The 72,089-nt window shown below is 40.7% G+C and overlaps 1 protein-coding gene and 1 long non-coding RNA gene across 2 annotated transcripts; one reads left to right on the forward strand and one right to left on the reverse strand.

Moving 5' to 3' along the window:
- Positions 1-14,848: 14,848 nt before the first annotated feature.
- On the reverse strand, positions 14,849-25,008 carry slc35b3 (solute carrier family 35 member B3). The gene is made up of 10 exons (XM_022198940.2): positions 24,762-25,008; positions 22,139-22,375; positions 21,814-21,935; positions 21,503-21,657; positions 19,271-19,378; positions 18,366-18,463; positions 18,050-18,142; positions 17,581-17,692; positions 16,933-17,002; positions 14,849-15,853 (listed from the first exon to the last, which is right to left on the reverse strand). The coding sequence occupies exons 2-10, from the start codon at positions 22,352-22,354 to the stop codon at positions 15,703-15,705; spliced, it is 1,125 nt and encodes a 374-aa protein (XP_022054632.1). The 5' UTR covers positions 22,355-22,375; positions 24,762-25,008; the 3' UTR covers positions 14,849-15,702.
- LOC127531330 (uncharacterized) lies at positions 24,153-38,072 on the forward strand. Its single transcript, XR_007938397.1, has 3 exons — positions 24,153-24,431; positions 36,548-36,651; positions 37,562-38,072. It is a non-coding gene; the product is annotated as an uncharacterized LOC127531330 (long non-coding RNA).
- Positions 38,073-72,089: the final 34,017 nt, after the last annotated feature.

Genomic DNA, 72,089 nt, shown 5'->3' on the forward strand with positions numbered 1-72,089 from the left:
CACGTACTTTCCCCCTTTCTCTCCATCTTCATTCTGTTCGCTCTCATCCTCCCTCTCCTTCTTTCCTCTATTCATCTCTGCCTCCCTCTCCCTTTTCCTCTCCCTGCAATCCTTCACTTTTTGCTGCTCAGCACAGCAATTATCGCCCCACCTCGCTTTGCGGTGACCTCTGAGATGATTAAGTGAGATTACCTGTACAGTACTTGTGTGAGAAGCATGCTGTGAGACAGTTTGTCCGTGTGTGTGTGTGTGTGTGTGTGTGATACAGTAGCTACAGTCGTCTTTAGCCACAGGGCAGGTGAGCCCCTACAGTGTCTGTATGGCTGGCTGCTTACGGTATGTAACAGTGATTTGTAGCCTGCCACACAAACGCAGCGCTTATCATCTCGGGTCTTAATGAATAAATTAGAGAGAAAGCAACAACAAAGAATGACAAAGTAGAATAGAATCGTGTCTTGTGTTCAGCTAGCCCACACAGCTCATCATACAACACAGTCTGGATGCACTGAGATGCTCCAAAATGTGCTTAAAGTCTTGTAGAGTGTTGCCAGAAATGAATATGACACTTTAGACCTTCTCCATGTACAGACACAAATTATATACACTAAGAATAATTCAAAAGTCCTTCCACACACCCCAATTTAAAGGCCCATGCCTGCGCTTGGGCGATTGTTGGTTCCCCGCTTTCATTACAATATGCGTCTCATTAGGTGTCCGTTGCTCAGCACCACCTCCGGGTGGAACTTACACTAATGAGGACACTACATCTAACGAACATCCTCCTCCCTCTGTCCTTAATTACAGCGCCGTGCCTCTCCCCGAGCCAACACGGCACCCAGAATTGCAGCGAAGCCCCCGCTGAAACACAAGCGCCACAAAGCCTCTTCGTCCCCGAGAGCCGAAACAGAAGACACATGTCCGTGTCCGCTGTGCCGCCACGCCATGTTTGGAGGGTGTAGCAGCGAGGCTTTGCATGCGTGTCTTTGTGTAGGGAAGCGGGTGTTTGTTCATTACACGGTGAGCTGTGCCATTATTTGATATTAGTTGAAACAAGCTGTAGGCTCCTGGGTAGATTGGTGATTAAACATGCAGTTACAAGTCCATGTGTGACATGTGGTGCGTCACTGGATAATAGCTTAACAAGGAATATAATGACTGATACACTTTCTATTTACATACTGATGCAACCACTATGGGAAGGCATGTTTTTACTGTACAGTAAACCACATTTTCCTGTCTTTTTTTTTTTTTGTATTTTCAGGTTTGCACTTGAAGTTGAGCTCACAGCTGGCCTTCGAAAAGTAAAAAAGACGGTGTGGTAATCAATAAGTCTTTCCGCTGTGCATTGAAATGTTGTGACAACTGACAATAGCTTATGTAATGTGACACATCTGATCTTAGCAGGGATAAAACATGCCTTTGTAGAATGGCATAACTTTAGACAGAGCTTCATCACCCAGAGCTCCTGCTTTCTGTTTAATTTAAGAAAGAACACTGTCAATCAAATGCATACTGACACTTATATGACAGTGAAGGAGGTCGACTCAGAACAATATACCACGATGCTTAATAATACCTCCAGTAGAGACGTGACGATTCTGTCACTTTTTTCCCACCTTAACTTGATTTCTAGACGTGAGCTTTGATTTATTAAAATCAAAGTGTAATGCATGCCCGTTGACCTATATGCCGCACAAAAGCGCATTCACAGCTCCACTTTTCGTGACATTTCCCCGTATTTCTCCACAAATCAATGCAGTAATTTCAATTCTAGCCTTGCGATTTAATGAATCATTTAACTGTTTGCAGCTGCAAAGCCCTTGAAAGGATCAGATGCGGCTAATCCTCAGTAATAGGCATGAATTATGAACAGAGGATGTCCGACAGCAGCGTTATCTGTGGCCAAAATAACACGGCCTAATTGGTCATTTTGAGCACCTGAAGACTTCTAGGATCATTCCAAGTGGACATGCTTTGGGGCCTACATTTCCCACAAGCACCCAGGGCTATTATGTGCAGATTCACAACAATTTCTAAAGATTTGACCCATGGTCGTGGCTGTTGGCTCTTTCTCCCTCTCAGGCTTAGCGAAGATGTGAGGCCACTAATTAGGGCAAAGTGGAGATCCAAGTACGCCTCAAACTTTTGGACCCATTTTCATTTTCCTCTTTCTCTTCTTCCTCTCTGGGGACGTTCTCTCATGGCTGAATTAAGCCGGGCTGAGTTCAGCCGGCCATGTACAGTTAAATCCTTTCTGTGTCTTCATATCCCCCTCCGTTTATTGGTTTGTGGGCATAAAGCAGCCTGGGTTATTAAAGCATCCTTTTATTCCTTCTTCCATCCCTCCATCCTTGACTTCACTCTTCTCTCTCTCTCTCTCTATCTGGCTTTATTTCCTCTTCCTCACTCTCCTTTATTCCCTTTCTCTCACTTGGTTTCTGGTACCAAGGGCGCCCACAGCTTATAATAAAAGGCATAGGATTTTAAATTAGAAATTAATTTGGATAATTTGTCTCCAACGAGCACCCTCCTCCTGCCGCTCCTGCCAGAAATATGTTAATATATCATATTAAGTAATTTCTGGGCCCAGATACACATGCTTATGGAGAGAGAGAGTGAGAGCAAGAGAGAAAAAGAGAGAGAGAGAGCACTCATCAAGGTTGGATCTCTAATTAGTTAGGTTGGCTCTCTGAGCATGCTCAGTGCCGACCTTGCTAGAACCCTGCTGTCACCTTAGCACTGCTGCCACTTAGAGCACCTTGGAACCAGAGATGACAAGCTTAATATAGGAGAGGGAGGTAAGAGAGGAGGGGGAGAAAGAACTGGGAATAAAAAAAAGAGAGAAGAGTGAGGAGGGAAAATCGGTGTAGGAGGAGATTAGGAAACAGCATAACACATTTTAGTGACAGATCTCTACCTCAATAAGCAGAGAAGTCACTTTTAAGCATCATGTAGTGAGTTTTTGCTGTAGCTGGTTTTTAATTTGCCTCCTTCCTCATGTATGCACTGGCCCTCTGGTTGATCTATCCAAAGCAGCTAGGAGGGATCAGACTGACATATTAAGTGCATTCTGTAGGTTTGTGTATTTTTAACAACTGACATCAACTGTTGTCTCTTATAATGTGGGCCATAAAACAGAAACAATCAGCTAAACGACACCGCAGAGGTGAAAGGAACCGCAGCAACTTTACTTTACTGCAAGTGACATGTGATCCAGAGTTAACATAAAAATAATCAATATAGCTGCTACAATCGCAATTATGTGCAAACACAAGACAGTTTTTTTTGCTAAATAACCCAAATGTTTGAATAAAAAATGCCTGGAGAGACGTTTTTCAGTGTGGATGTCTAAGAGAGTTTTGGGTCACACACAAGAGTTGTGTTATCAAGACAATACTCGGTGAAACTTCTGCCTTTGTGAGTGTGCGTGTGTGTGTGTGAATGCTTCTTGTATCATCAAATAGACTCGTGTGTGTTTCAGTCACAAGTATATGAGCGTACTTCTGTGCTCTGGTGAACTGAATCCTTCCGTCGCTATACAGAGTGAGGAAAAAAAAGATGGACGTAATACGCTTTGCGACTGCTGCACACGCTGCGAAGTGAATGGGGAGAAAAATGTCATGGCAGCGACGGGGGTGGGAGTGTGCTGGGTGGAACTGCAGTGTGTGTGTGTGTGCATGTTTAAGCGACTACAACCTGAGATCAACTTCACATTAAGAAGTGCCCTGTGGGTAGTTTAACAATGAGAGAGCGGGCTGGCTGCGAAGAAATATGCATCGCAGTGAGACAGAGAGAGCGCTAAGGTGATAGACGCACATATCATGCTGTGCGTTTTGACCAAACACTGTTTAATCTGTTATGGATTTTCTTGCCCTCTCTCTGTCTCTCTCTATCTCTCACCCTGCATGCTTGACACTCTTTATGTGACTCTCCTCAGGTCTAGCGACTTGCCATGCCTCGTGGCCCGTGATTAAACAGTGTGGCATGATTCAAAGTCAAATCTACCTTCACCGTGCAGCGGGAAGCTGTCATCTCGCATGTTTTAGGAATCAAATTAGTTTCCAGAGGCCTCCCACCTCCCCTCGCCACCAAATCTTTGCACTTAGCGAAATGTTTTCAAGAGGCACCCAGAGGACTCTTACTGAAGAGCGAGAAATACGGCGTTCCCAATTACAAATTTTCTTTGAATCCTGAATTGTGGAAAGACAAACTGCAGTTAAAAGGGACTCCAAAGCATCTTTTGCATTATTAACAACCATGATGTAACCACAAAACAACTTTTAGAAGGGGGAGGGGGGCACACATAGACAATTAGGCAACCGTGGCTCATCATAAGAAAAAAAAGAAGAAAAAACAGTGCAGATAATGCATTTCACAAATGTTTAATTAGACCGTATTAATTAAAGGCTTTCCTCTTCCCTTTTCTCTTTCTTTTCTATCTTTTCCTCTCCCTTTCTTTCTCTCTTCCCTTCCCTCTTTCTTTTTGTGATAGATCTGCAGCGTGACCCCCAGTTAATTGAAACCCAGGAGACTCTTCTTGCATAAAATCAGATTTATCTATCCATAAAAGGATTTCGTTAAAAATAGTCCAAATCCAGTGGCTCACAACTAAAAGCCTGCAGCTACCGAGGCGAGCCTGGCTCCAACCCCTTTCGCCCTCTCTCAGTCGCCACGGTAAAACAAGTGCTGCCTACTGCTAACTAGCTGGGGACCCATTAATTAATTGCAGGAAAACACAGACATTATGTCTGTGGGGCACATTTTTTTTCTCCCCCAAAAGAAAGAAATGACTGTGTGTGTGTGTGTGTGTGTTGTCCCTCATCCACAGCTCTTCTGAACTGTCTCCAATGTCCCCCAGACTATAATAAGAGGAAAGTAATGATGGGCCATAGTGATAATGAAAAACCATGCATCAAACAAAACACACTGATTCTAGGAGACAGGTCAAATGAATAGGAAACAGAGTGGCAGAAAGATGGTCCAGTATTGCTGTTTTCCACCGAGGATGTGAAATATGTGTGCGACTGACAAACTCAATTTGTTTATTGGCAAATATTTAAAACCTTTAGCGATGATAATTCTTACCATAAGAACCCTAGGATGGAAGTGACAGCGTGTGGAGTGAGGAGCATGAGACGCCTGGCTGTTTATCAAAAGTGAAGAAGTTGTGTTTTAGTTCATGCATTCTGGTTCTCCTGGCTGTGGCCCCTGCATGCTTATTGCCACCGCAGTGGTCGTTTGGGACCAGCGGTGGCCCATGTCCAAATACCTCTGGATTTATAGCACCACGGTCTCCCCTTCTTCCTCCCCCATCGTGAAAGAGGTGCCGTTGCTTGGATCAGCGCCAGATAGAGATATCGGTGCTGCCACGCCCTCTTCAGTTATTTGGGAACCAGGGGAGGGATCAAAAGCCGGGTACCTAATTAAAGCGGACAGGGATTTTCAACAATTGCATAGAAGGAGTGAGGACGGCCTGCCTGGGGGGACTATTATTGATGCAACACCCTCAGGACAAGAGTCACATATGGGCCTCTCTGTCTGTAGGCTCTCCTTATTAATTCACTATCATTAGGCATATAGTGCCACCTCGCTCCTGTGCAACCGCCAACATAGTGGGAAACAGCGGCATGATTACAATCGTGACATGCTTGTGTGGAAAAATGTGTGTCTGCAAGCATGCATTTATGCATTTATTTGCATGCGTGTATCTTGTTTGGCTCCAAAGTGATACATGATGCGGCTGCGTTGTCCCTCCAATCAGTGCTTCCAGGCTCCCCCCTCTCTCCTTCTACAGGAAATTAATAGGCAGCTGCCACTGATGCGTTAAATTGCTTTGCGTTGGGCACTGCAGACAACTGGATTATTTATTCTTTATATTCTCCATATTAGAACAACTGCCTTCTGCTTTGCTATTGTTTTTAAATGAGGTCTTGTTTCCCAGTGTAGCGTTAAAAGATACTGTATGTAATTGTTTCAAAGCGCCACATGGTTGGAGGTTTGGTGTTCTGTTTTATGAGGTTTGATTGGAAATGTTTTATCTGTTTTATGAGTATCCCCTTTGAAATAAAATTTGAACTGAAATACTAGTTAAAACACAAACAAAAATGTGAAATAAAAGGTCAAATTTTGCTTGAAATTGGTGGCATGTCAAAGGTTTAGGGTTTAATCAACGACTGTAACACATCAGATGAACAGAGACAAAGAGCTCAAAAAAGAACATGTTTAAATGGGCTATTTAAATTTCATTGCGGCGTGTGCTGAGTCTGCTGGGTGTGGATTTACTGGCTGTATATTTATGTTCTTGTTGTTAACAAAATCGTTTCTTCTCATTGTCTGTCTGTAGCATCATCTGGAGAACCAACTGGTAAAAGGCGTCCTGCATCCAAACTTAACAATTTGGGGTCTAAAAATAAAGAATCCCATTTTATTCCAGGCCCGCTCTCACATAGCAGTGCTCTGACATGAACACTGATGGTTAAAAACGAGGATGTTTTAGGTACTGGTTGTCATGAAACATCCAACAGTCCTATGAGCCCTTCAACAACACACTGTGACATACACTGAGCAGGAGATCTGAATCTTTTTTTTTTTTTTTTACTGATGTTGACCTCTAATGTTTTGTTAACGGGCCCAAAAGAAGAGAGAACTTCCCTATAGAGACCAATAAACTCACAGCAGTGACTTAAAGCGACCAAAACAGTATTTAATCATATTTGATCCTCATCACACTGGACTAGATTCAAGAGACAAACTTACAGTGATGTTTAATGAGGCTTCAAACTCATTACAACGCTGAATTAGAATTACTGCCTTCTGGTTGTGCAGCATTCCTTCATCAACCAGTCAAATTCCACTTTACATCCATATCTGTCTGACCTTTGACCTTCTGGAAATAAGACGTCATCAATTCCTAATTTTAACCCGTTAAACAGTGGCGTGAAATTTTGTCATAACTAGCATATAAATCAGAGTAATAATTCTTCAATAGCCAGGAACTTTTGTGAGGTCACAGTGACCTTGCCCTTTGACCTTTCATCACCTGAATATAATCAGTATAAGTGAACATTTGTGGCAAATTTGAAGAAATCCCCTCTGGGCGTTCACGAGATATTGCGTTTGTGACAATGGGATGGATGGACTGTGAACATTATGCCTGCGGTCTCAGCTGTCACTGCCCCAAAGGCATGAAACAGGAAGACACATTCGCTAAAAATTGATTCCGTGTGAACAAAAACCATTTTCAAAATTGCTAGAGCTGAAGTGATGATCAAATATGGATAATTTACTCAATTTTTAAAATACTTTTTAAAGTAAAAAATATCAAAAATTCCGTTCAATTTCTCAGTTGTGGGGATGTGCTGCTTTTTTCAGCTGAATATCTTTAGATCTGGAACTGTTGATCCAAAAAATTAACAATTCTAAGATGTCACCTGGGGCTAAAAAAGACTGGGATGATCATATTTTATAGACCAAATGAATTAAAGAGCTGCTGAGGAAACAGATAACATTTGTCAGTGGTGAAAATAACCATAAGCTGCAGTCTCCAAGTCTCTATAAAGGACTATTAGTGTGTTTAAAATATACAATTCTGGGCAAATGTTATGACATTAAGTAGAAATACGCTGATATCACTATTCGTCTTACCACATACAAATACAGTCACATTGTTTACAGAGCACTCTGACATCAGTATTCAATTAAAACATAATTGTTTCATTTTCATCAGCTGTTCTTCGTTTTTGGACTCTAACAAAATAAAATTAGTCTAAAATGTCCCAATATTTCTCATCTGACTGATACTGCTTTGTCAACGCTTCTCTGAGCTAAAACACTCCTGTTACTTGACAGCTGAACAGTGATCTGACGTTTTCAGAAGAGCCCACATCATTAAATGTAGCTGGCCTTGCTGGTGTTCACATCCTGAAACTGTTTTGCATACAGAAAGACGTCCTAAAATCCACTGCAGTTGATGAATCTTGAATTGCCCTTGGAATTAATAAAGTATCTATCTATCTGTCTGTCTGTCTGTCTGTCTGTCTCTGTCTGTCTGTCTGTCTGTCTGTCTGTCTGTCTGTCTATCTATCTATCTATCTATCTATCTATCTATCTATCTATCTATCTATCTATCTATCTATGAGCAGCACTGAGCTGACATACCAGGCCTGAAACTCAGCTGCTCATCCATATGGTTTCTGTGACCTCTGTGAATCTCATATTTGGGCCCCAGTACACTGAGAAGATGACAAAATCTGGTATCATTGATAAGTGACAATGTTCTGGTCATCATGTCCCAAGCACTGGCTGCGAGCCTCCTGTTATATTTGCAGACTGTGGGTCATCTTTTGACATTTTGTCACGCTTCTCTGTTGTTTGCTGCAAATGTTGCTGTTGCTGTTTCCTGCTGTGAGTATGAATAAACTCCTTGACCTCTGCACTGTGTTGGTTTTTCCGATATTTTTTGTCATATTACTTGTATAGCTGGAGCTGTTTTTGAATTCTCTGGTTGGATTTAGAGGAGCATAGCTTGTAGGCTGCTTTATTTTGGCTTCATTCGTCAGCTGTTCAACTAACACTAAACTGCTGTAAAGTGGTGCTTTTGTTGTTGTGTTGGTATCAATGCATCACTAATATGAAGCGCTGTGCATATACATCTTTTAATAGTAATGGTTGAAAAACTAAACGTACTACCAGTATATCTATTACAGAGTTATATGTTTAGTAACAGTCATTAATACAGTCTTTCTCTCATTCTCAGTACCCATGAGGCTGTGCTCCTTTCTTTGTGTTCCTGCCATCTACTGAAGAAGGCCTGCTGTTTTATTTTGCAGTGGGGATCTTCTCTCCCCCCACCGGACCAATGTCAGTGGGAATCTCCTTCAAACCCCTGCTGCTGCCTGGGCTGGCATTGCCTCACGCTGCCTCCGCACATATGCATGTCATGTGGTGTCAGTGCCAAGGTGCGCTCTGACGTTATAGGGCCTGATGGTAGCATATTCCCTGCTGATAGCGATGATTGCTACACTCAGGTATAGCTCTGAGTTTGTGTGTGCGTCCTGTGAGCCCGCCCTTCACGTTATGGGTCCGTGCCCGAGCTGACTGGTTAGCCCCCTGCACCTACGTGAGTCCTCAGTGAGGATTCAGCCTGGCAGCTGCAGGTTTGTGAGGCCGCCGAGCCTCCTCCACTGTTCTCTATGCTCTATTTCACCAGGTTCACCATCCTCTTGCCCCCATTCCTTCCCCTTCTTACACTAACCCTCCTATTTTTCCATGTGGCTGAGCTTGGAACAGAACAGGGTGACTCACATGCTGTGGCTGGTGTACAGAGGATCGTTGCTCCGCTGCTCGATTTTTCATCTTCCAGTTCGATATAAATAAATGCCTGGTGGTTTGGGATGCAAAATGGTATCACTCCATACTCAACAATGCCAACACAAATGTAATGCTTTGGTTCCATCTCCACTTCAGTATCTGTCACTGAACCACAAGGGACATCACTAACTTGCTTTTCTCATTCTTGACTTTTCCTTTTTTGAGTAAAACTCAAATAACTAACTCATAAGATAGGAGGTAAAATGCAAAGATTATCAGTGCAGATGCAAAAAGAAAAAAAAAAATCTACAAAATGTATTCATATAAGGCCTTGGAGGAGTTTTTCCTCTAGTATTAAAAACAGCGCTGAGTAATATTCAAGTTAGCTGTGATTTAATATGACATTTAGTAGATTTTGCTGTAGCACACAGCGCAGGCCAGGCGACACCCATGGGAATCTCCTCTCCTGGTACACAGTTAACATTCTGCATTTGTCCGGCACTCTGTAATTTATTGGATCTCATCTGTCCGGGCTTTGATTTATATATTGATTTGAAAAATAAATAAAAGTGATAGGAACCTGCATTGGGGTGTAATGATGGACTGTGTCGACATGCAGGAGTAGGGATATGAAACATTGGGAGGAAATTAGATATTATGCCCCCAAGACAACTGCAGCCAGCAGCACATTCATTATTGGCTGGATATTTATTATTAAGAATTTCTCTTCATGAGTGACTGCTGCGGAATATTTCGACCCCGCTCGAGCAGCCAAAATGGTGTGTGTGCGAGCGTGTGTGTGTGTACAGTACAGTATGTGTTTGCATATGTGCTCCTGCACAAATGTTTGCTGCCATGTTGTCAGTAGATGATGACAACAAGAAGGCTGGGTTTGTCATGTGTTAAACTCTTTACAGTAACACACACACAGACCACACACACACACCGCACTACAAGCTCCTCAGCTGAAAAATACATGCAGCACATGCATAAAAAAGCCCTGATCTTGGTTATACAAAGCACCATCACACTCTCCAGCTCCATATTTCAACCTGACAGGACCACATTCGAGGAAACAGTGGGCTAGAAAAACACTAGACAGCTGTTAAAAACCAAAACTCCTTGCCAGGACTTCCACCACCGCTCTGCACCAATTTTAATCACAGCACAGTGAATTTCAAACAGCATTATAGAAAAGGGCTGCTGTCCAAGCCTCCAGAATTTTTATTTCATTTTTGTCCCCCCCCCTCCCACCTCTCCGCTCTAATCCACTTCAATTATGTTTCCTCCCATTTCTCCTGATCACTTTACAGCTCAGCAGCACCTGTGCTAATTGTAGCTGCGATGATTGCTGATATGTTTTGCATCCTTAAAGGAGTTTGAGAGGGGGACGACAGATAAACATCTAGCCCCGGGGCTTTTGGGAAGCATGGCTCAGCCTAGCAGATGGCCATCATATTATATGAGGAGAGCTTCGCAGAGGCTGAGGTACGGGTGGGTGGGGTGTAATGAGTCTGAGGTAGGAGGAGGAAGGAGAGAGGGAAGGAAAGGAGGGGAGATGGAGTGAAGGAAGGAAATAAAAGGGAAAAGGACAGATGGAATGAACATAGAAAAGATGGTGGCAGAAGGTAAAGAAGGTGGAAACGAGGAAAATGATATTGTGACCAAACGTCCTGTTTTCCCCAGACGTGTCCTGTTTTTATGCCCTGTCCTGCCTGTCCTGGTTTTTTAAATAAAGTGATGAAAATGTCCTGGTTTTCATTGTTTTTCACTGGGCCACTAAATTGAACTGAAACTAACACTTATTAAAATTAGTTTTTGCAAGTTTGTTAGAGCTATTTTTGTTAAAGGTGAATTGCTAATACGGCAGAGGTATTTTTTAGTTGTTTTTCCCCTAATACAGAAAAGACATTATTTCATTCCTTATTTTTGAAACTTGTCATAATAAAACATGTTGAGTAACCTCTGAGAAGCCTGTCTGAATTTGTGTCTTTGGTTATAGATAGTATTTGGTAATATAACAATTTTCTGTCCATACAGAGGGGGCATACGTTAAATGTACTGAAATTATAAGGCCTATTTGAGTAAACTTTGAGTATATTTGAGTATCTCATTGCTGGCCGAGTGTCCTGGTTTTTGGTAATCAAAACATGGTCTTTCTTGAAAAGGAAGTAAGAAGACATGAAACCCCTGTTGTCCTACTTGCCTTATAGAGATACATTTTTAAATATGAAAGAAAACTATTGAATCTTAGCCTATTTAAAATTGCTACCACAGTTAAATAGTTTGAAAATTAGGGAAATAATTTGCTCTTTTGCAAAGAGTTAGCCTGCACGGAAGGTTAGCTTAGCACAAAGACTGGAAACAGGGAAACAGCTAGCCTGGCTTAGTCCAAAAGTGATAATATAATATCCACCTATTGTATTAGGTGGAAAACTCACTAAATGTGAAAAGGAAACATGCTTTTTCCTGATGCCAAACCTTCAATAAGTTACAGCGCGTATTGAACAAATAGTGACAACAAAACAACTTGAAGGGCTAAACAATTAGTTTATCTGGTCTTTATGCACAGTTGCTAGTTGCCAAAAAAATCGTCACTAGTTAGTCTTCACTTTTTTCCTGAATTTGGGTTCAACATACAAAATATAAAATGTGTATTTGTTAGCTTAAGGTGCTATTTGCTTGATTTTATGCCCTTTAGAGAAAACTAGGTTAGCAGTTTTCTCATTTTCAGTCTTTAACTAGACTAACTAGCTACTGGCTTTAGCTTTATTCATACTACAAACAAAAGACTTGTATGATCTTCTTGTCTGTCTGCAAGAAAGCAAATAAGCATTTTTTCATGTCAAAATGTGACACTTAAAATGTTAAAATGCACACATTTTTTTGAAAAACATTGTTTCAACTCACTCAAATAATTGACTTTTATCATTTTATCTGGGTTAACTGATGATATTTAGCTATATAATTCCATATAACTGTGGTTCCATGCCTATTTGACAGTGATCGTGTGTGTGAAATAGAACCAGTGTGTTGGTACATGTCTCGGTGAGAGCGACTGCATATCCCTCACCTCGCCACCTGGCTGCCCCCACTGAACCGATTGCCCCCATAATGAATGGGCTGCCAGCCCTCCCTGCTGTGGCCGTCCGAGGTCTGACCACATATTATATAGCAACCTATCTGAAGTGGACCGCATATTATATAGCAGCCTATTTGCTGGAATGATGAGCTCCGGACACCTCCCATTATTTATTAGGAAAGGCCGCAGCCGTGAGAGACCTGAGGTTGGATGGCCTAGGTTACCAGGTGTGTGTTGGAAGTGGGGGTTGGATGAAGAAATGAGGGACAGAACAGCAGGAAGAAGCAGAAAAAGGTGAAGTAAAGACAAAGGAACAGCTCCCTAGATGAAGGCCTATTTGAATTTCTTTTAGCATAAATAAATTGTGACTTTGTTTCCTAAATGTTCTTTCATGTTAACGTCATGATTCAATCTTTAAACACATCCTGTTATAACAAATAGGACATTGTATTAATCATTCAAAGAAACATTTGCCATCACACAGCCATGCTAAAGACAAACCCTGTAAAGTCACCTATGATTACGACGCAAGCAAACAACATGTTTATCTAAAACGATAACAAAACAGCTGACTTCAGTGGATGGCAAATTCCTATGTGGCTTTGAAAAATGGCCAAAATCCTCCGTGTTCTAACAGGGGTCAGTCTGCTTTGTTAGGTGTGTTCTCCTGGTGCTAAAAGACAAATGATGTACTTTGCCTTGGGTCAACTGGGCTTTCCCATCCCATAATGACCTTTCAGGGAGCTGGAAGAGAGCAGCAGTTCCCATAGCGATGAAGCAGTACTGTACGCCGCACATCAAATGCGTGTAATGGCAAACTAATATTTTTAACGGTGCAACGCGACCTCTCAACCTCGAATGGACTGCTTCGCTGTTCATCCATCACACAAAAACAGTAAGACTTAAAAAGGCCCCTTGAACAAAATCTTTTCCCCATTTAGTGCCTGTGTGAAACCCAAATCTACAGCCAAACAAAAAAGCAACCAAAGTCAGTTTAGGTTTTCAACTGAGTTACGTGCTCTCAGTCTGTGCAACGCTTGCCATTTTGCTGTGGAATAAAAACTTAGCAGCCCTGTATGTGTGTGTGTGTGTGTGTGTGTGTGTGTGTGTGTGTGTGTGTGTGTGTGTGTGTGTGTGTGTGTGTGTGTGTGTGTGTGTGTGTGTAATGCTGCCAAAGGTTCCCTGGAGGAGAGAAGATCTCTGTCAGTTTGTCATCACACACAAGCTGCCAAATTTTATGAAATACCAAATTACTAATTGGCCCAGCGTTAGGTTTCCCGCCTGGAAGTGAGACTGTAATATCTGGGCCTCTATTAGGATCACAGAGAGAGCCACACTCAGCCCGTCTCCTGCTGAGCTGGCAAGTCTCTGTCATTTCACAGCTTGCCAGTGACACGCACATACAGACACACGAAATGATAATGAAGGACAAAAGACTTCTACTCTAATATTTCCAACATTTTCCTCGGCTACCTAAACGTTTCCTTGATCAGATTTTCGGTTGTGGTTGCGAGTGATGAAATAAAACACTCCATACAGCTTTGTAAGAGAATTCTTTTCTCACAGGGGTGACTCCAGTGAGAGGTGAACCTGCATGGTCAGCAGACACAACATCAGTGCTGGATTCCTGCTCCAAGGTTCTGTAGCATAAAGGATTCAAGATCCAAGCTTTCCAATCATTTCAGTAAATAATACAGCATTTATAGACTTTGCAGCTTTGCTACATTTACTGCAAAAACCACTGATCAGCCATGACTTTAAGATTACACTGTATGAATGGAATAAGAAATATGCATTTTAAGGGTTGTTCTCATCATATCTACTGCTGCACATCAAAGGAGCGTTTGCTAAGTGTACAATAAACAGTGAATAAGACTAGACAAGCACAGATCTCTTGGGAAATGACTATCTCTACGATGGATCGTGCATCCGGATTGAAACCAGATGAACAGTAATATTTATACTAAGAGCAGGGAATCTGTGAGAGGGATGTAATGTGTAAAAGACAGAACGGCAGCGGAATCCAGCATGCAAGCTCCAACTGTAACGCAACAGTGTAAATGCAGCACCGAGGGAAACACTGTCAGCGAGGACAGCGAAAAAACATAAAACTTGAGGAAGCGCTAGTGTGCTTGGAGCGGAACCAGGTGTGAGCATCATCATGTCATTATTTAGGGGGACTGAATTGGCATTTATTTGAGCGACACTCACGCATTCACAGGATGGATCCAAATGAATAGGACGGCCTGGGCACAGTGAAGGCTGCTGTTTATTTTCTGTCTAGCAGTGCTATCTTTTTTTCAGGACACCTAATCAAACACGCCTAAGGCCACTCGATGGATACACACACACACACGTACATTTTGGCAACATTTCAACTCTTCTCTCAAGCGGTGCAAAAGGAGAGGATAAGGGCTGGCTGACAAACCACACTCACACAAACACAAAACGCTGTACTTACTAAATACATACTTTATTGTAAAAAGAGCTGTACCCTTTCTCCCAAACATATGGTTAGCAAATTATGGCAGTTCATGATGTACAGTAGAGCAAATGACTTCGACCAAAATGGTATCATGTGTTCCCATATTTTTCATGAATTAAGATACAGTCAAATGTGAATTACCAATAAACTACGAAAAACACTTTTATAAAGACGATGATTAGGTAAAACAAAGTTTTGTTCCATTTTTCTGGCACATGCGGGGGCAAATATGCTTTTAATCGGTATGTATTTTTCAGTTAGGTTGGGTGACAATCACTTCAGACATGACACACATCAATACGTCTCTCTGTGCTCTCTCCTTCAAAATATTTCATTTTCGTTACAACCACTCAAGGGTTTTAAGTGTTTGCGTCAATTCCAGTGCAAAACTGTGCAATTTGGTTAGCGAAGGAGCTGCTTCCCTTCAGAGTCGTACATGTCCTCAGTGTTGTATTCCACGTTGAGAATGTTTCTGTGGGGCTCTGAGGCATTGCTTTACAAGATCCCACAAGGCTTTGATCCCCTTTTAAAACACAGTTACAGTTCCTTGCTTCAGATAGTGTAATATCAGGTAACCAGTGACATACTGGCAGACAGAGACGGATACGGCGACTCCCTCATTCATGGTTAAAACGTGTCAGCTGTCTGTAAGGCTGATTGGAGGTCAAACCCTGTATACCCATCCTTGGCTGGACGTTGGGAGTGATGTGACCCGGAGCTCAGGCACATGCTTCAGCATATCCCCTGAGAAATGAGGGCCGACACTCCACCTGAAGACTGAAGCAGTCTCCCTGCGCAAGACTTCCGCTACACTTGCGGGCGCGTCCTATACGTTTTGTGAGAGGAATCGGACTTTCTTTCCTGTCAGTAGCCGGCCTTTAAGGTCCTTGATGGAGGGAAGCTTCATTTTGTCTTTGTTTTTACTGTAAACATTCAAAAAGATGCCGAATAGCACCAGAAGGCCACCCCAGATGTACCTGGCAAGGAAAAGACGAAAAGGTTAGATGTTTTAAGGGGAGAAGCTAATTGCTCCTAATGTGAGAAATGGATCCACACAATGAAGAAGAGCAGGGTTGAACAGAGATTTTTCACTTAAAGACACCTAGCAGAGGTCAACATTTAGATGTGTGCCACTGTTTTGTGCATTTTCTGCATGTTTTACACTGTTCCACTGATACACAGGTAGAGTTAAAGCTGCAAGAAATGCAGCGATGTGCTGAAAGCAGCGAAGAAGTAAACTTCTAGCAAAGATAGATGTAAAATAAAAAAAGCTTTTCCAAATGTTATATAAAAAGAGAAGTGTATTTGTTAGACCTCAAGGATACACAGAGTCTGTTTTAATGAGCAACACTGAGTGAAACTTTGTGGACTACAAAATTCCACAGGGCACCTTTAAAAATGATACAACACAACATTTGTTTTTTGACAGTTCAACCGGAGTGTTTTATTGAAACTGTGCAGTTTCCTTCACTGTCAAATATTTTCATTTATGGTAGCATCATATTTTTATACAGTTTAGCACACCACATAATTGTATCGTAATTGATATGGTTAGAATTCATGAATTTGGTTCGTGCAGTCAATTTGGTGTCTGCTAAATCAGGTATTTACTGATTATTATACTACTAATAGAATTTGTTGGTTTAAAATCAGCAAACATGAAAGGGACGGACTCCAGTCACAGTGGAGGGCACACACCACTGGAGGGAGAATGAAGTTGGCCACGATCATACAGAAAAGATTTTTGTATCGAGAGACATCCACACCATGGCCATGTCGAAAGTCACGATGGAGAAACAGAGCAGGAGAGGTGCACAGAAAATGAGACTGTTTGACAGCACAGAGGAATCAGAGGCCAAGTTAGAGGGTGAACAACATGACAAGGAGTTAGAGCAGTGCAACAGTCTTGGTCTGAAAATGGACTGAGGACATGAAAATCAGGGGCAGGGGAGCCAAATCAAGATTTTTTTAGTCAAAGGAGAGGTCAGTGGTCACATTGTAGATTTAATTTAAGCTGGGAGGAAACTGCTTAAAGTCCAAAGGCTACAATACTTACTGAAAAGTGAAAGGTTTTGAGAAGAACATGAAGGAAAGTATGATAGTCATGGCCTTTCTCCCGGTGGTCACTGCAAAGGAATCAACACGTTCATCAGTGACAGGTCTGACAGCGGCATGGCGTCACTGTAACTATGACAACAAGTGAACACTAAGTCGGCTGCCTGCTGACGATCACATGATTGCGATCCTACTACAAATGCACCGCTGCAGACTTATCCATCAGAAATGATGCAACGATTGGCAGCCTTGGCAGAGTACTGTGCTTTATGAGCGCTTTACTCGTTTTAATTTAGACTGGTACACTGGCAGGAATGTAGCCGGACATGGAAGTAAAAACAGCACTCCGTTTATCCACACGTTTAAGTGCAATAACAGTAGTTTGTCCCCCAAATCAGTGAAGGATCATGATGAATAAAAATGAATCTCTTAATAACAATGAAAATAATTGCAATTGTCATTTTCGGCCAATTCCTGCCACTTTACCATCAATACAGTGATGGTGTGATGTTTTCCCTATTTGCTATTTGCTGTCAAGACTAACAACAGTACTATTCTAGAAATTGGAAAAAAGAAACCCTGACAGGACAGAATAGATATTCTTTTAACAGAAAAGAGAAGACATGATCTGGAAAACTGTGGCTCTGACCTGTCACTGCAACCAGGGCACCAAAGAGCTTGATTAAGGCCAGCACGAAGGAGATGCCAAAATAACCCGTTAGAGAGAAGAAGAATGCGTAACCGTATGTTATCACAGGATGCTGGAAGGAAGGAGATGATGACAGGAAAAAATAACTGCATATGAAAACATACTAATCGCAGAGCACTTGCAGTAACCAAATGAAGTGTGCACTGTGAGCCTTTAAGATGTCTTATGAATAAATGCAGCCTAATATTTAAAAGCAGCAGCCAGTCACACTTCAAGAGGTTATGAAGGATCACAAGTTTATTATTATACTGCACATAATAACTGATTAATTTGCATAACTTATAGACAAAATGGAACTTTTGCATTGTTTTTGCAACCACATGCATAAAGCAAATGTACATAGAGTAAACAATGTCTCCCACATTAACTGCTAAAGATGTGTTCTCATATTGTCTTAAGGTGTATTCACCTCTGAGCAGAATGCTACTGCTGGCCCCAGTCCGCCCACACACAGCAGGCCTGTCAGTATGTAGACAAACCCAATGGAGTACGAGTACAGCACCTGTCAGCACAACACCGTGAGATCAGTCAGTGACATCGCGCAGAGTTAGAACAATTATCATATTACTCACAGTCAGAACACAGGACATAAAAGTCTAATGACACAAACAAGCAGAGCGTCATATTCTGTATTTACCTTGAATGTGCAAACAGATCTAGTTGCCATTAGATTTCTACGCTTTGTTAAGGACAAGAATATTTAATCAGTTAGATTAGCACCGTACCATTTCTGAATTGGAGCCGTTATGGAGCTTCATGGCTTTCTCCTGCACATTTCCAATCGCAGCATCTGCACACAGCGCCAGGGAGATGAGGAGGACACCTGTATGCCACACACACACATGACCAAGAATGATTTAGGACATTGAAACCACAGTATAGGCAAACCCAATGTATTAGCTACAGGAATGCAAATAGACATTTGTCCATGATCGAGTAAGTTTCCAGCTATACTTTAAACAAAAAAAAAGGGAGAACATGTGACAGATGTGACCAGAACACACCACCAGTCAAAGTTTGGACACACTTTCTCATTCAATGATTTTTATGTAATTATTTTGTACATTTTAGATTATTACTGAAGACATCAAAACTACAAAAGAACACATTTAGAATTATGTTGTAACCAAAAAAAGCGTCAACCTGTGGTACTAATTGACAATGTAGAAGATAATACAAATAAATAAAAACCATTAAATGAGAAGGTGTGTCTAAACCTTTGACTGGTAGTGTATTTCACAATGTCCGGAGATGAACTTTCCTCTTGTAAGCCTAAAACTAACTGTACACCTTAATACTAATCTTCCATGTTTCAGAGACACAATTCAGCCTTTAATTCTATTAGTATTAGTCATTTAATAAACCACCTCCACTAAATGAGCACTCTGCGAACAATAACCACCAAGAATTTAGTGACTACAGATTTCTATTTCAGTTCTGATGAGACCAGATATCTTATTGATATTGCAACTTCCTCCAGTTTTCTGCCCAGACAGATAGAACTAATTGTACAGTTTTGATGCAAAACTAAACCAACACTTCTCTACTTGCTATACTATGCTGCAGCAATAACACTAGGGTTCTTCAGTGAAAACCACTGGAGCTTGCTGTTGGATCTCCAAGGACTTACCCGTGGCATTGAAGTTGGGGGCCACTTTGCTGTCAGCCAGGGTAAACCAGATGAGTCCCAGACTCATGCAGAGAGCAGCAGATACATCAGCCACATTATACCGTTTACCTGGAACACAAACACAAAGCAATGAATTACAGAATGTCTTTTTATCCGTAACCAAGAAATCATGGACCTTAAAGTTAAAATCTAAAGCTATTTTTTCTTTTTTTACAGGCACAAAGCTAAGGAAAAGTTTTACAAGCTATAGCAGCAAGAATTCTCAACTAAACTGTAAGGTACTTGCAAAACTTTAAAAACCTTTTACAACATCACAAATTCAGTAAACCAAACTGAGACACAGGGAGAATATTTTCCCTCAAGCGCAGCTTACAAAGAAATCTTTGAAAAGATGACCCACCTTTAATAAATAGAAAAAGTTGACATTGGACTCAGAAAATACTTAACTATTGAAAGTTTTTTTTTTTTCCCACAACGGGTATGCTTCACAATTCAAAGTTTCTGAGGTTGTGCATGTAACAACGCACAAGAAAAAGCCAGAGTGAAAAGGAAGAAGTAGGAAGAAAAAACAACAGGATGAAGGAGTTTTCCAAAAACAGGCTGACGGATAGATGCCTTCAGGTTGACAAGGGGACGCAACATCAGGTTGGCTGTGGTCGGCTTTGATTCCCCGATTCACCCTTTGAAGGTCTCACATCAGATGCAGCCCCACACCCCTCCCTCCCTCCATCCATCCATCCACCAATCCTTCCCTCTCTCCCACTTTCTTTCCTCTTTGCATTCTAAGTGAACGAATTCTGTTTTCCACTCGACCCCTTGAGGGACCGAGGTCCTCACATCTATCCATCTGGAGAGAGAGATGCAGGAAGGGGAAAAAGCGCACAAAACCCGTCTGACGTTCAGGACGCAGAACCTTGAGAAGGCCAGTGTGAGGATGAAAGGGCAGACAGAACTAAGAGCAGGGGGAATCTGCGAGTACCGCCGACTGGGCTCTGACGGCCGAAAACAACAAAAGTGGATAAAAAGAATGTGGTGAAAGTTGAAAGGTGGCTATTGCTTCAAAGGAGACGTGTGATGACTGGAATGAGGTGGAAAATGTGCCAGAGTCTACCTGACATGACTGATCACGGTTCAACTGTTCTGTGTTTAATAAGGATGATTTTTCTTTAAGCAATGATACAACACTCATCTTCATTATCTTCTGAATTAAAAATGCAAATTATTGAGTTTACTTGAGAGGTTTTTCTGAGGGGGAAAAAAAAAAAAATTAAACACTGAGCACTCATACCTACAGGGCTCTACGCTAACTTTTCCACTTCCACCAACTTTCTCACTCGGTCGCACCAGCACATGATTTGTTTGCAATGCATGCCCCGCTGTTTTTGAAAAAATATTCACATACAGACTACTATACCTCTAGAACACAGCAACAGCTTAATAGATTTTTGCACATTTAGCACAAGAAAAGCACTCAGAGAGCGCAGCACTCTGCCAAGGCTGTTCATTCCCCCCATAAGAAGTTCTCAGAAATGCAGCGTTTGTTTATTCATTGGTGATGATCACGAATCACAGCAACATAGGATGTGGTTATTTAATATAGATGTACCCACGAAAAAAATGACGTTGCTTTGAGCACAGGCGTGTGCTATGCATGTGGTATGTTATGTACAGACACCGAATCACGTGTCCTAAATATGTAGCAGGCGGCGGGAATTGATGGGACTCAGAAACACCTCCACAATTTATAATCATCATGAACTTGCACGCATGTGATCAGTCGAAATTTTGACATGCACACCCTTAAAAAAACAGAAAGGCTATATGTGTCCATTTTGGTCACATTCTGGAGCCTTGCTTTATATTTCTGGTCATGTAATTATCAGCTAAATTTACATATGTACTTTGAATTTGTCAGAATTATGTAAACTCGACCAATCACAATACAAGGAAAATGCAAAATATAAGATGCTGGAGAGCAGAAAAAAACAGACTTGGTAATCCAGATTTGATTCATGTTCAAACTATTTCAAAAAGTTAATTTAATGTTAAAATGATCAAAACAATCAAGCAAAAAAAAAAAAAAAAAAAAAACTATCGCTGACCTGTCACATGTAGGTCAATTAATTTCATAGAGTCGTAATGATGAAGTTTTTGTGCATCAGCAGAAACAAACCAAACAGTTTTATCGTGCAATGTACAATCTGTAAATAAACGATCAGATGAACGGCTAACCTTGTATAAACACTCCTCCGATCATGACGGGGATGAGTTTACAGCACTTGAAGATGACCTGTGTGGGGTAGTTCAAGTAGCCCAGTGAGGTATTGGACAGGCCCATTGTGCCCACTGTTAGAAAGGCTATGATCATGTAGGTCTTCCCTGGTATCCTGGAGGAGAGGAAGGCACGAATGAAATAAAGCTGCCGGCATGTCACCGATTCAATACAAAAACATCAGTAACAAAGCAGGTCGGTGTTACAAAGGAATGACAGCAATGAGGTTGAATATAGAACACCAGGAGCACAAAATGTTCTGTAGTTATACCTTCTGCGTTTGTCCTGTGTGAGTTGAAGCTCTACTAGTCCAAACATGGAGTAGAAGCCAAACTGGACCAGAGTGAGATACCAACCAAAAGGCTTGAATCCTTCCACGGAAAATATTAACTCCTACGTAGAGGGACAGAAAAACAGAACACTCTGTAACAGCTCTCTCTTCAGGTTTATTTCCCTGTGTTGTCTTTTTGTGTGTAACTACACAGACAAGAGCACATTTACAACAAATAATGGCATAAAGAGAGTGCAGAAAGTTTTTAAAAATGACTCCAAAATATTTTGCTAAGTGTGAGGGCGTGTTTTTCCCCCTCCCTTACCTGCAAGTACCCATAAATAAGGTAAAAGAGGAAGACTCCGGCCACACAGATGAAGAACTGTGTTGGTGCACTTAAGCTGCTCAGGTTGATTCCCAGAACCTTCAGCTCCTCCACAGACTTTATGTGGGGAGACATCACCTCCGTAGACGAGGGGATGGAGATGGAGATGTGCTTCCGTGAACTGTTGTAGCCCACCAGGCCATATTTGCTGCTCATTGTGTCTGTGGCTGCTGGGAGCTGTGGGGGATACAAAAAAAAAAAAGAAAAAAAAAAAGAGATTGAGGCTACAATCATAATGATGCCCTTCCTCCTTATCAAACACAGACAGCAGCTTTGATAAAAAGAGGGAGCAAGAGTTTAAAGAGGCACTACATCACTCTTGTTGATTAAAAATGCAGATTGGTAAAACTATCAAACTGTGTGCAGTTCAAAAAGTAGAATTAGGAAGCTGACCTAATAGAACAAAGTGACAAAGTTAAAAGTAAAAGATGGACAGGACAAACTTAGCCTGGAACTACGCTTTCATCACCACGTCATGTAAGACATTTACATAAGATAGTGATCATTCACAGGGTCAGTTTTATGATGACAATAAAACAATAACCACAGTGGCAGTGTCAACAAAAGTAAAGCCAACTTGTTACACCCAGGGAGTCATGCTGAACATAACAATGACAATCCCCTTTATTTAAATGGTATTTTTTAAAGCCTGAGATACAAGGTGCATCACAAAAACAAGCAAAGATAAAACATTAATAAGCAATCATCAAACATTAATACAAATTAAACTTCACAAAAACACATCATAAAGTATTGCACAAATGCTATTCTGTACAGGTAGATTCTTTAACGCTTTTTGCACTGAGGCACAGACTGAGTTGGTCCTTCAATAAGGGGAGCTTGTTCCACAGCACTGGGGCTAAAACAGTAAAAGTAAGGTCTGCTGTGGTTTTAAATCCTGGACCGGGGAACTTTTAACAGCCATTTTATGATTGGAGAGAATTCTGAGATGCAGAAAGGAGCCAGAACCTGGAGAGATTTAAAGGCAATCAACAGAATATTAAATTCAATGCTATAATAAAATGGCAAACCATTGTAATTTATCCAGGACTGGAATCATATAATCCCTGCATAGAGTGTTTGTGAGCATTCTCGCTGCTGTGTTTAAAAGCAATTGTAAACAGGCAAATGCTGCATTGCTTCAGCAAATAAATGATTTTCTGCAGTTGTTGCTCTATGTTTTTGGGTGGATGACTTTAGTTAAATATGCCAGCCATTGCTGGCAGTATTAAGCAAAAATGTGATCACAGTGTAAACACTTTGAAAAAATGACAGTCAGATTTGTAATGCAGTTTCTGTGACATTAGAAACATACTACCAGAAAACGTCAGAGTTACAAGCACATACCAATGTCATGCATTCTTGAATAGCTTTGTCTGTTATTGTGAACACGAGTGCTGTTTCTCTGTTCGTTTTTCTGCTCTGGTCACAGCCCTTCTTTAACTGTAGTCAGTTTATGTTGCGTGAGTGTTCAACAAGCATGGCATTACATTGTTTGTAGTTATTATGGGAAATGCAGGAGAAACACAACAACACAAGTGAATAGTCATGCTTATTAACGCTAGTCTCAACCTCAATAAATTATATTACTCCAAAACCTTTGAATTACATTTGCATAAGTATCCACCAAATTGTAGCTTTGAAGCGCCTTCTATGGGGAAAAAAAGATAACATATAGTCAATGCTGTATTTGGTGTTGTGTGGAAAAAGTCGGTCAAAAACTGACTGCAGGCTTAATGCAAAGTTATACTGCCCAGTTTTTATATGTTTAAAGCTGCTTTTTGGATTTAATGTGCAAATACATTAGTGCATTAGGAAAACAAGTGTGTCTTTAAGAAATCTAAATGTTTCCTTTAATCGATTAATTGTGACAAAGAAATGTTTGCAGTTTCTAAGTGTAATCCTGCAGAAAATTTAGGAATCATATAGGAAATGTTAGCGTAGTGTTTCCAATGATTAGGGCTGCATGTGTTTGGTGTCTTTAACATCCTTACTTAGGCTGTCATTAACAGGATTTATGGATGAGTTATGTGTAATAAAAATAAGAAATTCTCTTATCTGCAATCGTCTAGTGAGCTAGAGCTTTTAAATATAAGCCTCCTGGATGAAATCAGCTAGTTGTGTTGCACTGCTGACATTTCAGTCCCTATAAAAGGGGCAGCAGTCCTTTTTGGCAAGTAGAAAACATTACCATTACATGTGTCAAGATGGCTCGTCAAGGCTACTTCAAACGGTAAGAACAACTGCCATGGTTGAGGGCACAGAGCAGGTAAAATTATAAAAAGGCATACAAATAATTACTCCAGCGGATGATAAACAGTTTGTAGCAGATGATCAATATTTGGCACAACACCGCTAACGTTAGCTAGGCTATGTAGCAGCCGCTTTACTAACTTAAGTAGCTGCTGTCAATAGATTAGACAGCTTAGATTAAGCATCCAAAACGCGCTGATAATCCCAACAATTAATGCCATCCTATTACACCACCAGTATTAGCCATTTCTGTTGTCCACGACATGTTTTTCCCAGCCAAGCCACTAAGCTACAATAGCAAGCCTGTTACCTTCGACAACACTTCCGTGTTTCTTTACGTCTGCTTATCCTCTTTTTCAGAGGCAAAGCCGGTGAATATCATTCCCCTGGACGTGCCGGCTTCATCTTTCGTACGCTCCGCACCTTTTCACGTCTTTACTTTGCGGTGACAGACAGCCGAAGCGCGTTGAGCTGCGGGTTAGCCGTCTAAAAGCTACCCGCACTTGCTGCAGTGGCAGAAGGCAGCCAACAGCTTCCGCTACGCTGCGACCTTTGAACCGTGTTCCTATTGGCTGACTGGGAGCCACTGCAGCAGGTGACCGTCTCACCGGGTCCTCGCGCCAAACACACATGCAGTTTAAATCACGGAAAAGACATGTTAGTTCATGTTAGATAAAGCCAGGAATAGAAGAAGCAATTGGTTTAGTTATTGTGGTTCAAGATAAAACCGAGCAGGCTGCATGTCTACCTGTGTAACCTGTGTAGAGGAGTCCATGAGGAGTTGGTGAGTTTGCTGCCTGTTGTCACATATGTCACCTCAGACAAACACTAGTTGTTCTGGTTAATCCGGTTTAGTGGCTTCTTCGAGCAACAACCATGTCCTCATACCACTAGTATTCAAGAGGATCTAATTGTTGGACTCTCAAAAAATGAATGCAAACTTAACAGAATCCTCAAATTTTGCAACATATTTTGGCTTAATTTTTGGGGTACTTTCTTAGTTTAATATCATGCATTTTAACAATGTTTTTTAAAAATTCTTTACTTCTAATTTACAGATTTTTCCTGTTTGGTTAAATTACAGATAGTAAGTGGGAAAATGTGTATTTTTACAGATGCTAACTTGTTCCTCTACAACATTTTCACTACACCTTATATTTACTTTAGTTAAATACTCAAAAAATATATATTTTGAAAGATTTTTGCTGCGATTTGAAAGAAAAAGTATTTTTATTAGGGATTTAAATGTAGAAAAAATTTCCCTGCTTTGTTAAATTACAGATAAAATGTAGCAAAGTCCCTGAATAAAATTTTAATTTCTATGTTGACTGAAAAAAAAACCCCACACTGGCCATAACTATGAATACTGTCCACATCAAAAATCTGTATTAAAAAAATAGAAATAGTGATAAGCTCTTTAACAAATTATTCCAGTTTTTCATAATTTTAAACCTGATTTTTCTGGCACTGTTGCTGCCACATTATTACAAGTTTTTATTTTATTTTATGGGCTTTCTTTTGCATTTCTGTCTTGCTACTAAATCTGTTTTCTGTGAAACTGGAGTACCCGGAGAAACCAGGAGATTTGAACCTGTGGCTGTGCAAACCAGTGCACTACTATGCCACCCATGTTATAGATCAAACTACCCCAATGTAGCCCACCTGTATCCATTTATTAAACTAGTTACAACTTAAATTGTTATTTACATGTCAGTGCATCATTTATCATCATATGCTATAATGGAGCCAGACTGATGTATTGGTTCATCAGTATTAATAGCTACTATTGAACTATTACAGATATATTGATATCGGCATGTATGTTAATGTTTAACTTGGAGATGTGTCCTGGTGAGTTGCTCCATTGTTTGCCACACTTTCTATACATCAACCTATATATAAATAACCAAATTGTCTTACTCTCTAAAAATCTGCAACAGCATCTCCAGTTAATCAGCGTCAGCTCAAGTAATCTAGTATTGGTTGGGCTCTGTAATATAATGTTGTATATCATTGGTTTTGTCCATTCTGCTGTATGATGGAACACTTTCACTATTGATGTTTGTAGTCTAATTTTGCTGCAGTAGTGTTTCACTCTGCTAATATTTCTGGATTCTGGTACAGTTTTGAATGCAGGAAAAATTTACAAAGGAGTGTTTTTAGATTGTGGTGTTTAGACTTTTACTTGAAGCTCCCATATGCTGATAATCAATTTTTCTTGTGTTCTGTGGTTGATATAAACTTGGAGTAGTAAAATGAAAGCTGTTAAAAGATGGTGATGTTTACTTCTGCTAGTCCTCAAACACCCCCACAACTAGCTAGCATCTCAGCTTTACAAGTTAGTTAGAATTTGACCACAGTGCTTTGGTCAGTTGGGTAGGAATAGCTGGAACTGTTTGGTTTTAAGAGCAGAACAGCTCAGTTAGAGCAGCCCTAAAACCAGGTGTTATACAGACACGGTGAAATGACCCATCTTTGCAGTAGAAAAATCGAAAGACACACTGCAGAGACGAGTAAAAGTTTGATTAATTTGCAGAAAGGGTCACAATATGAGATCTTTGAGTACTTCTTTCTCCAGTAAAATATTTAAAGCCTTATAGATAGAAATACTGCCCGGTTCATTGTGAAACTGTGCAACAAATAATATCTTATCATCATGTTGAGGCACCATCCTAATACTGTTGCCATCTGTGTACCGTACATGATGATGGCTGTCCACGACACCTTCTTTCTCATCATTACCGTATTCCTCTCAGACTTCCCTCCTCTTCCACCTTTCACCTTCTGTCTTTCCCCATCAGCTCTCCTCTTCCTTCACCATGCTTTCATGTCCATATGAGCTGCCCTCCCCATTACAGTTCTTTCACTCTTTCCCTCCCCTTATTGCATTATTCTCTTCTTGGCTTCCTTACTTCTGCCTCTGTCTCTTAGCCATCTCATATACCTACCTCTCCCTCTTTAGCTTCTCCAGCATAAGTCGCAAAACTCTCTTTTGCCCCTTCATTCCCCTCCTCCAGCTTCTAGCCTTCCTTTCTCCCTGCTGTCCAATCTCAAATCCCTCCCTCTGCCTGCCTTGGTTCTCCCTCTCTCTCTCTGTCCTCTTTCCCCAGCCAGAGGTTAATACACTCCAGGATGGCATTATTTCCTCCCCAGCCCTCCGACAATATAAAAATTCAGAATGGACAGCTCAATCCCTCTTCCATCTCAGATTTGATTGTAATGGTATTGCCTCCTGTCCCTGGGAGGCCCCTGCCGCCTCGCCAACCCGGCCTTTATGACACTAAATGGCCAGGCTACAATTTTTCCATCTATTCAAAAAATTCTGTTAATAACTCATTTGGAATGAGCCGTCGAGACTCCCTGGGCCGTCTGCGGCCAGGTCTCTCACCTCTCTGCTCATAGGGGTCACAACATCCAGAAAAAAAGATGCAGGGCTGAATCGCAAATGTAAAAGGTTAATTAATCTCTCAGAATTTACAATCCCCTTCCCCCATTCCCTGTGCACTCCAATTGACAGTCCCAAAGAGACAAAAATGTCATATTTACAACCTCGCATGGAGAAAGTGCTCAGCAATGCACAGCAGTCGAGCACAGGCGAAGGGCCTGTCCGACCACTTTTCCTTCTCCCCCGTCCAACTTTACAAGTGTAGCCATTCATCACGCGTGATGGATTTATGTAATAAAACCCATTTCCTTTTCCCATACGGTCCTATTAAATAATAAAATAATTATTTATTGATTATTCAAAAAGGTACATATGCGCGGGTAATGGCTTTGTACCACACCACTGGACCTGCAATAAATAAAGCAGGCGGTGAGAAGGCTTGAGAGAGACAGAGGAATAAAGCAGAGAGGGAGGAAGAAATGAAAGGGAATGAAATGACTCTTGAGCCAGTGAAATCTGGATCCAATATGGCCTCTTGCAGTATGGATCAGGGAGGACATTATTCTATCTTCAGGAGGCTCATATGAGAGTGAGACCTATGAATGGTTTCAATATTGTAAATGGACCATAGAAATCAGGACAGACAGCTGGGTCAGAGTCCTCGACAGAGTTGGAGATTTTAACATTTTTCAGATTGACACTACCATCCTTGAACTATACTATACTTTTCTTTCAAACAGGATTACAAAATGTTCTGCATTATCAGCTAAAGCATACAACGAATACCAGATAATAGAAAGTTGAGTTGGGAGTAGGCTCGGCTAAAAATGACGGTTTTATTAGGCTTCTAAAGTGTTTGCTTTGGAACTTATTGTTAGAAATAAAGCTCTTCCTGGCGTTCAGTAAACTGTCCAGCCGTGCATGAGTGATGACATTTGTTTTTCCTTCTTTAATCTCTTTTCAAGACAATACAGATCCACTCCTATAAACACTCTGCCCTGATAATGATCCTCCTTATTATTTATTATTCATCATCAGTATCATAAAAAGCCCCCCTATCCTCAGCCGTGGATCATTTCAAAAGAGACACTTTAATGTCAGCCAGATATTACATTTAGGGCTTCTTAATAACCCATTTGTGTTTGGTCTTATCCTCGGCTAAAGTGCACTCGCTCTCCGTTGTCTTTTTCCTGGGCTTGTCTCAAGCCTCCTGCATGCTACGGAAAACAGATGCTATCTCGGCTATATTACTTCTCAAAGCACTCATATCCTCTCCCATGTTATTTTCTTTGATCTGCTAGGCTTGCTGCTCTTACATTTTTCTCCCCCCACCACCCTCTCTCCTCCTCCTCCCCTCACGCCCTCCTCCCACCACCTCCCCTTTCTCTTCTTCTCTTCCCCCGACCCTCCATCCTCTCTGCCAGAGAGCCGAGACAGGCCGGCCAGACTGGTTCACGGTGGCTGTGGACGTTTGAAATTCAGCTCATCTGTTCTCTGTCATCAGAGGGCAAGAGGTGCATGGTGGGTCGGACCTCTTAGATTCTCCATTTAATATGCCTTCAGCATCAGAGGAGCGCTTCACGTCAGGGCTGAGTGTCAACTTACATTCGGTAAACAGTCCATTAAATTTAAAGCAGGAATCAAAACCGCACTTATAAGACTAGCGGCTCTATAAGCTTTCTATCTTTATCAAGAAATCCATTCCTTAAATGCTAAGTGACTGAATTTCACTCAACCCTAGTTCATTTGTGATATCAGTTTATTGATTTGTGAGCTGTTAGGAATAAACTCTGGCAGTTTTGATGATGGAGTAGTAATTTAGATTCTTTTGGATAGCAATACCAAAACAATTATTAGTTCCACCTTAATAAAGGTGTTGAGTCATTAAGTGCTTCAGGAAAGTGTGATAGACATTTGTCACTGTTTTCTTACATTCTGTTCAATTAATTAGAATAACTGACTAATTCTTAATGTTTTCTAGTATATTTACCCTAAATTAAAATAATCATTTTAATGTTTTGAGCTTTAGGAATTCATTTTGAGTGAAAGTAATGTTTCACAGAAGCAAGTTCGGAATTGCAGCTTGATGCATCATAGGTTGACATCTAAAAATGTTTGTGCCTCTAAAGTGTGTCTTATATAAGAATACGTTGTGTAGTTTCACCATATAACAGCCTCCATACATGCTCTAAACATTTAGGAACTGCACCTCCTTGTTAAACATTGTTTCTTTTTGTATGAAGTTTAAATGTAGAGGAAATCTGAGCCACTTGTCAGGTTTCAAAGCTTTTTTGTGTTCAACATTTTTACCTCTACAGCTGACAGTGTAGCGACTACAACATAGCATGAAACAGAGATGAAATGACTTGCATTAAAGGCGTTTAGCCAGAATCAAACATTTGCTGTTGTGAACCTCTGAGCCACCAGTTTGGTCGTACAAGTTGTTGATATCCAAAATCACTGCAGCTCTTTTCATGATTTTTAACTTTTTAATTGAAGTGTTGACTCTTATTTCTTTTAAAGAATTAAAGAAGGAATCAGAAAAGCATCATTGAAGTGAACTAAAAAATAAACCGTTTAAACCATTGCAAATTAATCAGGACGCTTTCATTCAAACACACACAGATTTGTTAAGCTGACTAGTGCACACACAGGTCATAAGGAGGAATAACGGAGTGAATAGGTGAATCTGAAGGCAGACACAGGAGACCAAGGAATCTTTGACTTTCTTATGAGCAGCCAGGAGGGGGAAGCATCCCTCTTTGCAAGTGTGCTTAGAAGAAAAGGAAAGAAAAAGTAATTAAGCAAACAATTTACCAGGAATTGTGTGTCTGCTTATCCAATCTACCATACTTGCTTTTGCACTAATACATACAGACAGAAAACGGGGGGGAAAAAAGATTGTTTTTTTGTCTCCTCAGAGTGACGGTAAATGACACACATGTTTCATTGCCCATTCATTTAACCTGCACTGTGCTTATGAAGAGAAAGGGATTGAGAAACAAATTACGTAGTGTCATTTAATTAGGAGTTTGGCTGTGAGCAATAATCCAGTTTTTTCTCATAACCTTTAACTACTTAATGGATTTGAGAAGCTATTACCTTTCAAGATTTCTGTTTTTAATTATTTGGAGTATTGTCACTGATATGAAATGTCAATCACACACCAGGAATAATGCTGTTTGTGACTGAATATTATTTACTTATGGATTGAAGCTGGAGGAGTTGTTCCCGCCGACACGTTTGCAGAAACAACAAAAATTGTGCAATATGCAAAATCCTGCTCCGTGGCCTGTTGGGCTTTTCACGTTCATTTATCCTTATGCACCCATTTACTAACGCAGCCCAATTCTAAATCCAAGAGAGGCCATTATTTACATAGATATTATAATTATGTTTATGATAACGGCAAGCCATGGTAAATCTCACAGTAATATTAGAAATGCGCCTATGTGAATCCAGGATTGGATTATAATAATGACTCAGTTTTAATATGTACAAACTCAATTTATAGTTTTCCTCCTTTGGCGATTATACTGTAGGTGTGCATGTGTAAAAATATAATCCATGCTGTGTGTGTGTTTGGATAAGTCCACAGTAGAGGAACTACCTCTCACCCTGATCACGTTTAGGCAACGCTGTGAAAGTAGCAGACAGAGTTTGTTTAGTTTCCCCTGGAGGACATTGCAGTTCTCTGCCAACAGTCCAACCCACGTACTGTGACACTAGGCCTGACTGTGTATACGAATATCGCCTTAAATACATGAGCCATGTGAGGTGCGCTTGATTTATTTCACCAGACACTCACAGGACCATAAGGGTACGAGTCCTGATCTTAAATCAACGCCGCTCCTGTGACAGCGTGCGGCATACCTGGGCCAAATGTACAATATGTGTACGTATTCTTTTTAGAATTCTTAAATAAATCAAAAATACACGTATTAGAAGCACCTGATACAGCTTGTCTGGAAGTTGATAGTTTCACTTGTGCTAATGTCTAGGAGGATAAATGAAACGCACCTCGAGCAGCTCAAATATTCACAGCCTTATTCAAATAGATGTTTTCACCCAGGTTTGACACGGCTCTTAGGCTGGCGTGTTGGCTCCTCAGACCCCCCATGGCACGGGGCATGTAATCATCCTGAAAGTCTCTCTGGGTGTCTGCACTCTCATAAAGCAGGAAAATGGATCGTGTGGCCCAGGAAGGGAAAATGAAAGAAAAGGAGAATGAAATTACAGACCTGGCTGACTGCACAAATCATGCATATCATGTTTTATGGCTTGCCAGAAGAATTCAACACCTGTGGATCACCGTAGCTATAATTGTACACGAACGCACCAGGATGGAGGTGGGAGGAGAGTTGTGGTTTGTGTGTCATTGAATATGTGAGTGAGAGTGTGTGTGCGCGCCCCGTAGATGTTTGTGTGATTGCAAGTATGTTTTTGTTGGCATGACTGGGTTTCAGAGACAGAGGTAAGATGATAAAAGAAAGTTACGGGAACGCCTGTTGTTCACTTCTTCAGTACATCCTGGGTGAGCCGCCCACAGCCCACACGGCTCGCTCACACAGGCTTCATTTAGCATTGTAATTACCCTGTTTATTTACCCTACATGCTTTTGGTGGTAAAACGGGGGCCAATTCATCAGATCAGGACAATTTGGTCTGGCTGTTGGCTTTGCCATTTACTTTAATTAAATGAGGCAATCAGTGAATCATAAATCACGGTCGGTGTGACCACTAGCTCTGTTTGAACCTGGTCGTCTTCTTTTTAAGGCGACACACCTTGTGAGAAAACTTACAATAGAAACCCGCAACTTTAACTTCTAAGAGGTAATCAACATTTTAACGGTTAGTTTTGTAATCCTAGTTTTTTATTATCACCCCACACGCATGTGTTTATGCAGATTTCTTTTTATAAATCTAAGTTTTTCCACAAGTTTTTTTTGACACTTTCCTCTAAAGTTCTGATGGATGCACAGGCAGGATGTATGAATGAAGGTGAAATCCCGAATAAGATGACAATATAGCCCATCCTCCCCCTCTCCTCGCCCTCCTCTCTGCTGTGGATGCTGATGCTTGAGTCAAATTGATTACACCACTCCATCTGCATCATGACTGGCCTCCTCCTGTGTTTGCCGCCTCTGCCTACAGCACAGAGTTAGTGTACAATTACATATAGTTTAATATATCTGCCTGAGCACCTTTAAATAAGCATCACAAGTCCACAAGGTGATTTGTCTTCCAGCCCCATTACTCCATTGTACATCTTGATAGCCAGGGATCGCTCCTAGCTATGTTTAAGCATTAAATAGTGTATTATTATTTCACATAAATCAAGCTGAGATGTGAGGGGGGTATTCATAAATTTTGCATTTCTCGCAGACAGTATTTTAAAGCCTCTCTCTCTCTCTCCGCCGCTCTGAATTTGGAGACTAAAGCAATTCTGCTCCCTGCACTTGATAGTACATTAAAGATGGGCATATCAGGGAGGTATATTCAAAACAACATGTAATGCAGTTTAGATTAAGTTTGAGTTGCTTTAACACATTAATCATTGCGCCGTTTCCATAATAAGTACCCTTGCTTTTGTCAGTGATGCAGCCAGACACATGCAGCATTGCCATCAGAGAACATTGTATTGTTATTGTCATGAATAATGTGGAAAAATAGTAATAAAGCCCATTCATCATAATACTTTCCGAGTTAACCGTGGCTACTGAATCTCTTATCTGTGCTCACCGATGAAAGGATAAATTAAATTTAAAGGTGAACGTTTGCCGTCAGCCTCCTTTTTCTCCCGGAGAAGTGCCCCCGAGCCCCCCCTTTGGATATTAGCCCTGTGTTTGTGCAAAACGTCTACTGAGGAAATGACTTCACTCAGGAAACTGGATGTCAGCTTTGCACACATGCAGGAGAGCTGCCAGTGTTGTAGTCAGGCCGACAACACGTTCTTCTCTCTGCTCGCTCTCCGCTTGAGTGTAAACCTACAAAAAGTGACAAAGGAGGAAATTGGACTCGCAGTTGTTTTGGTTACTCCAAGGACACCTCGCACATTCGTTTCAATTCCTTGTCTGTGGCCTGGTTTTCTGATTGGCGGTGACGTACAAGTCAGGGACTATGAGGTGTGAAGTGAAACCTGAGGATTTGTCAGAGCTAATGGAAGTATGATGTTATCTTATTTGTCACATGAACAATTTAAGAATACAAAGGTTCTGGATGGTCTTGGTCTAGGATCCAAACTTTACATACATGGAATTTTCCTTGTGTACGTAGTTTTGATCTTTAAAGTTTATGTCATCAATTACTTTGCCCATAATCTACTATTATATTTACATGCATGCTTCAGTGCATCACAGTGCAATAATTCCTAAATGAGAAACATATTTTGTTGGCAGCACTATAGTCCCCATTTCCATCTTTTTTACTCTGTCTGACGTGTATTCACATAAAAAGATACAGAGGACTGTATAAGTGTACCTAAGAAAAATAAAAAATATGGATGAGATGTCAAGCCAGTCATGTTGTAAAATTTATTCCGAACATTACCTCAACCATCCCGGTATTACAGAAACGGCATGAGTCACTGGAAATCATACGAAACGTAAATCAGCCTAAATTGTTTAAATAATGCAAAAGTCTCATAAGTTTGACTTTTGTGATTTCATGCTCACATCGCAACAGTACACCACAATTAAAGCTAATTTTCACTTTTAAAACATGCTTATCATTCTCGGCACATAATAATTATATGACCTGCTGGCCTGGGGGCTTCAGTGCTGCAACAAAGTCAGTAGAAAATCTTGTAAAAGTCATTGCAAATTGGAAATTGACTAGATGCCAGGACAGTAAGTTGAGGACTGAGGAGGGGGGGGAGAAGTGAGAAAAAAATGTCTTTGAACTAGTTTTTGCTTGCAGAAAATATCGCTCCTGGGTTGATATTCTTTCTGAAGTGTTTCATGGCAATGAGAATTAAGAAATAAAGCAGAGCGCCAAATGATTCAGTGAAAAGATGGCACACACCCACAGGTATTCTGTTCACATGACATCACCCTGTGTAAAATTGACAACTTCATGTTTTTTTAAGGCCTTTTTTTTTTTTTTTTTTTAAGTTGGTGGGCTTTCGGAGTTTATTAACTCTTTGCAAGAGAGACTGTGGTGAGAAAGCAGCAGCAGAATGGAAAAAAACAAAGAGCAAAAGAAGCATAAATCTGTCAGCTGTTGGTTTACTTGTCACATAGATAAATTTTCATTGATTAGAGATATTTCAAGTCGTTTGTTCTTGAGCACATCAGAGCCACATGAAGGTACAAGGGAACAAGATCTCGGTCTTTCTCCACCTCTCCCTTCATTCCTTGGCAGATCGTGTGTTCTGACCTTGACATGTGCAGGCTGGCTGCATGTTTCCCTCTCAGTGCACCCTCAGCTCAGCTCATGAACTGGAAACTTTGCTCCTGTCATCTTCCCCCCCCCCCTCGCTCTCCTTCTCATGATCACTCCAGCTTTCTCCAGCTTACACACACACATACTGACAACAATACCTGGGAGGATAAATGCTCAGTTAAATTGAATAAACATAATCCAGACATGCTCCATTCCTGCCTGTCTTTTATGGACAACTTGCGCAGGGATCCCTGATTCCATCAGCGAAGACGACGCTGAGATTAGATGTCAGCTGAAAGGCCACTGTCAGATAAAAGAGGACTCAGAGCTCTCTATTATGTGCCGAGAATTTTAATCAAACATCAGATAATCAGTGATTTTACTGAGCTGGTATCATAGTTTCACTTATCATTTGATGACAGATAGTATATAGTGCATACATTTGCACGAGTGTTTCCTTTGTCTTTTTCACACATTCCTTTTGCTTGCTTGTGTTTCCGAGGAAAGCAAATTACGCACTTTTCTCCCTGCTCACAGATTGCTGTGTTTATAGTGAAAATATTACACATCACCTGACTGCTGGCCCTTTTTCATCAGTGTGATGGTTCATTAAAGTGTTTCATCAGTGTCTGAAAATTACATACACGGAGTTAAGAGAGCAGGTCTCCCCCCCCCAGTACCCGTTTATGCTCCAGATGCTCCGATGCCCTCTCATGTTAAAACAAAGCTACCTGTCTATCATCTAACCATGAGTGCTCTGGGTGGGGCAGGATTCCAGTCTTTTGAAGTGAAGTTGTCATGGGAAATCTGTATCACCGGGGCTCAGTACAATCATAGGCGCAAGATTAATTGTTTGCGGTGCACCACTTCAAACATTTACTTTTTAGATCCTCCATTACGGGATGAACTCTCGCATCGCCCATCATCACCTGCGTACACACCTGCACACGCACACGCTCTGCAAAAAACAGTAAATACCATATGTTCAAATTCCTGCGCGGCTGTAAAAACACATGGTCTGATGTATGCAGGCACATGCGCTCAAGGCTTTACGAATCATCAAATGTCAATTCCCTTACAATGTGTATACATGCAGTAGCACATAAATTTGCAGATGTATAAAATGATAGTTAAATGTGTATTGACAAGTGACACCCCTCCTCCAAACACACGCACACATACAAGCGTGCATGACTCCAAACAGACTGCAGTAACACAACATTAAGCGGTTTTCTCTTCTCTGTTATCTCCAGCTTCCTTTTTGCCCTTTGGTTAAACATTCTCTTGGCATGCATGATCTCATTTAACTTTGATTTCCTCTTTTTCCAGGACGGCATCCTCGATGGTTCCAATTTCCAGCCCATTCCCCAATTTTCAACCCCAATGACAGACAACACACGCTGGAATGGCTGTTTAGCTAAAGAAGGGAATTGGTAAGTGATGATTTTAAATGCTGTTTAAGATAAAAAGGGGAGTTTGCAGCAGATAAGGATTTGCCTGGGTAGAGAGCAGGAAGCTCGGAGATACCGCATTGAATGTGCTGTTACAGTAGCTGCATACCACATGTGTGATTTATGTCGCTGAGCTTTAGAAAACGCTGCTGCAGGAAAGTTGTTTTTAATTTCTAAAAATAAGCTGGTGCTTTAAATTAAATATAAAATGTTTTCATAAAAATGTAGAATGCCTTTTTTTCTTTAGGAAAAGCATGATGTTTCCTAAAATAATTACCATGCTGAAATATGATATGATAAAATGTCTGGGTACTATGTAAATTATAATTTTAAAAAAAAATAAAAGTCCTAACTCTTAATTCTAAGTGTAAACATAATAATTAAGAGAGAGCTGAAAATAAATGCAGCAACCATACATTTTCATGCTTTGTGTTGTGTAAATAGTTTTGTTTGCCTAAGTTTTGCCATTTATAATTTGCAATTTTACTTTTTTTTTAAAACTTTCAATAATATTAAATAGAATGTTTTCCAATTTTCAATCAAGACTTTAAAAATGATGTGAATCTAGAATATTTAAACACCTAAAATTTGTGCGTCACCATCCGTAATCTTATTCTCATTGCGCCCGACATAATATTTACTTAATTTGTTCCTGATTAACCTCTGGAGGGTGGAGATTGTGTCCATCATAAAAAACTTTTTGTTGGCTGAAAAGAGCAGCTCATTGTCGAGCTTTAAGTGGTTTGTGTAATCCCCTATAATCTATACCATGAAGCCAAAGGATTCTGAAAATCTGTTTTCAGCACATTTTGAGTAGGAGCGAACCTGGGAATTCACTCTCTCGCTCTCTCTCTCTCTCTCTCTCTCTCTCCCCAACTCTGTCATGAAACAGAGCACCCCATTTCCATATCAATCGGATTAGTTCCAAGACCAGGGAAGTAGGAGTAATGTAAGTAACCGTACAAATTTAAATATAGGACATCAAAAACATTGTTAGGCATTCATTTATTTTTGAAGCAGCCCTGGCCCTCTGTTTGTCTCTGTGAAGATGAGATGAAAATGTATCTCTTCAATTTTATTTTCATTTTATTTTGAAAGGCGCTCAACGGCACCCGTATTTGAACGTTTCATGTGCACCGTGGCACCCCGCTGCTCTTGTATGCTTAACCTCTTTTGTGAAGCGAGTATGTCACATCAAGCAATGCACTTGTTCAGAATGCAACACCAAAACAATTTCAGGTGGGCAGCGTTCACACAGGCTTTTGAACGTTTCTGCAGGAGCGGACAGTAAAGTGTTTGGCTGTGGACTCCTGTCGTGCTGAAACCATTTTGTACTTCACAGTTATGCTTACACATTTCATTCGCCGTGGATGTAAACATATGTGTTTCAGCTGTGTATGTTTATTCTGTAGATAAAATAAAAAAAACACCGAACAATGTGAGTGTTTTATTACTGAAATTCTTCTTTATATTAAAACAGCAGCAATAAATCAAACAGGAGAAATGCAACTACATGCTGCACTTACACATTTTTAAATCCAAAGTTTTCTATAATTTCACATTTTCAGACATTATTTATTTGACTATACTTTGAAATTTATCAACTGTTTTGTGTATGTCACTGTATGTTTGGGGGGAAAAGTTTTGGTTGCATTAACTCACATGTGAGTTTTATCTTTTTTAATCTACAAATCAATACTTTTTCCGTATAAATACTAACAGAAATATCATAGGGATAAGTCATAAATAGTGGACATTTAGAAAGCTTGTTTTGAGCCAGAGAAATTGGGAGGCCGGTGTATGCGTGTGTGAGCGAGTCATGAAGAGATTATTCAGCAGTCCGTCCCGCTGACTGGCCAGTCCAGCCGGTAAAGTCGCTGTCTGGATGAGGAGACGGAGACGTGGATGCCTGCCTGCGCTTCCTCAGCCCTTCAAGACTTAGCCCGTCTCCCTGTAATTGAAAAGCTAGCTCGGCTGTGTTGTCTTGGGATTTGTCCCTTTATAATGCAGCTTCAAAACAGGAAAACCAATAGTGGGAATAGACCCCCGAATGTAATTAATTTTGTGGGGGCGGGGGGTAATGGGGGGAGGTGGGGGGTGGAGGGGGCAGTGGGGGTATTATTGCAGGAGGAAGAATTCTAATCAGTTGCAGATTCCTTCCTGTTTGGTTAGCGTGACCGTGGCCAATTACCAGTGAACTCTGTGTTACAGTTTCACTTCCTGTGCTACCCAGAGAATGGGCCGAGACCGACGACGCAGAGCCGAGTGGGACGGAGGGAGAGAGAGAGAGAGAGAGAGAGAAAGCAAGCAAGAGGGGAGAGGAGATAGAGATAGCGGGAGAAAGACAAAACAAGACGCATGAAGATGAGAATGCAGGAAAGTAAACAGAGGAGAGGAAGGGGGAAAAAAAAGACGAAATAAAGGGGAGGGTGAAATCTCTGGCCAGATCTAAGGTGCAGAGACATGAAGGCACATACGTCCTTTATCCACCTAATATAAGACATGACATGTGGTTTACAGAGGAAATGAAAGGATTTTTGGACCCGACTTCTCGTGCTGCTCTCAGGTAAAGACTCAAACTGCAGAGCAACAGACTGAACTCAAGTCACAAATGCAATAACGCATAACTCAATCATTGCAGTGATGCTATCGAAAGACACAATTTGGCATTGCTGTTTTCCCCTAAATTGAATCAAACCGCAGGACTAAACAACTGAATGACAATTGCTAGGGTGAACCTGAATTTGCATAAAGTGTCCCTTTTTTTTAGTGTGCAGAAGTAACTCAATATGCCATGGTACTTCCTGGGAAATTCTCCATGCTTATTAACCCAGATACTGCTTTCGCTAAAGGCTTGCCAAGCCAGTATTTTACACCATATTACAACTCCATGCAAGAAATGTCAGTCACAGTGTGTTCTCAGGTGTTTTGTTCACATGCAGGACTTTGGTATTTTTTACTGAATGTTCATTTACTTCACATGAGAAAATCTGCAAAAGCGTGAAATTCTGGTGGAAAGCCACAGACGTTGCCTTCACGACAGAGATTTCCGTTGACGATTGCGAACAAAATGAAGTGCCAAAATGGTTCCCTTTGGCTTGATTCCACTCTTTTCTTACTCTAGTTTGCTCCTCCAGAGGGGTCTGGTCCCATAGTCTCCCATCTGTAATAGTTTTTTGGCATATTACTCTCCTCGATCCACTCCCTCAATTCACGTCTGATATCATTGTTTAGAGGAGGGAGTGCACACGGGCACTGGGACATTAATTCATTCATTCTGGTGTGATTTCATAGGAGCCTTTACTGGAGACACAAAACATGGATTTGTTCATATTCACTGTTTTTTGATTGAAATAAATTTTGTCTTGTGTAAAATTGTATTGATTTTATATTAATATTAAGTAGATTAAATTGTGCCATTATTTTCTGGTCTTATTGTAAACATATATTCTACATGTTTTTTTCTATGTAACACATGCAGTATTCCACAATAGTCAACAGTGCCAACAATGACAATGATGATAGACAGAGTAAATACTTGGAGTCACACAAACAAATACACATAAGGAGTGATAAGATCAAACTCCTGTTTCTAGTAAAATTCAACAAATCCGTTTTGTATTCCCCAACAGTTGACATGACATTTATTACCATTTTCCAGCACAGTTGAGAACATCTCACGGGGCCCCTGCACTGTAGCAGTTACAAGTGGAATAAACTGCTTAGAAGATGTTCAAGGGATGATGCACATAACTGGCAATATGAATGTGAATTCCCTCGGAAGCCTATTTTGCACACACACACACACACACACACACACACACACACACACACACACACACACACACACACACACACACACACACACTCTCACGGTGAACAACATGAGAAATGGGCGAAGAGCCATACCATTCAGAGTGAACTGGAGGGTCCAAGTCACTAAACTAATCTGAGTACCATAGGATCCCACTTCCAGCTCCGTCTTCTGCTGCAGCTGCCTGGGATCATTTCACAAACACAAGGTATTCCTGGAAGAATTGATTCTGTTAGATAGTACATTGATCACACACATCGCCTGCGGACAGAAGATGGCTTTACAAGCAATAAGATGGGAGACAATTATATTATTTTAGTGAAATAAGACAGAGTACAAGCAGCGAGTGCCAATAGCCCAGGCAGGGGAGGGAGGCTCAGGCGGCCCCCTCTGTGGCTGCCTCGCTGTGTTTGTGCTCCATCCTCAAGTGGCACGGTAATCCACTAAACTTTCCTCCACCCGCTTCTCTCAATGCAATCAGGATGCGAAGGCTCACCAGTGATTGCGTTCATTTGTAAAAGCATCCAAGCCAAAATTGAACCCCAAGGCTGATAAACTATAAAGATGCTGATCAGATCGCGGCTAAGGAGTCCACACTTGAGGGCACGAGGTGTCAGGACTGGAGCCAAAAGAGCAATGACTCTGTATACCTCACTCGAAGCCAGGCGACTGCCCCGGAATACAAACAAGAGGAGAGAAAACACATAAAAACGACAACAAACTGCAGCGGGATTTTTCATCCCGCTGCATCTTTCAGAGGAGGAAGGTATTATCTGTTCAGCAGATTAGCAGCTCTTTTTCTGTGTTGTATTTTCTCTTTTTTATGGACTCTGTTGGTAAATGGAGTGCATTTATTGCTTGAGCTTTAGCAAATGCATTTTATTGATGAGCTCGGTGTGAATTTCATAATGCATCTCATGAAAAGCCCAAAAGAGATGCTGTTAAGGGGAGTCATATGTTTTCAACCTTGCAATGCAATATTATAACTTATTCATCAGAATGAAAAGAACACATAGTTCTGCTGCTCAAGTCCAATCTGTTTAGGCTTTATTGTATGCGCTGCCTATTGTCACCGCACTTAAAGAGTTGGTGCGACTTTTTGTCTGCTTTACAGCCATTTCTCACAGCTATTGCACAGTCTCGCACTAAATGAACAGTGTCATTACTTTAAACACACATATCTGCCTCTGCTAAAGCACAAAGATCGAGGACAGACAGGCCGAGAGAAAGAACAGGGAGGATCTGAGGATGTTTTTTCCTCTCCATCCTCGTGGCCCCAGTGCGTTAAATGTCAAAGAGCAGTCAGCGGGAGAGACTGATTCCAGGAGGCGATGTGAATGGGACGATTGAAGACCCGCTTTGATTGACAGCTCTTCCTCTCTTGCTCTGCCCTGAGGGTGATTGACAATGTGGTTCATCTCACATTTTGTGACTGAGCTAATCCAGTAAATTCCTACCAGACGCAGCACAACTCAGCAGAGACCTGCCGCTCCTTTCCCAGGTGGAGTTTTTATTTTATCTCTTCCTCCCCAAAATAAATATGTTTTTCCATCTGTGGCACTGAAAACAAACTGGGGAGGGGGGAGGACAGGGAGGGGGGGACTATAATTAAGTGTCAGTACATAATTAAGCGAGTTTAGAAAAGTGCTAGTTTTCGATGAATTAAAATGTAGACTAATTACATATGGGAATTAGCCTGCTGTTGTGCTAGTGATTAATATTGTCATAGGTTACTGTCTCAATATGCTGCCAGTTGGAAATGGGATCACCTTACTGGAACGATTGATCTCTTGCCAAGTTCAATAATTAATTGACTCAACAATCACTGACACGCAACTATCTCGCACGTCGTCCCTCATGCCCACAAGGTGCGCCACTCGTCCTCTCGACCTTGCACCTGTATTTTTGATGCGTGGCGGTTTCCCAGAAATGGCTTCCGCCGCACTGCAGCTGGCTTTTCAAAGAGGAACGAAACACACACACACACACAAACACGAGAAAGAATTAACTTACGAGACCTTCACCCCTGTTCTAGAGTGTATAAGCACGATCACAGTTGTGGTCGAAGGTTACCGCGGCGTTCTTCACAACCATGACCCACATTAACGCCGCTGCCCAATATGGAGAGGAAAGTGAGAAATATCTTCCATTAATCATCATTCCTAAATGATCGCTCAGTGAGGGTATGCATTTAAGCATGATTAATTGCAGACTGAGCCTAATCAAGCAATGAATTGCCTGCTTAACCTTTTGCAGGAGGTTGGCGTTAACCTCAAGTCAAAGCGGTGGACCCTATAGTGGTTAACTGTGTGAAGGAAAATTAAGAAGAGATAATAATGAGAGTCAGTGAGAGACCTCTTGTAATTGACAATCTGAAACTTCAAGTCCTCGCAAGAAATACATACTCATCAGTTCTTAATACACCAGGCCAAGGGTGTAATGGAGAATAAACTTCACTGCTCAATGACGTTAATGTGTTTTAAATACAATACCGACTTTGTTCCCGAATCCACAAACAAAGCAGTTTTCACAACTTGTAAGCTTTATTTTTCATGATTGATTTATGAACAAAACCAGTTAGGTGACACTGAAAAATGTTCTTGATTGCTGCAATGTTGATATTTTAGAAATCCAAACTTTCTCTCCGGGATGATTAAGTGCAGCATGCCATCAATGATTCTCTGTCTTCTTGCAGTTGGCTCCTGTTCTCTGTCTAAGCAGGAGCTCAGAAGACAATACCCCAGTGTGTGCAGATCAGGTGTTTGCTTTATAGGTATGATGAAAGCCTGGCCAACCAGTTGTGACAATGGTAAAGTGAGATAATAGCCCACCAAGATGACTTGTACAAGCATCAGGCTTCTATGGAGCATTGCACACTCTAAATGGTATGCTTTTGAAGTCAGAGGGACCTGGGGGTGTGGCAGATTTTCTCTCGTCCACCTCATCCAGTTGCATTATTAGGCCACTGTTTAAGCTCCGTCTTATGTCGTGTGAACATTTAATATTTATGACATTCAAACACACAAAATGTGACCAGATCCTTGAAAAGAGAATAAATATTGCATTAAAATATACCCCGTGATTCGACTCGTGCTTCAGAGCCAATACTCATTAGAGGCAAATATTTTGTTCACATACACAAATGAGCCCTCATAATTGCACGATTTTATGCACAATTCAAATTCAAATCATTCCTTCTTGACACAGCCAATACATCTGTCATGCGGCTCCTCATTTTTTTGTTGAATAATTAAAAAAAGAAATAGAGAAACATACTAATGAGAGAACCTTACTTGAGGGCTTTACCGCTCCACTGACTATCATATTAATGTATTCCTGTGTGAATTAAACGCATCATCAAACACCTAAGTTCCCTCCATATTTTCCTCTGAAGACAAGGGCTGGACACCGGTGTCTACCTTGCCCTCTGCAAAAATGAAGGGCATTCTTCATTATTACACCTCTTGTGATTACTTGTTAATAGCTATGTACTAAAGGTCCCCTGTTTAAATTGACAGAAACACTGGGAATTTGGCTTTTTATGAGAATGACATTGTTTCGGTCAATGATTAAGTCATTAAGATATGTTAAAGTGAATTTAAAGTGATATGTAGATTTATTGCTTCTTGCTGGCTTTGTCTTTCCCAACTGTGTGTTTGATGTGTGTACAGAAACAACTATCGGACAATCTGATCGGTTAATATTATTATTAAAAAGACAAAACAACTCCAGCTGGTGACAGTGGGATTTCTGTCTCTTTCTCATCTTTTCTTTCTCTTTGTGCCTGAAGCTCTGGTGACTTCCAGTGTAATCTGTGCCTGACCTTCCTACACCTCCTTAAACCTCTGCCTGTTCCTCCCTCCTTCCATTTATCCCTTCATCCCTGTCTTCCCCCTGCACTCACCACAGACTGACAGTTATCAGAGCTCCTTTCCCTCAGACTCTGACAGCTTGAACTGGATCATTAAGGCAAATTGGGAATGGGAGACTAAACTGAGCATGCAGTTATTTTAAAGACTGCTTTGTAACAGAGCAAACATGCCAGCTCATGCTCCATGTAATGACTTGTCCGGGGTTTGAGAAATATGTTAGATTTACTTGTCATAATAGAGCATTAGGGCTAAGTTAGCAAATGGTGAGAGTTTAGTGGGAAGTCACAGTAAGTTGATCAAAATTTCTAATAAGTAGCAAGAAGAAAATTAGGTTTTTAAAATTGTTGCACAGGTGCCAAGCAAAGGCACAGAAAGTACAAAGCAACAAAGCATGCAGTTAAGGTGGCACTGAAATGTTAGTTTGAATATTTTGAATAGATTTGCCTATAGCTGTTAGAGAGCAAAGCAGGCAATGTGTGATTGATCACGTCCCACAGGGGCGACAGCCAGCATGCCATTTATACACAACAAACGGTGTTGGCTGCACTAAACTAAGCTCACACAACCTATGCAGATAGCACAGTCTTTCATTTTAACATGTGCATGCTAAACCTGGCTGATAAACGATTTGCCTAGCAGCACTTCCGTCCATATTTTATCACGGCAGACAATGCTCGGTGGCGTTGCCAGACTTGGTGTATATCCAGTATTCAGGCAAAAAAGCTTCTCCTCAACCTCTCAACAGCTTGGCTCCCATAATTAACTTCCACAGGACTGATGGGAGCCTTAGTCAGAGGCAACAGGAATAGAATAAAACAAAATACAATGGAGCGGAATAGGTGGTGGAAGAAAACAAGATAAAACAAAGAGAGCACAGACTCACAGTATAGAGACAAAGATTACATTTGACAGACAGAGGTCTTGGGTCAGTCATGCTTGAAGCTTATTCCTTGTTGTTCAGATAACCTCCGTCATACAGCGAGCTCCTGTTGAGGGCAGAAATGGCTGAAAGGATTAATGAATGTTTATACTTAAAGCTCTGCAGTTGCTAAACACATCAAAAAGCTTTAAGCTGTGGCGCGCCGGCAACATTTTAAGCCAGTATTCTGAATATGGCAATTTTGCCAACAAATATAAGCGGGGTAGAATGTTAACTTTCATATCCAGAGGCTAGACTCTGGTAAATCTGGAGCTCCAGTAATGTTCCATTATTTTCAGTGAGACTGATTTCATTTTTGGAGAAGAGACTCCCAATTTGAACATCAAGTAAGCAGATGATGTCGTCGCAACCTGAAATAGCACGCTAGTTTTTTCACATTGATCATGTTACAGATTTATTTTAGATGTTCACCGCATTCATTTTTACTTTTTTACTGACTTAAAACACAATGTAGAAAAAAATGCAAACCACATACAATATCTTAAAAGGTTTCAAAAAAATAGAAAAGGAAAAATCAAATATCAAGTGGCCTTAAAAAGACAGTTTCACGTGTATATACAGAGACTTTCAAAGGCAGTTGTCTGATCGGTTCTTTGCACACACACGTTTAAAACACACACACACACATATGCACACACAGACATCAGCTTTCTCAGCTTCTGCTCTTCCTCAGTGTAATCGCAACCAGACAGATCATACGGAGGCCCCAGGTGACTTCCAGACTCGCTTCGATTGGACAGATCCCGCACGTGCTTTTTGTTAAAAGGGAACATTAATAGCTGGGTACGACCTCTGACCATCCCTTTAAATCATTAGCCGGCCAACTGATGGTTTCTATTTACCGTCCTCATAGGAGATCTTAAAGAGGAGAGGAAGACTTGTTATTTTGAGGATATGGTGGCGCTGGGGTTGATGTGCTGCATTCAATTTGTTTCTGGACTTTATAAAATCAAACAGTAGATACATTATTTAACTTAGATGTAAGGATAACATTTTAACTAAGCCTCTTTACTTATTGATCGACAACATTTTCATAGTCTCTTGACATAGATATTAAAAGATGCACTTAATACAGCCTGGTTGACTTGAAGAAGAAGCTGCTTGCATGACTTTACCCTTTTTAATGACACAATACAGCTATTCATTTGGTGCTAAAGATATCTGGGAAATGCAAGATGGTAATTTAGTCACTAGCTTCTATTTATTTTATTCTTTTATACAAGTATATACACATATACATATGTGCATATACTTGTATATATATAGTTCATAACAGGAGGGTTGATAGAGGGTTTATTAGAGAAAAAATTAGAATTTAAATGAAATTGTGAAAAAAGTTGCATTTTTAACTCACACTTACAAGTGTCAGCGTGTACGCCCACATGTGTCCATTTGTGTATATGTGTGTGTGTGTATAAATGAGATAGGAGGGTAGCTCCCATTCAGTAACCTATCACTTAAATCTGGCTGCGGGGCACAAAGTCCATTTGTCACGTCACGCTTTTGTTATCGCGCTGCTCTTCAGAGAAAACAAACAACAAAAAGCGCACAAAAGACCTCCACAGAAAAACGCTGCCTCATCCAGTGAGAGGTTTGCATTAGATATGATGGGGAGAGGAGGAGGAGGAGGAGGAGGAGGAGGAGGAGGAGGCTCTGCAGAGAAGTCGGCGGAGGGGGGAGAGATGTGTGATTAAATGTGTACGTGTTTGACTGTCGCTGTGAACGGCTGTGTTTGTGACTTTTCATAATGTGTGCGTTCGGGAGTGTGTGGAGCTGATGTGTGTTCGGAGGATACCCGGAGCCTTTGCCGTAGCGACCGGTGCCTAAATCATGTGTACAAGCTGTTTCCAATAAACTGTTAAATTTGATAAAGAGGTCTGGTATTATATTACAAAGCCCACAGGGCTCTCGGACCACTGCTATCATGAATACATTTTGCCTGATAATAATGCCGTGACTTCAATCGCTGCCACAGGAAAAACTGCTGCCCTCCTGGAAATCAAGTTGCGGGGCAGGGTGACACCTGTATAAATGGACAGGTGATGAGATTATAATATATTTATGCTTTCTGGGTTAGTGTTAAGGGACTTCTACAAGTGAGCGTGAGTAACACAAGGGACTGGAGGGGGTGACTTGGAGAGCCATGGGGGCACATCCTCTCACCTCACAGATCAGGCCTTTTATTCATGAGGGGGAGGCTGCACAGATATACAGTGGCATGTGGCCGTAAGTCATAGTGGCTGTTTTGAGGTATGCATGATACCAAAAGAGCATTTTGAGTTTAGAGGATTTGTAGTTTTTTTTCCCTTTCTTTTGGGAGGAAAACAAATCACAACATGAAAACTTGTGACTGAACATGAAAAGCCTGTGCACTATGAGAATCACAAGGTCAAATTTGATGAAATTTAGTACTCAGTGCATAAATATTGCACAATTGTTTTTGACAGACATCACTTTTGCCTGTTACTGTTGGGTTATTTATCCAAAATAAACTATATGATTGCTTTACATCTACTCGAACTCTTTTCATTGCTGATTTGTTAGTATTATGTGTATCATTTGCAGCTTTGTGATACTTTAAAGGGAGATCAGTTAAGATTTGACTGTAGTTTACTGAAATAATTAATGTAATTTTGCTCATTTTCCCAACTGTATTGCAAAAAATAACATTGGGACAAGGTCAAAATAACTCGTTCCCCAAAACTGGTTAAGTATTCGACCCAATAATCTGTAGTGTGTAAGATCAACATTTAAAGTAAACTGGTGAAGATAAATATTGGAGATCAAACCTCTCCAAAATTTTACACAGCTGGAAAAACATATACACCAAAACAAGAAAAAAAAAAAAAGACCCCTGCCGTCGAAGGATATTGAAAATTCATTACTGAGTTAGCAGCAGTGTTACTTGGTATTCCCGACTGCACCAGTCTGTCCCATATCTCTGGTCTCCATACAGTATCTAGGTAGCTAAGAAGGTAGGCAGGTGATGAATGTTCAGTAATTGTAAGAGTTCAGTGGTAAAAAGATTCAAATCCATGACAGTGAGAAATGGAAGAGAGCCCCCGGGGGAAATTTCAGGCTGTGAGGAAGTGCATCCAACCTGTCTAAATAACAGATCACACCTCAACTTGGTCACTTGCTCAGAACGTGCACTCTGATATTAGAAATGTGCCTTTATTGCAAATGAGTGCTGCTGTGCAACCCAGTATAGCGGCTTGATGTTGTTCTAAAATAGAAATACAGCATTGCATGCAGACGTTAGGTGTTTGGCATATGTACATTTCAGCAAATACTATATATATTTATATTTTTCCAAATGCATCTTTTAAAGGTTGGAGATGTGCTCAGTGTATATCATAAGCATACTTTTGAGATTAATGAATTATTGACTAGCTGTTGTGTGTTTGGGTGGGTGCACACGTCTCAGCATGCATACACTGGTAAGAGTTAGTGGTGCTTTTTGTGGGCATCATGCACATGAGTCTGTTTGTGGCGTATATAGATTGTGCATCGGTGTATTTGCATGACAACAGACTCACTTAAAAACTGCATGAAGTGTGTCTGACAATACTCTTGTTTCTCACAGGCCTTCGGCTATCAGTCAGGCTTGTAAAGACTGTTGTTCGACAACCACGTGACTCCACAACCCCGACTAAATCGTGGTCAAATAAAACTCTAACCACATTAATTTAAATCTTAACCAATAATCTGCACCTTATTTAAGACATGCAGTTTTAAACCACATCCCACCAGGCTCAAAACAAACACTCCGCTCATTACCAGCGAATGTCAGATTTGGCTGGCTTGCCTTTGATTCTAACTGGAGATTTTTATGACTCACTGTAAAAGTCAAAATGAAATGCAACAAAGAATGGATTTTGTTTGGCAAGGACCTAAATTAATAAACTGAGGCTGCTTTTTACGAGTGATTATGACTTCGCTGTGATGATTACTAACATTGTTAGCAAGGATTTTGTAAGACCAGAAGAAATATTTCTGTGTGTGTTCCCTTCACAGACAGATAAACATGTCTGTGTGTGGCTGCATGCTGATGTACATGGGTAGAATGCATTGCTTTTTCATGCATGTGCACATATCTTTTTTTTTTTCCCAGAATCCTCTGCAGGTCTCATAATCTGACTGTCATTATTTCATTCACCCTCTGTTTGACATCGCACCACTTAACAAGCCAAACCTCAGTCATGAAGCTGAACATGTCTTATCCCATCCAACATGAAATGCCAAACTGCAGTTCTGAAGCGAAACATTTTTGCAAGAGATCACTGACAACTGCGTATACACACATTAACTCAACCAGATCTTTCACCCAAGCAACCTCGGCGTCTAACAATTATCAAGCAGTCAAGCTTTTTCATGTAGCGGGCATCACTTCGTCTTCTCTGCTGGATTATTATCTGAAATTACCCATCAAGAATGGACAAAAGAACAAAATGCGTCATGCTATCAACAAGTGTCTGTCACTAACTTATCCAGCATCTCCATGTCTTATTCAATGAGTTTTCATTGGTGTTGTGTGATGCTGGAGATATTCTGACAATGAAAAATGAAGGCTGATGATAAATACCTTCAGTGGGTATGACACTTCCAACAAAGTTTTATAACTTCATCATCAAGGATGCCGCTTTGGTTGCAGCTACATTGCATAAATCATCAAGGATGCTTACACAGAACATTGCCTGCGGGTATTTTCCCAAAGCGTAAGGATGAAACTTTGCTAATAATATGGGAAGACTTCATCACTTAGTCACAGCAAAACTGCATAAGACATCAAGTGACAGGATGAAGATGTTTGATGCTAAAGTGTGATCACTGTTGTCAATACAGGACTGCACTTGTGGGCAACATACCACTCAGAGAGGACACAGATCTTCCAGCAGGATGAAATTGGAGAGACAGTGCAAAAACAAAAACCTACAAACCTATTGTACGTTGCCTCGAGATGTTGTCCATGTACAATAACTTTACAATAAACTAACAGCCCGAGTTTAATTTAGTGGTCACAGTCAAAATATAGCAAAGAAAACACCAGCGGCCGTCTGCCTCGCTGGAAGTGGGGCTCGTAAGGAGCTGACCTTAGCAAACAACAACAAATGAGCACTCTGTTGACTTCCTCCCAAGTTAAGCTGTAGAAATACAGACCGGACAACTGGTCTTAGCAGGACAATCACAGGGCCCTCGCAATATTAATGACATAATTGCTGTGCAGAGACAGGGAGAGAAAGAGGGAGACTGCATTAAAGGCAGAAAGAAGTGAGTGTATGATGGAAACAAAAAAACAAAGGAAAAATAAAAATGATGCATAGAGGAGGGTTTTAGAAAGAAAGGAGATGGACTGACATCCCCTTCAGGGCCCTGTGAAAAGGACGTTTTTCTCTCTATTTTGGGTGGCTGGACCCTCCCTCATTGTTAATTGGAGTCCTCGGCTGTATCCCACTGTCCTGTACTCTTGTGGCGCCCCCCAAGGTGCAGGGAATTACCGTGTCTACCTCCCCTCCTCTATATTTAGGCCATTTAAGGTTGCACGGTTTTAAAAGGGAAAGTCAAAAGATGCCATTCTTTATGAATGTCTGAGGATATGAATAGGGTTGCAGCTCCTCTCCCTCCATCCCCTCAGGAGTTCACCTTTTCAAATATAACGAATGCCTCAATTAAAATCCCTTTCAAACACCATGCTTATTTTTTGATAACAATTGTCCGCCGCTCCCCTTTCGTTCCCCCTACCCCTGCTCTCCCCCCCCTTTTCTCCTCTCTCTGAGGAGGGGTGATGTAAAGGGACACGGAGGGCACATGATGCTTCTGTGTGCAGATATATGAAACCGGGGGAGAAAGGAAGAGACAAAGATAAACTTAGCAGAGCACGGGAGACAGAGAAAAAGAGAGAGAAACAGCGAGGGAGAGATTTATGTGTGTGCGAGCGAGAAGGAGGGGGTGTAGTTATGACGGTGGGATGGATGCGAGGCCTAGAATGATGTGAGCCAGCAGATGGCAGGGTAAGAACAGTAATATGGCTAGTTCCACTCTATGTCTGTAGCCAAACAGCAGGTCAGTGGGGAGTCCTCAGCCTACACACACAAACACACACACACATACACACACACACACACACACACACACACACACACACGAAAGCAAGCATGCTCAAAACAGAAGCAACACACACAAGTATATAGAAAACACATGCATGCATAGCCTCATCTCATAAACTTTTTTCCAGCAAGTGCATTCAAACACAATGAAGCACACACAAGCACATCATGTACCGACACATTAATGTTTACAGGGCCTGATGCTAATTTCTTACTGGATGCATTAAAAGCATATTAACTCACACATACACATGCATGCTGCAAACTTTTGCTTCATCTTTTACACATTTTATTTGTTTATGGTACTTTTTCCGTCATGGGACTCATTTGCAAATATTTACTTTAGTCAGAAATGTCATGTTTTGTTCTTTAAACAAAAAAAGTGACGTGTTCTTTTGAGCTGTTTGCTTCTGATAAGTACGTAAATCAGAATAGAGTCTTTTGCAAAGTGTTGTCAAAAAAGGGTTGCGGGTGGCGTGCCTTACGCAAGTTAAAACTCTAATGGTTACAAGACAGTTTGTCGCCATTTGAGGCTCAAAGGGAAATGAAACTAATGCTGAATAATGTGTTCTTAGGGCGTCATTAGCATCGGAATAGTGAAATGCATTAGGGCTCTATGGAAGATGGCTGGCTTTAATAAAAGACCACTTAAAGATGGCAAACAACAGCAAACAAGTAAATCTAAAAAACATGGACCTGCTCACTCGCTGAAAACCCATGAACATTATCAGCATCTGAGGAGCATGGTAGTGGAGATTAACTGCCTGGTGTTGTTTAGCTTAGATTCATCTTAGCTGCGTTCGATTAAGCTCTAGGGAGGAAACCAAAGGCAGACTTTTTCCATTCAGTAATATTGACTAATTAATAATTATGTCAGTGCCCCCCTCTCTCCCTCCCAACTTCTCCGGCTTTTGGTTACACGCTGGTCTGTGGCCATGATCACAACCCTGTCTTTCTGATGAAAACAATTCTGTTTACTGCGTCTCAAAAAAAAAAAAATGCAGCTCTCTGCATGCAAATGCACACAAACAAAATTAGACTCGCATAAATGATGGTTTACTGTACATGTTGCACGGGCTACAAGTGGAGCGCAGAGGGTATGAAACTGGATCAGTCGCTGTTAGAAACTAACAAGCGGGCTTGTTGCGGAGCCGAGTGTGGTTTTCATCGAGAGCTCCAGCTGTTTCGCATAGAAGGACATCAAGAGGCTCAAAGCTATCTGTGCCTTTGGTAAGAGGCAATATATTCGAACATTCCCCACTCTCTGTCTATATGTGTCTCTCTCTCGCCCCCTCTATCTGTTTGTGCTGGTCTCACCCTCTCTCTTTCTTTGCCAGTCTAAACCAATAATATATGATATCTTTATCTTGAGAGTCACGGTAATATCATATAGCACGCAGACATCCCCACTTGCCTTTTGGGCTTTTCTGCCTTTGACTCTGAGTGGATAGTCATCGTCAAGAGCGTCTCCTGACAATTTCCAAAATGCGATGTAATGGTTTGTTTATGATTATTTTCTGTAGAATTTGTCCCATTTCTTCTGACTGATGTTTATAGAAGAGTACACTGGTAAATTGGATGGCGAAATCCCCAGTGTTTATGTCCCTTACATATCCAACGCTATCCCCAGTAAATAAATCTCTCAGACTCCAATAAAATATGTTATTTCTTCCCTATGAATCATACAAGATGGCCGGGGTTCATTTCTGACCATACTGTGGTGGCTGCAGGCTCTGAGATTTTTCAGACGGAATTATAAGATATATAGAGTGGGACAGTGGTTGTTAAACTCTGTTAGGGAGGCCGCATTATCAAACAGTTAATCTACAACAAAAATGATTTTGTAAAATGATCTGGATGTGGTACATTGTGCTGCCTTTATTATATTTGACCCCTGTTATATTTATTCCCTCTTGGATCACAGCAATTTAAGCTACAATTCATAGTTTTTGTTTTATATTTCTTTGCAACATTTTGCCTTACATTATTTTTATTTTGTCTTCTAACTTTTCTAAAGTTATACCACCCTTTCTATGTAATTATATGATTAACAAAAGAAACAAAAGTATTGTATTACACCCCTGTGTTTCTGTCAAGCAGGGGCTTTGCATCCACACCTGCTTGTGTGTTGTTACCCCATCCCTTTTATTTACCCACTTCCACATCACTCACCTATCTTTTCTACGAGTCACTACCAGTGTTGGCCTAATATTATCCTGCAAAACCCAAACAGCGTTTCACTCCGCTGCTTTTCACCTTGTCAGGTCACAATGTAGCAGGCAAGTCGAGGCAGACCTCTATTTAAAGATGGTGAAAATGTTTGGGTGGCTCAACCCTTTCAAATTAAATGGATGGCATCCCAGGGAGGCCTATCAAAAATGATTAAAAAGGGTGGAAGACAGCATGTGTGTGAAGTGTCAAGACGAGTCGGCACAGGCTAGTCGACCTGCACCGAGAGCCAGGAAGCTTATTAGCATTTCAGCGCATAGCAACCTGCCTAGCCCCGAGCACTGATCTTAACACGGTCTGTCCAAAACCGCTCCGCTCTCTCCCTCCCTCTCTCTCCCTCTTTCTCTCTCTCCGCCGTTCCTCCTGCATGTGCAAAAAACATTCATGTCAAGTTGGTGGTTCACTCAAGTCAGGAATGTTTCTGTGTGTTAGCGTCAAATTGGAGCTGCAGCCTGACAGAGGGTGTTTGTACACAATGCTCTGAGAAGTTTAATGCCGTCCAAATACTGCGCGGGGAATTGCAAAGGTGATACCAAGTTCTCAGTTATCACTTCATGGCATCAGAGTGGAGTGTTGAAATAGATTAGAGCTGCGGTTTCCAACTTTCTGAGGTAGAAATTGAATTTGACTCAGGCTCATTAAAACGGTAAAATTCCTGTCATGTTTGGGCCCAGCAGAGATGTCTGTTTATTTTAGGAATAACAGGATATTCCTCTACGCGAAGCCAGTGTGTTTAAGGCGAATTTAAATTGCCGTCGCTGACTTTTACCTGTAAGTTTAGGGATTCATTTGGCAGATCTTTTCGGTCGCAGTGATCTGTCTGAGGCATAAAGTTTCAGTTTGATCAAATGCTGCAAGAGGGTTTCAGTTAGTATTTCAGCCAGTCACATGCTGTAGGCTAAAACCACTATCTGGACAAAAAGTGGCACTCTCTTTCATTTTTAATCTCTGTCATTCCTTTTTCTCATCTCACCGTCTTTGTCTGAGATGGTATTGACTTCACTGCTTGGGAAAAAGGAAAAAAAAAAAGATCAGCGCTGCAACCTCCATTTCCAGACATTTTTCAGACAAAGGAAGTAAAGCGCAAGTAATTGGTATGTTATAACCAGAGTGTATGAACTTGCCCAAATATACTTCCTCTCACTGGATGTTATTATAAAGATACCAATTGACTGCAGCGATTACTATAATCACGTTTAAGCAAAGTAATACTGTTCCAGTCAAATGTGAAGCATCATACCAAAAATGCAAAGCTTAAAGACAATCTTTATACCGCTACTGAGTCATTTTTAGAGCAGAACGGCAAAATGCAACACAGATATGCCCTCAGAAACATCACCAACCAGAGCAAAATCATGTACATAGTTTCAGCGGCTTCTATATAATTTTCCCCCTCTTTCTGCTTATGTCTCTTTTTTTGTCTTCTTAGCCAGTGAGAGCATCACAACAAGACCTTAATCAGTCACCGTGGCGTGCCGTGTTTCGATATCAAGCATTTCGTATGACTTTATCGACTCCGAGTTTTTATGCTCTTCTTCATCCTGACAGTATAAAGAATGGACTGACGACGTCCTTCTGAGATTGGAGGCCATTTTGTGGCTGAGCTCGGTGCTCAACTATGTGACTAATGGGAAGCCCTGGAGGACCTTCGGTGGTATCACTCAAAAAACAAAGTTTGAAACAGCGACTCGTGTTTGCAGATGCACTTTGGCAGCAAATATTTTACAACTTTACAGCGTTTTCTTCACAAGCAAGTGTCAGTTTTTGGTTTGAGTGAAAACAAATTCGTATTAAACTGTCATAATGTACGCCTGCATACAGTGGGTATCCTTTGTCCCCAGATAAGCTTGTCTCACTAAAGCGACCTTGGGAGGGGGAGCCTGCATGCCGTACCTTATAGCTCCCAGCTCTCCACGAGCCCCCACAGAGCATCTCAATGTCTCAAATTAAAGATAAGGTCTGCCTACTCTGTGTACAGTAGCTACCCTACCTTTGGCATGTGGTCGTTGCTAATTACTTTGAGCTGTTAAGGGAGACATATCTGGGGAGACAGGCAGGAGGGAGAGACCTACAAACCCAGTTTAAAAGAAGAATCTGATTTTCCCATTGCTCCCGATGGCTTTGTTTGACCTGTTGGGTTTGCATTGTTCTCTCTCGGACGATTCTAGGTTGGGTTATACCTGTTGTTTTTCTCTCAAAATCCCTGAGCTCTGTGGGACGGTGTTTGCAACTGCGTCTTAAATATTGCATCATGTGTAAATAAATGAGAGACAATGCGTGGAAATATGAAGGGGGATGTCCTGTTGATCATATGCTGTTGCGTGTGCCGCTCTATGCATGTGTGTGTTTGCTTGGTTGGAATAAATGCCTTAAGGAAGCTTCTGAAGTCTCTCCTGTGACCTGGCCCTGGTGTTAGTTAGTGGCCTGGGAGCACTCAGCTGTCATAAATAGGTGTAATTTGCTGGAAAACAATATCCGTGGCAAAACTTGCTCTGGGTTGTGATTATTGAAAAAAAAGACAGAAAAGGACAAATGGTGAAAGCAGCCATTTGTGAAAACAAAGCAACAGTGGCGTTAATCAGTTTAAAACTGTAAATTAGGTGGTATAAATCATCGTCCGGGCTGCAGCAAGCCATGGTGGTGGTGTCAGGGATCTGGTTTAGCGTGCTCGCTGCCTGGTAAACTGCTCCATTTAACTCCCCTCCGACTCCCACTGGCTCATTGCTAAATAAGGATATCAATTAGGCTAAAGCACTCAGCAAAGGCTCCCAAGTTAACCATCAGCCGAGGCATGAATGGATCTTTGGGGATATTGACTGCTGCGGCAATAGGTTTGTAAGTGGGCTGACCAAGGGGTAATTAAAGCAGCATTATCATGTTACGGCGTTTATGGTACTTCTGTGGCTCTATGCTGTCCATGCAAGCAGGGATGCAGGAAAGCGACTAGCAACAAGTCAGACAGTAGAGGAAGAAAAACAGATTTAGGTCCTGACTTCAGGTCAAGCTAGCTGCTTAGCCAAAGTCATCATTTCATTGTCTATTCTTGTAATATAGGTATTTAAATCAATGAAAAGGTCAGTTCTTGGTTTATACTGCATTTCATTCTGATGACCGACATGCTAAAACCTCACAAACAGTTCACAAAACCTCAGAAAATCAGATTCTTACCTGTGCAATTTCAAACAAAGCTAATAAATAATGCTGGTTCGACTGTAAATGTCAATTCTCTCCATTCAGTTACTATGTAAAAGAGTAATGTCTTTACATGATACGAAGAAAATTATCAGGAGTAAGCTCAAGGCTGCCTGCTATATGAGGTGGCCTTGATGTATGTGCAATTACAGCATAATTGCAGAGATAATTACTGTATGGGCAAGATTAATAACTTTATTAGCTAAAATGGTTCACTTTTAAAAGAGGGAAATGTATACGTTGGTCTTACGGATCTAAATTTGCTGAAAGTCAATTAACAGGCTGATTTTGTATCTCATTACTCACGTGTTTCACCTTGGAAAGGCACCTTGAGAAGCTAAATTTAAAATGTAAAAAAGGTCAGGAAGTCCCTCGTACAATTAAGCCAGGAGTTTCTAAAGAATTCCATCACATCGAGGAAATGACAAAGTGTCTATTTTGGCCAATCTAACAAGAAAGACCCACTACAAAATTAAATCTCGTTAACTGTCGCACCAGCCTCTTAAACATATCTCAGTTACCAGAGGAGTTAACTACACTTTGCTCTGACAGTTTTTTTTCTCCCTCTTTTCTCTTTCATGTTGCTTTTAACTGTTGTATTTGACAAGGGGACCGTGTTCTGAGAGCCCATGCTTTGAATGAGCAACAATCGGCCCTTAAGCTCCTTTGAAACAATAATAACTTCTCCTCTTTAATTTAGCCAACCTAGCCACGCTGCACCGTTGACAGGGCTAGATTTGTCTTATCAAGACCTATTAACCATTTCCATTTTCTTATTAAATGCATGCTGTATAATTTGTGATTTTTCCAACGTGATGTAATTATGATGTATCATTTCCCTCAAATAAAGGCCCTGTCCTCTCTTGGTGTTAATTTGAGCATGTGAACTTTATACTTTGAACTAATTGGTTGCTGTCGAAATCCCCTGAATGTGAGTAATTTGATCAGGTATTCCATAACCATTGTACAATTTAATTTGAGTAATTTAATTGGATTTGACTGCTCATTTCTGGGCCACTCTCCACTCAGTATCCAAGAACTGCAGAGCTGCAGAGGTATCCTGAGGCAAACACACACACTAGCTGCCACCGGTTTCTCACACCAACAGAGATGGGAACTTCCTGCTAGATAGCAAAACTGGACAGTAGACAACAGTTTTTTTTATATTTTTTATAAGATACTATGCATTTAATGTGGGTGACATTAAAGTGAAATAAAATCTAAGGTGAAGATCTGTAATTCTAAGTGATGTGTTGGTCAGCACAGACTATTATCCATCATATGTACGAGGTAATAAGAACTTAATATGTTTACACAAGCTATATTTTTCTCTATTTTACACTAAAGCAAGGGAATTGCTCTCCAGAAATTGCATTAGCGCAGGCATCTGTCCTTAGAGGGTCAGCCATCTTGTCTTACTGATAGCTGAGGCCTGGAGACTTGGAGGCGGCAGAGAGCAAAAGCAGCAGAGACAGGCTCCCCTGCCACCCTGATGTGCTGGGAAAACAGTGCAAGGACCATGCTGAGAGACAGAAAGGGAGCGAATGATAAAGAGAGGACGAAAGAGAAAGTGAGAGAGAGGAAGGAGAGAGAGAGAGAGAGAGAGAGAGAGAGAGAGGGAGAGATTAAGTGCACTGAGGAAGAGAGAGAATCACAAAATAGAGACACTGAGAGAGCGATGCCCATGGGCAAGACTGCCTCTGTCTTGCCTGGGCCCTCCTCCTAGTGCCAGAGACAGGGATGACGCTGCCACTCTGCATCAGCCTTATGTAGTATTCATAGCAGCAGGTCCTTCTAACACAATTTGTGACCTCCACCCTAGCAGAGGAATATTGGAGTTTAACAATGGGCGGCTCGGTAGGGAGCGGGCGCACTGAGACCCCGGCGAGCAACTTCCTCGTCTATTATTTCTCTTTTTATATATTGTGTAGAATGTGTCTTTTCTGGGAATTCCACAATAAAATGACTGTTATTTATCATTACCAACCTCTTTATCATTTAGTCAATAAAAGGCCTCTCACTTTCTCTCTCTCCTTCCCTCCATCGCGGTCTGGGAGTCAGATATCTGTATTAGTCCCCCCCTGCCTCGGGGCGAGCTGTGTCAAAAGCTAAATCATGATCAGCTATGGCTTTCTGGCTAAATTGTGTATGAAGGCCCCGGGCGGAAAAGGTGCACATGCTCATTATTGGAGACACAGAGAGAAAGAGAGTGAAGTTTGCACACACGCACTCCAGCACACGCACACATACACACACGAACACAACAAGGATAAATCGCAACACAACACATCTGCCAAGAGTACATAGGTCACAGGGATCCGTATAAATAGTTCAAGCAACACTTTGAATCATGGCAATTTATGAGTTTTTTACATTCAAATGAGCAGAGAACTTATCTGAAGATGTGTTGTGATGCTTTTACACTGAAATCATCATTAAAGTTACTGATAGCAAGTTAGCATAAACAGGGATGCTATGCTAAGTTAATCAGAAATCCTTATTTGTTTAAGTGCAAGCCAACTCTGCTATGAGTAGAATCACACAGTGACATGATCATATCTGTCTTAGAATGAACACTGGTAAGACATGCCCTCTTTCAAAAACAATAATGTAAGGTAAAGTGAAGATTGGTATAGTGACTTAACTTATATTTTGGCTTAACAAAAAAGTCTTTAATTGGGTAAAAACTACAACAACAAAAAAACAACCTACAACTTGGTAAGTTGTTCTTTGACAAATAAATCTTTAAAATTCTATGAAAAATGGGACTTTAAGGGGATGCTGACAAAATATCTTAACTTGCGCTTCCAAAAGTGTGATTATTCAAATCTGTGTCCTGTGTGTTTTTGTGATGTATGGATGTTGGTTTCATTTAAATGTCAAAGAGGAAACATTAGAATGGGGATGTTTAAGCGTCACACCATTTATTTTCTATATTCTGGCATTAGGTACTAATTTGTGACTTCTCTGGATTGATTTATGATGATAATGTATTTTTTTATGTGAAAAAAACCAAGCAAACACAAAATTCAGGCAGCAGGTGACAATTCAGAAATATAATCTACTATATAGTAGTGCTATATAGTTTTGGGTCACTTAGAAATGTCCATATTTTTGAAAGAAAAGCATTGTTTTCAATGAATATAACATAATACAGTCTAGACATTGTTAATGTGGTAAATAATTATTCTAGCTGGAAACGGCTGATTTTTAATGGAATATCTCCATAGGGCTACAGAGGAACATCTCCAGCAACCATCACTCCTGTGTGGTCTAATGCTACATTGTGTTAGCTAATGGTGTTGAAAGGCTGATGATTAGAAAACCCTTGTGCAATTATGTTAGCACGTGAATAAAAGTGTGAGTTTTCATTGAAAACATGAAATTGCCTGGGTGACCCCAAACTTTTGAGATCTATTCCTTTGCTTGTTTGTGTGGCTGTGGTGGTCTGAAAACTGTATGTCCAAGTTTTCCTGTGACCCGCTAAGGGGACTGTAGTTGAAAATTAGTCTTAAGCCAACATTGTGCATTATCCCTTGCAAATAAAATGAATAAAATAAATGAAGTTTAAATAGACTATGCCTTTAGCTGACCTTGTCCAAGCCAAAAAAACAAAAAACTAGGAGTATTTAGAATAGGAAATAAACGCATTCACCAAAATGTTGAATAAAAATATGAATAATTCTCTTATGACAGCATTGCTAAGTCTGCTAACTGACATTCCATGTGTTTAAAAAGCATTTAGAAAAAATGTGTCATGGGTTATGTAGTTACTTCTTGATCTGGTGCACTAAATTCCAGGTACTGGTTGCCAAGAATAGTGAAGACAAGACTGACTGATATCACTCTCTGTCTATGCTAATTACAAAGTGATAACCAGAAGGTGATTAGCTTAGCTTAGCATAAAAGTGTGTTCTCTTCAGGTTTAAAAAATGAGCCCACGAGCACATCTAAACCTCACAAATAGCATGTTTTATCTTGTTCTTAAGTGTGGACAAAAGCCAGAGTGTAATGATACAGTGGTTATGTACTATTACTGCTCCTTAAGCCTCTGGGCTTGAATAAGTTTCTAGTCATATTTGCTTGTGTCACATTTTTTACTTAATGTGAGCTTATTTTTGATTGCATTGTAAAGTACTGCACCTTTATAGAAGCAGCACAACAGTGAGAAGTAGTAGTGAAATCTTGAAAATCTCTTTTGTAAGGTTTAACAAAGTCATAATGCCACAATTAGTGAAAAAAAAGACAATTTAATTCCTTTGATTATTTAGTTCATGACAACTGGCGAAAAAAATGGCATCAACATGTCAATTTTTCTGTGTTCACAGGTGTTAGATACTTTACTATTTACATTTTCAAGTGCTCCTATTGTCTCTGTGTAGAGACAGCCTGCAGTTTAGCTGAAAATCTCTGTGAATTTTTGTAACATGACTGTTGGTCACAGTTTGTTTTTACTCTGCAAAGGAGTGCGGTGGAGTTATGTAACGATCGTTTGTCTGTTCGCAACATTACTCGAAAATAGAATAAGGGATGTGGATGAAATTTTCAGGGAAGAGCAGAAATGACACAAGGACCAAGCGATTACATTTTGGCAGTGATGCGGCTTATAGTTTGAATCCACGGATTTGTTAAAGCTTTCTGTATTGTTGTGAGATAGCAGCATGGCATCACTGTAACTATGAAAACCAGTGAACATTACATCAGCTGCCTGCTGAAGATCACATGATTACGATCCTACTACAGATCCACTGCTGCAGACTTATCGGGAATTAAACATTGGAAATCACACAACTGAAAAGCCTTGGCGGAGTACTGCAGTCTCTGAGTGCTTTTCTTGTTTTTAATTACTTTTGACGGAACCTGGTCAGCATAAACTGTTAATTTTTTGAGAATTCATAAATGAGACATGTAGAATGAAAAAGACATTCTATCAGGAGTAAGCTCAAGGATCTTCTATCTGCGTTGCCACGCAGATAGAAGATCCCCAGTTCAGGTCCCGGTTAGGCCACCTGGGCGCACCCGCACCCCTTTTGAGGATTAAGCGGTGTATAAATAATGGATGGATAGATGAACAAAATTATTACTTTTAAATATTACTGCTTTCCTCACATAATTAAAGTACTGTCGTAAAGTTGTAAATCCCATAATTTGTTGGGTTTTTACTGTTTCTGGCCCTGATAGTGTAATCTTAGCAATTAGTTAAAGATACCATCCTTTTCAAAACTCTCTTGTGGGTTTTGAGGTTCAGAGGATTAAAAATGATTGCTAAGCTAACTGCTTGCTTAGTTTAGTTAGTTTTAGCTATTTTAGATGTGAAATGATCATCTCACTCTTGGCACGAAAATGAGCAAGTATTTGACCCAAAATGTCAACCTTTCCCCTCAAATGCAATATATTACAGCAGCAATGTAGACTGAACTGACATGGCTGCTTCATATACACAAATGCAAATTTAATACAAATTTTCCACTTTTGATGTGACCTATCCAGCAGATTAAGTAGGCTATATAAATGAATGATGGGAAGCATCAACCGTGATTGCCTCTGTACATTTCGAGCTGGATAGCATCCGTTAGCTACCCCAGCACACAGGACTTGGTCTCCCCTTTAGGACATTATCACCTTGTCCAGTCCTCTGGAGGGCCCTGCTCTCCCCTGTGGACCCACACTTCCTGCTAGCGCTAATTAATTAAGAGGGCAGGTTGGCCACAGTGGAGAGCAGGCCCAGAGCTTTTTCATCTACCTGAAACTACCAGACAGGCCGCCTAGAGACTTATCACCTCCTCTCCCAATAATGCCACTGCAGAGCCTGTAGAAATCAGTGGAGATTTAGGAAAAGGTTGTCTACATATGAAAACTGTACTACAAGGGGAATTAGCTCTACCTTTTGTAACAAGACATCGTTTTTCAATTTCTTGCGAGCCCACTAACTGTCTACACTCGGTTGTCAATTGATTTAATAGATAACCAGCACATTTCCACTCTCTGTAATTTAATAGTAAGATAACAATACACACATCTTTGATCCATAGATCTCACTCTATGTGCTATAGATTAAGACAGCAGTAAACTGTATTACAATACACCACTTAACACCAGTGTACGGCCCTCCATCATAACATTTGCACATGGTTCTTGTACACAATGGAAATAAAGTGTCAGAGGGAAACAGAGCTGGGAAGCAAGTGGGGGAAATAATACGACCACATTTAATGAAAGGTTAAATTTTCATTTACTCACTATTGACTGAGCTGAAAGGGCCATTATTTATTGTATTGGCATGATGTGGCCCATTAGTGCTGTATTGGAATTGGTTTGGCTTCTTTCTCTCTCCCTTTCTCACTGACTCGCTGTTGTTCAGCATTGTGAGATCGCTCCGAGCTAAAGTGTGAGAAAAGACCTGTTTGTGTGTGTGTGTGTGTTTCCACATGTGTGTACGAGAGGAGACCCAGATGCAGGCTGATGTGCGCTCAAACTTTCCCCGCTGAATTCCTTTTGTTCATTTATCCATCGTCTGCATCTTCAAATATCGCTTGCTGATTCGGCCATCGATCTGTTGTTCTCACGATCTTACTGACACATCAATGACAATCTAATTCCGTTCAACGGATTTTATCGGTCGCTGTCTCTGCAAAGTGACAAGACACATTGCGGCCGCGCGTAACCTAATAAAACAGTGCTCTGCTCAATCCAGATTAAGTCACGAGACGGCGTGGCTCCAGAAACACACAGCACATTCATTTAGAGAGGCCTTCTAATTGGGCTTGTTGGAGAGGAGGCGAGAGGTGTGAATGTTGCTTTGTTTCAAGTCACGGAAAACCCTCCCGAAGACCATTTATTCATTTGTTTATTAGCATCCCGGTGTACACAAGACAGTGCTGCAATAATGAGGTGGCATCTACATAATTCCGCGTTTAACAAAAGCAGCCCGAGGCCAGACTTTAGTCAAATATTCAAACACCAGATCAGGTCAATAGCTTTGAGGTTAATAGGGTTGTAGACGTCTTGTCTGTTTTGAATTCCTGCATAGAAGCAGCGCAATTGAAAATCCGTGTCTGCGGGTCAGAGGAGTTTTTCCGTGCTACACTGCACTGTATGCTGCTCCAGAAGTCATTGTTTTAATCATTAATACAGCATGTCTAGCCGGAAATGACATCTGTAGTGACTATAGTGATCTATTGTGCAAGAAATTAGTTCAAAATATGCTAAAGACGCAGAGCATACATCAAAGAATCTGATACAGAACCTATAAATTCAGTCTTCCTATTGCAATAAATGCTACTTTACTCTGTGTATTCTTGATTTAGTCATACTTATATGCTTGTGTATGTGCTTCTTAACTGTATTTGGCTGTCAGTATTTTCAGTGTAGAACAAAATGCTGAAATGGATTTATTCACCTAAAAATATTTAAAGATCAACAAAAAAAACAACAAATATTAGTGTCTTAAGTTGTCTGTTCAGTCTCAAATGCCTGTCATATCCTGAGTTGCCCTTGTAACTTGTGTAGAACAGAGCAGGAACAGCTTGCTAATGTATGGAAACAAATGGAAAATCCAGGCAAAACTGAGTTTGCTGAAAGAGGCCGCCACTTGTCTCTCTATGCTAAAACATCTCCAAATGAATTTGGCAAAGATAAATTGATGTTAAAACGCTACATAGCATGTTGAAATAAAGATTAACCTCATGCTGGAACCAGCACTGCTGTGACCTGACCTTGGCAGTGAGAGTCTGGCCTCCTACACACAGTATTTCTGGGGCTTTATCTAGGAAAGCTAAATAAAAGTGCTCTGACAGAGGGCACCAGATGGCCTGGGCTTCAGACAGACTGGCATGGATGGACAGACTTCTCAGTGTCACGTTCACATAGACGTACACACACACACACCCATCCAAGCAGGTACATGTACACACACGTGCAAATACACACTTTCTCAACAGTGTCACAGAGGTCAGCGTGCTAAGTATGGCAGTGCCACTGTGAGTGCCATCTGGCAAACTGGGGTCAAGGTTACACGTTTGGGAGCAATGACCTGGAGCAACCGAGCTCACTTCCTGAACCCATGCTCTTTTTGGTGCAGATCAGATTGGATTTAGCAGTATTGCATGTAATAATTTGGGCTTATATTTGCAACAGCCTGCAACATACAAGCATGCGCCCCACTGCCGTGTGTGCACCGACACAGATCACACATACCTGCGTGCTCTTCAAATTTTACGACTCCATCATTTCCCTTTGACACGGTTTCTTTCCTCCTTTTTCCTAAACTCTACATAAACAGCATGGGGCTTTACTGCCTTGTTTTCTGTCTGTTGGCGCGCTGTGCCAGCATCCGACACCAGCTCCCTGCCACTTTCACAGGCTGTAAACATCTGGGCAAGGCCTTTCATCTGGTCAATGTGGCAAGGGGACCCAGGGGCTCTGGATTAGCGCCATGATAAAAACAGGCTCCCGCACTTGGTTTAGCATGCTTCAAGCTCGCCACTGTGACAAGCTGCGTTAAAAAAAGCCATAGGAGGAAAAAAAATTTACAGGCCAACACCACAAATTAATAGTTTCCTCCAGAAGGCAAACTTGGTCCAGAGTAAGCTCATTAATTTAGCATTAAAATGGCAAGAACTATTAGACACTATGCTGCTATTTTAGTGTTGTTCATGTTCCTGTGTATATTTTTACATCCTGTTTTATAGGACAACATGATTTTAAAAAAACAAAAACATTAGATTATTATCTACAAGGCAAATGTTCCAGACTACATGTAAACTCTGAGTTAATGCTAATATGATATACATCAGTTATTGCTCGTACGGGATCTCTAGACTGTAAAATTCAGTTTCTATCTAAAATTTTGAAACAATTTACTGTTTTTTTTCAATTTGTTTTGTTAAATTGCAGATCACGACTAGTGAATTGTTAATTAATCAAGAAAAATCTGTAATATGTGAAAAATAAAAGTAAAAAAATTGTAATTAATGTTCACATCAACTATTATATTCTTTAAAAAGGGTAATTGCACTTGAGCATTGCTTGACTGTAACATTCCATTATTTTTACTGTATTTAAATGAGGAAAAGTAATTTTACAAATGTTTACTGTTGAAAGAAAAATTATGCACTGTATACTAAGGACTAAAAATAATGAACCACTTTTTAATAGTTATTCAGCAAATTTTCTTGTTTTGTTAACTATGAATAAAATCTAAATAAAATACTTTTTATGTGGTTGTACCACATAAAAAGTATGAATATATAAACTGACTGTAAAACAAAAGGCCAAAACTGTAAGACAACAAAATCATTCATCAACATCTGACCTTAAAGTTCAGTTTTGAATGTATTTAAAGTTGTTTGCAGTTATTTCAAATAAAAATGAATAATATTAAGAATCACTTTTTGAACAATACTTTTACTGATTTTCCCTGTTTTGTAAATTACAGATAATATCCAAACTCCAGAGCAAAGTAATAATTTACATATTGACTGTTAAAAAAAGAACGACAAAAAAACAAATTAAACTAAACAGGCCCAAACTGTAAAGCATGTCCACATCAACAAATATTAATTTGTTCCTTTACGTCTGTCCATATAGCTACACAGTTTTAATGTATTCAAACATGCTAAAATCATTATTTTAAAGATATTTGTCATCAAATTAACAGTATTCTAGTGTGTTTTGTTTTACCCTATATTCTGGCACTTTGCTGTTAGATTTTCAGTCTTTCAATGTTTTTTTTTTCTCCCGTGTATTTTAAAAAATAGAGCAAGAGTCCTAAAGATGGAAGGCAAAAATGAAGAAGCGACAAGCAACAGAAGTGTCCAAACTGAAAACATTGCAAGCCCATGGCATGTATCGTAGCCTACAGAGCCGCTATCCAGCCCCTGGTCTTGTGTTTTAACTTCACTCTAAATCTTCCGATGTAAGGAATCAGTCAGCAGCGGTGTCATCACAGGAGATGATGTCATTCATCTATCTATCTATATATAGAGTCATATGGACACGGCTTTGTCTACAGTGTGTTTTATCTCATTGAAAGGGCAAGTGATTTTCTTTCACCGCTGTGTCAGGGTTGAGATGGACTGCAGTTCAACAACATTAATATTTAAGGAACCTCAGCAACTGGCCTCACCCTCATCTATTATTTGGGCGCTTTCTGACACTCACGGATTGTTGTCCCTGAGTGACACGCGGGCGGCGTCCAAATCTTGCCACATAAAGTGAAATTGCAGAGATGCTCATAGATGACAGAGAGAAGTGAGAGTGTATCTGTTCCCTCTGGAGTTAGTGCTGATTCCTTGTTTGATGAGCCTTTGACACCTGCAAATGTAAGTAAATTGCGTGGCATACATTTGTTACAAATGATCAAATACATTATGCAGTCTGGTTACCTAATTGTCCCTCTGGCTGGCTTGTATGATGACCAGATAATATTTTTTCTCTCTTGAGATTTGCCACATGGGAACATTTTGCCCTTTTTTTCCTGTCCCCTCCAATCCAGTTTGAAATGAAGTGCACATATACAGCATGTGTACACGGCTCTGAACAGCAGTACATCTCAATCTCACACACACACATGCAGACCCACATACCTGGAAATGATTTCAGGGACTCAGGGGACTGTGGCCCAGCCGACACCCCAGAGCTGACACTGAGAAGCAGCCCCGCTCCCCCTCCCAGCCCCATGTCCCTCCTCAACCCACCACCTCTGTGTCCTGTTTCCAGGGCCCCTAATGCATCCCCAGACCCCTACCAGAGCAGAGGCTCTACAACATGCTGGAGCAAATCAAGTATTGACCTGAAGCAGTTATGTGCTGTAGAACATTATATTCTCATCCGGGTGGCGTGGTGACTGTAAAGAACACTCTGTTTGCCGTGAAACATGGCTTTGCTTATGCACTCTGCTGCACGCCCAGGCGCCCACGACGCTCGTACATCAAGCACCGGCCTTGTCGCTTGCTTTATTGAGAGGGAAAACAAAGGGTTGAGCCGGTTGGAATCATTTTTTCTCAGGACGATTTTTCAAAACAGCACCAAAAGCTTTCCTTTTGGGGTTTCGGGGTGGCCGAGGAGGAGAGAACAGGCGATAAAATTGATGAATGGCAGATTGATGGATTTCCTTCCTCCGTTGAGGAGAAAAACAAGAGAGATGCACATAAGGTTTTTTTTATGTTTTGAGAGTTTGAGAAAGTTACTTGTGACTGATGAAGATGCTTGTGTGCACATTGCATGCACAAGTGGTCACAGTAGTAGTTTTAATAACAGTAGCAGCAGCGGTGCTTGTTGTTTTTTGAGTCAGTTGGACAAATGTCAGAGACTGGAGGACGTTATATTTGGTGTTGTCTAAATACTGACATTTGACTTTATATGAAGACATCATGGGAACACAGAATGTGGCATTCCTGCTCTGTAGCTTTGAAATTTAATCTCAAAACCTTAAGGGCACCCTGTATGATCCAAGACTTTATACAGATAAAATGTAAATTTTGTTTCAGTTTTATTTTTGTAGCCATATTAATATGTACTGTAGCGCACAAGACATACTTACATATTGTTCCAAATCTTGATGCATATTGGCAGTAGTACAAAACCATCAGTGACAGTGTAGATCAGGGATACTCAAGCTGCTTTGCCCAGGGGTCACTTCCGCAAATTACAAGAGGCCAGAGGCCAATTAATAAACACATCTTTTAAAATATTTGTTACGTAAAATGAATAAACATTAAAAAAACCCATACCATATGTATTTCAAATTACAAGAAACACAAGTTCATTTATCCAAATTCCCACAACCTATTGTGGGTAGATTAATACTGAAGATTAACTTTACACACACACACACACACACACACACACACACACACACACACACACACACACACACACACACACACACACACACACATGTTTGTTTTTCTATACCGGTGGGGACTTACCATTGATTCCCATTCATATCTAACTCCTAACCCTTACCCTAACCCTAACCTTAACCATCACCAAATCAATGCCTAACCCTAAACAAACATTTTTGCACTTTTACATTTTTTATTAACAACAATATGGCCAAGAAAACGGTGTTGCCACCCGTGGGGACCTCATTTTAGGTCCCCACCGTAAGACAAGTCCCCACCTTTATAGCAAATAGTCAGGTCAAAGAAGTCCCCACCGGTATAGCAGAAACAAGTACACACACACACACACACACACACACACACACACACACACACACACACACACACACACACACGTTTGTTTTTCTATACCGGTGGGGACTTACCATTGACTCCCATTCATATCTAACTCCTAACCCATACCCTTTACCTAACCTTAACCATCACCAAATCAATGCCTAACCCTAAACAAACGTTTTTGCACTTTTACATTTTTTATTAACAACAATATGGCCAAGAAAACGGTGTTGCCACCCGTGGGGACCTCATTTTAGGTCCCCAACGTAAGACAAGTCCCCACCTTTATAGCAAATAGTCAGGTCAAAGTCCCCACCTGTATAGCAGAAACAAGTACACACACACACACACACACACACACACACACACACACACATATATATATATATATATATATATATATATATATATATATATATATATATATATATATATATAAATGAATAAAAACCACTGAATGAGAAAGTGTGTCCAAACTTTTGACTGGTAGTCAATCTTTGCCATTTGTTTTATTGCTTAAATGTCACTTCTTTGCACTCAACCAATCATACAGTAATTAGATGCAGTGGGTCTTGTCACCCTGGTATCTCAGAGAGTGCAGCAGAAACATGTTGTCAAAAGGTCATATTTCAACCCAACTTTTTTTCTATACCTAGACAATTAATTTTGGAACCTATCGTCAAGCAAGCTTGTAACAAGTAGTTATAGATGTGACAGTGTTGATCAAAATGTGATATTTTTGTAAACCTAACCACATAGTTTTAGTGTCTAAGCCTAACCAAACTGAAAGTAAACAACAAATGTAAAGAGAATTTTCCAACTTTGTCACAGTCTTAAGTTGCCTTTAAAACATAAATGAGCACGCAGTTTAGTTCTTTAACTAACTTAAATTATGGGAGAAGTAGTCAATATCTCTGGGTTAGATCAGCCCTGTCTAGTATTAATTATCTTTTCAGGAAACTGATTTGTTTTCCTGGTTATGTTTCTCAAGAAACAAAACTACTGCAAAGATTATGTATAGTAAGAATGTTTTGAACGACATAGAAGTGGAGGTGAAGTAATGCTATAGGTTAAGTATTCACAAAAATGTCAAGACTTGTGCTTCATTTAGCAGCTAACTTTTGCATGAAAAACAAATAAAAAAATACTGTCTCTGGACATTTTGCTATGTTCAGCATTTATATTCGGTAACTTGGCAGATTTATCATAATATTCCCCTGTCGTGCTGACAAAAATAATGTAAGTGACATCATTTTCCCTCTAAAACACACTTGGTGTTACAAGTAAGTAGCATATAAATGTTATTTACTGGCGGCTGGTTGGAGATGATGCAAATTAGTATTTTAGTTTAGAATATGATTGAGAAAGTATACCTTTTTGTCTCATTTTAATGCACTTAGTAATGCAATACATTGCCAAATGAATGCTAAAATATTTCAAATCAATTGCGTTTTAATGAAAATATCATATCTAATCACAAAACCTCCATTCTTCACGCTGGCGTTCTTTCTCTGAGTCAATACGAGGCCTTAGACTTTAATAATGACCCATTAAACAATGTGCTTAGTAAATTGATCTGTGAAGAAACACGCAATCACCAACAGCCACTAATGAGTTCCCATTTGTCTCAGAGAGCAGAGAAGAGACAGCGTGAGCAGCCTTCATCCCTCTCTCTTCTCTTTGTTTCATCCATTTATTCCTTTTTTCCTGCTCTTTTTCTTCGTTTTTCTTTTCTTAAATTCTTTCCCATCCCAGAGCCCATCTGTCCATACCTCCTGCTATGTTACTCTCCCTCTCTCTCTCTCTCTCTCGCTCTCCCCCTCTCCCCCTCTTTCCCTCCTAAAGGACACAGGTGACTGAACCCATGACTGTCCTGCCGTCAGAGGATGATACATAACAGCTCAGCCTCAAATGACAAATCCAGCCGACACTGGGCCGAGAAGAGACATATTGATTTTTCAATGATTAATAAGTGGAAAATAATTGTGTTTCATTAAGATGGATGGAGTTTCATTTAGTCCTGTCTCCTCTTCTTCACTTCAGCACCAGGCAGGCAATCAAATCTGCCGCTACTGCAACCCGTTAGCCTGCTATGGCAACAAGGCCAGCCACATGTGTTTTTTTTTGTTGTTGTGTGTGTATGTGTGCTGCTGCTGAGTATTGGGAGAAGGAGAGCAATGTGAGAAGGAGATGAGAGTCTATCTCTCAATGGGCTACACATTTACCGGCAGCAATAGCGGGGTGAAATACACAGACCCCATGGAGAGCTCACATGCCGACCACAAGGACTCAACTTTTCATCCGCTGAATATTTCAACAACACTGATTATGTTTACATACATGGAGATTTCCTGTCTGAATAAGATTTTTCTGTCCCGCTTTTGGGTCTACACATTGACAATATCAACACTTGGTTAGAATAACCCTGGTTAGCTCATGCCCTTATTATGGGAAACTGGAAACATAAACCGTCGGTGGTGATGACTGGCCAAATGGCGGTTCCATAGAAATCAAAGAGCTTTTTGGTCGACTCACTCGGCATTTTGTGGTTATGTAGATCACAGAAGAGGAAGAGAGACCAATTTCCTCCCTGATAGTAGCTTTAACATACAGCAGAAGGCATTGCATTTACAAGGCATGCTGCCCTCTGAATGAGGGGCACAACTCAAGTGGAAAACTTCTCCGCTCAGTCTTACTTACAGGTTTTAACTACATATACTGAATTCAACAAGTCCAGGCATGCTGTATAATTATGGGAGATGTGGGAGATCACTAACTGAAGGAAAAGTAGATGCCACAGATCGAGGGAAATACTCTGGTTACAGAACAGATAAACTTGACTGATAAGCAGTTCCTGTGTAGGTTGTACGTGCAAACTCCCCGTGCATTGTGGACACGTTGTGCACGATACGGCGCCGTGCAGGTGATAAATGAACGCTGGCCACCAGCCAAGTGCGGCAAAGTTTGTTAGTTGCCTGTGAATCTGCCAACATTGTTGTGGGCTGTGTTGGTGGAAAATCAAAAACAAACATGGATGCAGTAAGAAGGATTGTATTTCATGGTTTTGCAGCTCTGTAATTGTGC

The sequence above is a fragment of the Acanthochromis polyacanthus genome, chromosome 20 (assembly GCF_021347895.1).
Source record: "Acanthochromis polyacanthus isolate Apoly-LR-REF ecotype Palm Island chromosome 20, KAUST_Apoly_ChrSc, whole genome shotgun sequence".
Classification (NCBI taxonomy): domain Eukaryota; kingdom Metazoa; phylum Chordata; class Actinopteri; family Pomacentridae; genus Acanthochromis; species Acanthochromis polyacanthus.

Coding starts and splice junctions, on each gene's coding strand:
- slc35b3 (XM_022198940.2), bottom strand. CDS start 22,354: ATGAGCAGCAAATATGGCCTGGTGGGCTACAACAGTTCACGGAAGCAC. Junction 19,379..21,502: donor CGGAGGAGTGTTTATACAAG/GTTAGCCGTTCA, acceptor TTTGTGTTCCAG/GTAAACGGTATAATGTGGCT. Junction 17,693..18,049: donor CAGTAGCATTCTGCTCAGAG/GTGAATACACCT, acceptor CCTTCCTTCCAG/CATCCTGTGATAACATACGG.